The sequence below is a fragment of the Hyla sarda genome, chromosome 7, assembly GCF_029499605.1.
Source record: "Hyla sarda isolate aHylSar1 chromosome 7, aHylSar1.hap1, whole genome shotgun sequence".
NCBI lineage: Eukaryota > Metazoa > Chordata > Amphibia > Anura > Hylidae > Hyla > Hyla sarda.
This window is the reverse complement of record NC_079195.1, coordinates 208,776,845-208,830,743: the sequence shown is the minus strand read 5'-3', so window position 1 is coordinate 208,830,743 and position 53,899 is coordinate 208,776,845. Positions and strand designations below refer to the sequence as shown.

The 53,899-nt window shown below is 43.9% G+C and overlaps 1 protein-coding gene across 1 annotated transcript; it reads left to right on the top strand.

Moving 5' to 3' along the window:
- Positions 1-11,696: 11,696 nt before the first annotated feature.
- On the top strand, positions 11,697-51,319 carry LOC130283212 (inactive hydroxysteroid dehydrogenase-like protein 1). Its single transcript, XM_056532417.1, has 5 exons — positions 11,697-11,735; positions 16,499-16,751; positions 27,583-28,028; positions 32,468-32,695; positions 51,114-51,319. Exons 1-5 carry the CDS (start codon positions 11,697-11,699, stop codon positions 51,216-51,218), a joined length of 1,071 nt encoding a protein of 356 aa, XP_056388392.1. The 3' UTR covers positions 51,219-51,319.
- The last annotated feature ends 2,580 nt before the right edge of the window (positions 51,320-53,899 follow it).

Sequence of the window (53,899 nt, the reverse complement as noted above, 5' to 3'; positions counted from 1 at the left end):
ACACACACACACACACACACTAAACACCGTTTACCACTTCTGAGCCATGACTACAATTTACAGTGATCCCTCAACTTACAATGGCCTCAACATACAATAGTTTCAACATACAATGGTCTTTTCTGGACCATCGTAAGTTGAAACCAGACTCAACATACAATGCTACAGACAGTCCAGATCTGTAAAACGTGTCAATGGCTGGAAGAACTGACCAATCAAAATGGGCATTCACTGGTAAAACCCCTGTATTACTGAAGTGTATGCACTGACTGGTGTCTGGTATTACATGTTCTGTACACTTTACCTGTATCAGGGTTAGCTGCTCTTTTGGACACCAGGTGAGGGCGACTCCATTACTTGTTTGGGACATTGCCTGTACTGTACAGGACCCCTGAAGAAGCTCCTGTCCTCTACATAGACCAGTGTTTGCCAAGCAGGGTGGCCCCATCTTTTGCAAAACTACAACTCCCAGCATGCCCGGACAGCCTTTGGCTGTCCAGGCATGCTGGGAGTTATAGTTTTGCAACAGCTGGAGGCTCCCTGCTTGGGAAACACTGACATAGACAGTGATTTACAGCTCCCAGCAGATCTTTATTACTTTTATATGTAGGGATTTGCTTTATCTATATCAGTTATCTACTTATTTTTCTTTGTCACTTTTTCCTATTTTGGATGACATTTTGGTGCCTTTAGAACCAATTACCACGTTTCCATAGAGTTATGGTCTCAACATACAATGGTTTCAACTTACAATGGTTTTCCTGGAACCAATTAATATTGTAACTTGAGGGACCACTGTAGTTATTGAATTATTTAGATGTGGTGAAAAAGCTAAAAAAAAAACTCAAAAACAAAAGATCCAGAAGGAAACCAGCAGCCAAACCTATTCAGACAGCTGGAAAAAGGAACAGACTATTTTTTCTACTACATGAAGTAAATTTCCCACTTTTGCCTATGTGTGCCAAATTTATTAATGCCGTGCAACAATTTAGTAAATTTGTCGCACATAGTCAAAAATGAAGTAGAAAAAAACAGGGTAAAAACCAGACTACATAGTAAAAGATAAGTAAATGCCCCTCAATGAGTTTATAGAACGGACTACTGTTTGATCTAATACTATTAGTACATTTACAATGTTTTATAATGTTTTTTGATGTCTTTTTCATATTCTCCTTTTATATATATATATATATATATATATATATATATACATATTTTTGTTTTTTAAATATTTTGTAAAATGTGTGTATTGTTGATGTCATTTCCTGTCATGTGATTGGAATTGTGGGCATTTATTCTGAGCATTAAGTGATTTTTGTCATGCCTGAAGAAGAAACCGGTCCGGTTTCGTAACGTGTAGCATGTTTTAATAAAACAAGTTTTTATCATCACGCCTGTTATCTATTGAAGTGCCAGCGACCTGTAGGAAAAAAAACTTATGATATGTAAAAATTGTGTTTCAATAAATATTCTACTACCAAAATGAAAACTTCCTGCAGGTCACTGGAATATGACGAATAGGTGAAAAGGAACCATTGTAAAGCCGAAATGGCTCCTTTCTGTAGGTTGGCTCAATATAATGCCGTAACATCGGCTGTAATCCGAGTAGCGCCATCTTTCTAAGTAAATCCCTCCATAGCTGCCAAAACATTATTTTTATCTTGCAGAATAGGATGGTATATGTGGCACTACTAAGTGCTGTAACCTTGAATCGACCCACTGGTAAAGGCGATCATTTAGGGAGGCAATTCCAGCAACAATAGGATGCATTTGTGGGATGGGGGGTTATCCTTATGGATTTTGGGCAATGAGTGGAATATAGATGCTACTGGAATAATTACCTTATATAAATACCAAGGATCGAACCTTGATAGTGTAGGCTTGGGGCAGTGTTTCCCAACCAGCTTACAACTCACAGCATGCCCGGACAGCCTTTGACTGTTTTACATGTGTGAGAATTTAAGAATGTAAGAAGTGAATTACATATTTCATCCATTTATCTATTAATGTTTAGACATTTCCCTATAAACATGACCAATCAGGACCGGCCCCGTGACTATGCATATAATATATATGCATATGTATAAGAAGTCTTCAGCATACTGATTTTTACGCACAAGACCAGTACCCCTAAATTGACTAGAATGATCACAAATTTCAACCTTTAACTTCTTTGATATAATAAAGAAAGGAGAGAAGAATATCACAAAGCTGTGAAGGAAAAGATCCCATCTCTGGACGGTAAATAAGATCATTTCTATGATTTATTATTATGATGCACAAGTATTCTTATATATATATATATATATATATATATATATATATATATATATGTTACATATGTTGTTACGTTAGTCTATTAAATGTTGGGGACTGGAAAGTTACATGAACGGAAAGAACGAAAAGAATAAACATCTTATAAGGGGACATAGAATTATTTACCATGTGATCTGACATTTTTGGATGATCTGACTAATGTTCTTTTGCAAATAGAAGTCACTAAAAGCAAAAAAAAATTTAAGCAAAAATTTCTTTTCAGTTAGACAGTCCAGATTTGTGACCCGTGTGGATGGTAGATTTACAGAACTCTACTACTTTATACCTGTGCCAGGATGAACGGCTTCTTTGGACCGCAGGTTTAGGAGACTCCCTTCTGGTTTTTCTGTATGGAGTGTGTACCATGTAGGAACATGAAGAAGTATATGTTAGTGTATTGAGTCATTTATAGCTTCTATCAGATATTTCTCTCTTTTATTTAAAGACTTGCTTTATCTCTGATAGTTTTTTGTTTTGTTTTTTTGGGTACGTATTTTAGGTCGGCTTCAGAACCAATTACTAGTTTTCCATAGAGTCATAGTTATATAGTACATGAGGTTAGAAAAATAAAAGAGTCCTATATTTATAGGGGAACTTGTTGCAATTAATATATGTATTTGCTTGAACTGGATATATATTTATGTGTTACAGCAAAATAATATTATGATAATAATTATTATAGTTTGTTGTTTATATGGCGCACACAGATTCCGCAGCACTGTACACTGAAATTGGTCCCTGTTGAAAGCAAATTTTGCTGACGCAGATGCTTTTCTAGGTTAAAGGGGTACTCCAGTGAAAACCTTTTTACTTTTAAATCAACTAGTGGCAGAAAGTTAAACATATTTGTAAATTACTTCTATTAAAAAATCTTAATCCTTCCAGTACTTATTAGCTGCTGAATGCTACAAAGGAAATTCCTTTCTTTTTGGAACACTGATGACATCACGAGCACAGTGCTCTCTGCTGACATCTCTGTCCATTTTAGCAACCATGCATAGCAGATGCATAGCAGATGCATAGCAGATGTATGCTAAGGGCAGCATGGTGGCTCAGTGGTTAGCACTGCTGCCTTGCAGTGCTGGGGACTTGGGTTCAAATCCCACTAAGGAAAACAATAAGTAAAGTGTTATTATTATTATAATTACGTCAGCAGAGAGAACTGTGCTCGTGATGTCATCAGAGAGCATTCCAAAAAGAAAAGAATTTCCTCTGTAGTATTCAGCAGCTAATAAGTACAGGAAGGATTAAGATTGTTTAATAGAAGTAATTTACAAATATGTTTAACTTTCTGCCACCAGTTGATTTAAAAGAAAAAAGGTTTTCACCGGAGTACCCCTTTAAGCGCGCCAGTGAATGTGTTTTGAGCGTGATTTCACTGGCATATTGATTTCCCTCAGTACAAACTGGATAACAAGTCCGACAGGTTCCCTTTAAATTATTAGAATGAAGACATATTTCAACTTTCCACTTCTTTGATATTTACAAACACAAACATGAGAAAATTCACTCTTACTGCTTTATACCTGTGCCAGAGTGAACGGCTTCTTTTGACACCCAGTTTAGGCATCTCCATCCATTTTTTCTGGTATGCGTTGTGTATATAGGAACCTTGAGAAGCTCAAATTCAACCTATATCCCTATTGTGTCCCTGTTGTCTATGATATCAAGATACAATTTTTTCACCTTCCAATGGTCGTCCTTGAACTAATTAAATAATATCAACAAGAAAATAAAAAGTGGCACCGATATATGCAGCTCCTCGAGATGGATAGTGAACTAAACGGCAGGTAACCAGATATGTCCAGGTGCGGCGGTGCTAGGACAACATGTGCAGCAATCAATAGTATGAATATAGAAGAATAAACAAGCGTCCTGCACTCACCGCATAAATTCTGGTTATACGGCTACCATCTCGGGCTGCCCCTCCGAAACGGTTCACAAGGTAGCGTGGGGCGCCTCTGAGCGCCCCACGCTACCTTGTGAACCGTTCCGGAGCACCAGCCCGAGATGGGAGCCGAAGGACCAGAATTTATGCAGTGAGTGCAGGACGCTTGTTTTTTCTTGAACTAATGAACATTGGAACTTGACGGAGCACTGTACGTGGTTACCCAAATCTGAACAACTCCAAAAAAACTAAAATGAAAGTGGATCTTCAGCAGAGGTGGAATGACACCTCATGGGTCCCCCGGGAATAGAAGTTCATGGGGTCCCTGTGTGCCCATCCTTATAGACACCCCGCCAACATACAATATAATTTTTTACTTCTCCTGTACAGTCTGCTGGAGGTGATAGTACTGTGGTTCTTCTGTTCACATTCATGTCACTCTTAGGCAGCCTGTACATTCTGAGATCTCACAGTGATAGGAATGTGCTATTTGATGGCCATAAGGGAATTGCAATGCTGGCGCTGTCTGCCTTACTGACAGGGGTCAGTGCAGTCAATGCAGCCAGGATTCAGGCACTAGAGAGAAGTTTGGCTGCACTGACTTCAAGCACAGATAACACTGATCAATACTATGCTATGGCACAGCATTGAACAGTTTATGCAATCAGAAGATTGCTTGTAATTGTCCCCTATGGGGACTAAAAAATGTTGTAAAAATAAATTGAAAAAATGTGAATTAACACCTTCCATAATAAAAGTTAAAATCACCCCCCTTTTCCCAAATTCCATCTAAAAATAAATAAATATATGACGTATCTCCGCGTGTGTAAATCTCCGAAATATAAAAATATAATGTTAATTAAACTGCAAGGTCAATGGCATATACGTAAAAAAAAAAAAATCCAAAGTCCAAAATTGCGTATTTTTGGTGATTTTGTATACCATTAAAAATGTATAAAAAGTGATCAAAAAGTCCCATCAAAACAAAAATGGTACTGATAAAAACTTCAGATCATGGAGCAAAAAAATTAGTGCCCACACATATCCCCAAAATAAAAAAGTTATCGGGGTCAGAAGATGACAATTTTAAACACACTAATTTTGGTGCATGTTGTCATAATTTTTTGAAAGTTGTAAAATAAAATAAAACCTATAAAAATTAGGTATCCTTGTGACCATATGGACCTAAAGAATAAAGAGAAGGTGTAATTTTAAGCGAAAAAGTGCACTGCTTAGAATCGGAACCCCCCAAATTTACAAAATGGCGTTTTTTTCCTTTCAATTTTGCAAAAAACAAGCCCTCATCTGGGTCTATAGGTGGAAAATTGAAAGTGCTATGATTTTTAGAAGGTGAGGAGGAGAAAATAAAAGTGCAAAAATGAGAAAACCTGTGGTCCTTAAAGGATAAGTATCATGCTAGAAAACGTATCCCCTATCCGAAGGGGCTGCATACAGGAGATCGCAGGGGGCCCTAGGGGATATGTTTTCTAGCATAAGACTTATCCTTTAAGGGTTAAAGTCCCATGCAAGTCTAAGGGAAATGTATGTTCCAGCATAGCTCCCAAATGGATGGAGATATTTTGATGAAACTCAGTACACATGTTACTTTTCTGTCAAATAAAAATATATGATAGTTAAATTAACCCTAACCTACACCCTTACATGAATGATGGGGTTTTTGACTTAAAGGAGATGTCCGGTGCTCACTTTTCTTATTGTATCTGTTCCGGGCTGCAAAATAAAAGAAAACAAACTTTCTCTTACCTGCCTACGCTCCCCCAGTGCTCCGGTACAGGTGTTCGGTCCTCGGGCTGTATTCTTCTTACTTCCTGTTAGCCCGGCTGGTCACACAGAGCTTCAGCCTATCACCGGCCGCAGCGATGTCCCGCCTCGGCCAGTGATAGGCTGAAGATCCGTGTGAAGTGCCGGGCTAACAGGAAGTTAGAAGAATGCAGCACGGGGACCAAACGCCTGTACCGGAGCACCGGGGGGAGCATAGGGAGGTAAGAGAAAGCTTTTTTTTTTTTTTTTTTTTGCAGCCCAGAGCGGATACTATAAGAAAAGTGAGCACAGGACATGTCCTTTAAGTCCCAAGCAAGTATATAGGACTTCCAATACCTTACACCACAAGCTCTGCTCTGCATCTCCAGGTGAGTGCCTCAGTCCGACCACACCCCTCCCGCATGCCACACCTTATCTAGCAAAGCCACACCCACTATTTAAGCCACACACCTGTTATTTTCTACCCTTTTGTGCATTGGTCCGGGTTGCAAGTTATTCCCACTTCACTGAAACCACGCCTCCTTCTATTTTCGGCCTAAAATCTCTTCATCACAACTCAGGACAGGATATGAGGATGAGATATGAGGACAGGATATGAGGGCAGGAAATATTTATATAAATAATATATGTTTCTATAAGTAATATCAGGAAGCATGGCTTACTTACTCTTTCTCGTAGCCTTCATTGGGGGACACCTTACTGATGTGGTGTCCCCCAATGAAGAACGACCGAGAAATAAAAATAATCATATGTGGTACCTCCCCATGCATAAATGTCTGAACTAACAAAATATAAGGGTAGCTAAACTGCACGGTCAATGGCGTACACCTAAAAAAAAACAAAGTCCAAAATTGTGCATTTTTGGTCACTTCATATATCATTAAAAAAAATTCAAAAGTGATCAAAAAGTCCCATCAAAACAAAAATGGTATCGATAAAAATTACAGACCACGGCGCAAAAAATGAGTATAAATTTTGTGAATATAATCCTGCCACACACTGTGCCCTCTGAATATAATCCTGCCACACACTGTGCCCTCTGAATATAAAACTCCCACACAAATTAGTCGGTGTAGAGCAGAGGGGTTTTGTCCCTGGTAGAAATATATATAGTAATATTAGAAGAGTCATTCTCAACATGCAGTGCCCACGTGAGGGGGGGGGGGGGGGACACCCACTCCATCCTGTCGCTAGACGTGCATATAGTGTTCATCAGGGTGGAGTGGGAATTCCTTTTTAAAGTTATACAGCATATGAAGAAGTTTATGAAAGCAGTGACAAGGATGTATAGTGCTCCAAAGGCAAAAATTTGTCTGAATAATAGATTAACGTGAGGAATGGTGGAACTGGAGAGGGGAACAAGACAAGGATTTCCCCTGTTGTTCTTGGAACCACTGGCGCACAAAATAAGAGATATGGATATATTTGAGGGATTTGGCATTAATGGGATAATGGAAAGAGTACTGTTATATGCTGATGACATAGTATTATTCATCAAAGACCCTGAGAATAAGATCCCAAAGATTAATAGTTTCATAGAAGAATATGGTAATTTATCGGGATTTAAGATAAATTGGTCCAAATCTGGACTTTTACTACTGGATGAAGGAAGGCAAACAGTTATTGAAGGGAAACCAATAATTCAGAGTGGAGGTAGTCAGCAAGATTGCGGATTTTACACAATTGAATGTAAAACCTCTTATAAAGGAAAATAAGGGATAAAATTATAGTGTGGAATAAATTGCCCATCAATATGGCGGATAGAATACTACTGACAAAGATGATATTACTCCCCATGTCACTCCATGTAAGTAGAGCAGCCTAAGTGTGGATAAGTGATAAATCCGTCAAAGAGATACAGATAGAAATTAATGAACTGGTTTGGGGATGAAAACAAACTGAGCTAAACTCTTGAGTCCATCGCTAAAAGAAAGAGGAATGGGGATTCCTATGTTAAAATGGTATTATCAGGGCCATTTGAAGGAATTTGGGGGCCCCAAGCAAAATGGACATGGAGGACCCCCCCCCCCCCTTGATGTTCACGCACGCCACGCTCTAGGGCCGGCGTCAGGACGTAGTATCGCCGGCCCTTGAATGCTGGGAGCGCGATGTGAGCGAACGTCGATACAAGGCCCCCACATTAGGCGCAGCACAGTTCCCCCACATTAGGCGTGGCACAGTTCCCCCCACATTAGGTGCAGCAGAGTTCCCCCCACATTAGGTGCAGCAGAGTTCTCCCCACATTAGGCTAGCAGTGTTCCCCCACATTAGGTGTAGTATAGTTCCCCCACATTAGGTGCAGTATAGCCCCCCAAATTAGGTGCAGTATAGTTCCCCACATTAGGTGCAGTATAGTCCCCCACATTAGGTGCAGTATTGTTCCCCCAACATTAGGTGCAGTATAGTTCCCCACATTAGGTGCATGCAGTATAGTTCCCCACATTAGGTGCTGTACAGTTTCCCCACATTAGGCTGTAGTTCCCCCACATTAGGTGCAGTATAGTCCCCCAACATTAGGTGCAGTATAGTTCCCCACATTAGGTGCAGTATAGTCCCCTCCGTCTCCTGCGTCCCCCTCTGTCCCCCGCTCCCTTGCGGCGCAGTGAGCCGAAAATGGTGCCCTAGGGCGGAACGAGCTGCACCTGCGCCGGACTCCCGTGCCTGCTGTGGGACTGCAAGCTGCGCGGGCCGGCTTGCTTAAGGTACCGTACCCTTTCCACCCCTCTGTTCACCTTCTCAACCCTGTCTAAACCCCCCCCCCCCCACACCATCACCAAGGTACACCCTCTACCCCCCCACGTCACTAATGTCCACCCCCCTGTCACCCATGTCCACCCTCCCTGTCACCCATGTAATCCCTCCCTGTCACCCATGTCTAGCCTCCCTGTCACCCATGTCCCCCCAGTCACCTATGTCCACCCTCCCCTTTCACCCATGTCCACCCTCCCCTGTCACTCATGTCCACCCCTTCCTGTCACCCATGTCCACCCCCCGTCACTCATGTCTAGTGTTGAGCGGCATAGGCCATATTCGAATTCGCGAATATTCGCGAATATATGGACGAATATTCGTCATATATTCGCGAATATTCGCATATTCGTTATATTCTAGTTTTATTTTCGCATATGCGAACATTCGCGTATGCGAAAATTAACATATGTGGATATTAGCATATACAAAATTATCATGCGCGAAAATTCGCATATGCGAAAATTGACACATGCTAATTTTCGCATATGCAAATTTTCGCACGCCAGTCTCACACAGTAGTATTACAGCCTTCTTTACACCACACAAGCTGGAAGCAGAGAGGGGGGATCACTGTGATGTGTACTGTGAAAAAAACAAAAACGAATATTCGTAATTACGAATATATAGCGCTATATTCGCGAAATTCGCGAATTCGCGAATATGCGATATTCGCGAATAATATTCGAATTGCGAATATTCGTGAGCAACACTACTCATGTCCACCCCCTCTCACACATGCCCCCCCCACCTATCATCCCCGTCACCCATGTCCACCTCCCATCTCACCCATGTCCACCCTCCTGTCATCCATGTCTGCCTTGTCCACTGCCCTGTCCATCCCTGTCACTCATGTTTACCCCCCCGTCTACCCCCATAGTCTACTCTGTCACCCATGTCCACCCTCCTGTTCACTAGTGTTGAGCGGCATAGGCCATATTCGAATTCGCGAATATTCGCGAATATATGGACGAATATTCGTCATATATTCGCGAATATTCGCATATTCGTTATAGTCTCGTTTTATTTTCGCATATGCGAATATTCGCGTATGCGAAAATTAGCATGTGAATATTGGCATACAAAATTAACACGCGCGTAAATTCGCATATGCGAAAATTAGCATATGCTAATGTTCGCATATGCGAATTTCAGTATATGCGAATTTTCGCACGTCAGTCTCACATAGTAGTATTACAGCCTTCTTTACACCACTCAAGCTGGAAGCAGAGAGGGATGATCACTGTGATGTGTACTGTGAAGAAAAAAAAAAAAAAAAAAAACGAATATTCGTAATTACGAATATATAGCGCTATATTCGCGAAATTCGCGAATTCGCGAATATGCGATATTCGCGAATAATATTCGAATTGCGAATATTCGCGAGCAACACTACTGTTCACCCATCTGTCCCTTTGTCACCCCAGTCCACCCCTCTCTGTCACTCCTGTCCCTCTTTTACCCCCTTGTCCACCCCTCTGACCCCCTGTCTCCCATGTCCACTCTCCTGTCATCCATGTCCACCCCCCATCCAACCCTCTGTCACCCCTGTCCATCCCTGTCACCCATGTACACCCTCCATTGTCCACCCCTCTGACCACATCCTTGTCACCCATGTCCACCCCCTATTCACCCCTCTGTCAAATATGCTTAACAGTGGCCTTATCATTGCAAAGGGCCTACATACAAATGCAAATAGCATACCATATACCACCTTTTTTTCTGTATCTGTGCTAAATTCAGTGTTATAACACACGTTATACACCTGCCGGTGTATTAAAGAAAAAAAAAAGTTTTTCCTGCGTACAAATACGCTTAACAGTGCGCTCATCATTGCAAAGGGCATACATAGAACCAAGTAGTGTACTATTTAGTACCTGTATTTCTGTCTCTGTGCTAAATTCAGTGCTATTCCACACATTAGTATACATCTGCTGGTGTATTTAAAAAAAAAAAAAGTGTTTTTTCTGCGTAGAAATACGCATACCAGTGCGCTCATCATTGCAATGGGCATACATACAAGAAAGGAGTGTACTATTTAGTAACTGTTAATCTGTCTAGGGCCTATATACTTTGAAAGGACAGCCGTAAGTAATCGCCTGCTGCTGTTCTATACCCTCATAAACGCACTAAGTATGTCAGGCAGGGAAGTGCCAGGACATGCACAGAGAAGGGGCAGAGGCCTACATACGTCAGGCAGAGTTGGCAGCAAACTTGGGGCGAGTGGCAACAGGAGTCGCAGCAATAGGCCTGAGCTCCCGTTAACACCCAGCGGTCGTGTCGTCGACCCATCTCTCCTCGTCAATTGGTTTGCACACTCATCCCCATCATCACAAGCGACATCTGACAAGCCCAGTCAAGAGTCGGTGGGTTCCTCAGACACAACCCTCAGTTGGCATGGCCTGGGAGCAGTCCCCGTAATCACATTGCCTTTGTCCTATGCTGTTCCCTCTCCCAAAGAAGTATCTCATGCTTTGGGTTCAGCTCCACTATTTAGCGAGGACGATGTAATAGAGGACAGTCAGCAGCTAATGGGCAGCCAAGAATGTGAGGAGACATGCGTTGCTTGCTCCGCAAGGTGGCCAAGTAGTGATGCGGAGAGTGACGTGGGAGGCGGTGTTTCAATTGTTCTGAGGCAGACACTGTTATGGAACACGAGGAGGACATCAGCGACGTGCACACCTTTTGATGATGATGAAGCCGATCGCAATTGGGAGCCGGGTGCAGAAGCTGAGGCTTCATCATCATCAGGAGAAGAGATTTGCTCTTTGTCTATGAGGCAGCAAGGCGGTAGCACGGTTGGCAATCAGAGTGGTGGTGGCAGTAGTGGAAATTCAGGAGCCAAACGTACCAGGGGGTGACCACCTGCTTTGCGGCAAGCTACCATTCAGGGAGGTAGTGGAACAGGAGTTCCTGGAGATGGTGCCAATAGCAGTGAAATAGTGCGGACTGCGTCAGCGCGATGACGTTGTGCGAGCTGGAGCGCGAAGAAGCCCTAGTTGTGAGGCTCCCTGCCACTGCAGGTGCGCTCCAGCTCGCACAACGTACCGGACTTCTTAATTGTTATTGAAGAGGAGACTAGATGCCTCTTTGGATATCCGGTATTACTTATTCTGAACACAGACTGCTAGATTGGTGATCTATTAGCAGTCTGGTTGCAGTGACCTCACATTATATTTTATATGTTGTGCATATTGTACTTTGTCTTGTACTAAGGTACCAACTTTCCCCTAATGAAATTGTAAATAACAGTGGAAACGCGTTGGGTAGCAGTACATAGGTACCATCAGTATAATTATTAGTGCAAGAGGCACATTTAGGTGCCATGATACTTCACTAAAGAGGGTTCACATTTTGGTGTATTTTAATCTGATTACAATAAAAGTTATATTTTATTTAGGCACTTCCCATATTTCTTTTGATGGACAACTATGCTCCTAATCTGGGGGACAACTAAGATCCTAATCTGGTGGACATCTATGCTGCCTAATCTGGGGGACAAGTATGCTCCTAATCTGGGGACATCTATGCTGCCTACTCTGGGGGACAAGTATGCTCCTAATCTGGGGGACATCTATGCTGCCTAATCTGGGTGACATCTATTCTGCCTAATCTGGGGGACAACTATGCTCCTAATCTGGGGGACATCTATGCTGCCTAATCTGGGGGACATCTATGCTGCCTAATCTGGGTGACATCTATGCTGCCTAATCTGGGAGACATCTATGCTGCCTAATTTGGGGGACAAGTATGCTCCTAATCTGGGGGACATCTATGCTGCCTAATATGGTTGACATCTATGCTGCCTACTCTGGGGGACAAGTATGCTCTTAATCTGGGGGACATCTATGCTGCCTAATCTGGGGGACAACTATGCTCCTTATCTGGGGGACAACTATGCTCCTAATTTGGGGGACATGTATGCTGCCTAATCTGGGTGACATCTATACTGCCTAATCTTGGGGACAACTATGCTCCTAATATGGGGAAAACTGATGCTTCTGGCCTTGGGCCTATAATTTTTTGAAATTTAGCAGTAGCTAAATACATGCTTAATGCAAATGTCAACATTGATCTTTAAATGTAAGGGGTTATGAAACCCTCTTGGGTACTGCGAATGACTGCTCCAGACTCATTCTGTGTCTTTCACAAACTACTTGCCTCCCTGGTGCTTCAGGCCTTGGGCCTATCATTTTTTGAAGTTTAGCAGTAGCTAAATACATGTTTAATGCAAATGTAAACATTGATCTTTAAATGTAAGGGGTTATGAAAACCTCTTGGGTACTGCAAATGCATGCTCCAGACTCATTCTGTGTCATTCAGGAACTACTTGCCTCCCTGGTGCCTCTGGCCTTGGGCCTTAAATTTTTGGATGTTTTAGCAGTAGCTAAATACATGCTTAATGCAAATTTCAACAATGATCGTTAAATTCTCAGCGCTCTGCCAGGGCCTTCTCCTACCCCGCCTGGGCCGATCCGAGGACCTCACTAACCAACTCACTAACTAATCCAATAACTTATAGCGAAGGGCGGTGTGTACAAAGGACAGGGACTTAATCAACGCCAGCTTATGACACTCACTTACTGGTAATTCCTCATTTTAAGGTTAAATAATTGCAATCCCAGATCCTGTCACGAACTGGTTTCAGCGTGCAACACGCACCTGTCCTTGAAAGATAGAGACACGCTAATCCGTTCAGTGGAGCGCTAGTGCGGCCCAGGACATCTGAGGCCATAACACACCTGTTATTGCTCGATCTCGCAATTGATCGGGCAAGGTAAGGGGTTATTAAAGCCTCTTGGGTACTGCTGAGGCCTACTCCTGACTGCTCCTGGTGCAATGTATGGGGTAATTTAACACTCTTGGGTAGTGTTATTGTTAAATTTACTGATCATTTTATCATTAATAAAATTTAATTTTGCAGAATGCTAACCGTTACACAACGGAACGCTTGTTGCGTGTGATTTTTTAATTAAAAAAAATATATATATATGGAGAGGGATTAACTCTGCTTAATCATTTTTGGCGATTAGAATCCTTTTGTGATCTGATCTTTTGGAGACAGATGCACTTACACACATGTAATCATTTTTTTAACCAAATTTCAAACATTGTGTGGTTTATTATTTTTGAGAAGAATGTCTTTTGGTGGTCCACCGTCATGCATTATAGAGTCTTCTGAACTGCTGTGTATGCGCTTGTTTTTAAAAAACAGGTATTTTGTCAGACAATTTCAATAACATTTTGCGTTTTTTTTGGGGTGGATTGTGAAGTCCAGGTGTGTACTTGTGCATCAGCCAACTCCAGGCTGTGTCTTTCAGGCAATCCATGGGTTCCTGATGCTGCAGAGGTGGGGCCTGGGAATTTAAAATTTTTGGATTGCGGGTGCTACCAAAAAAAATGGACACACCCTAATCCGTTCAGTGGAGCGCGCCTGCGGCCCCGGACATCTGAGGGCATAGCACACCTGTTATTGCTCGATCTCAGGAGAAGGGGGGTTCATCATTGGGAGAAGAGAGTTGCAGGTTACCCTTGAGTCAGCAAGGCGGTAGCACAGTTGGCAGTCAGCGTGGTGTGGCAGTAGTGGAAATTCTGGAGCCAAGCGTGCCCGGGGGAGACCACCTGCTTCGCGGCAGCTTACCTTTCCAGGAGTTAGCGGGTTACCAGCACCGGTCGATGAAAGATAGAGACACGCTAATCCGTTCAGTGGAGCGCGCCTGCGGCCCTGGAAATCTGAGGGCATAACACACCTGGTATTGCTCGATCTCGCAATTGATCGTGCAAAGGTAGGGGGTTATTAAAGCCTCTTGGGTACTGCTGAGGCCTACTCCTGACTGCTCCTGGTGTAATGTGTGGGGTAATTAAACACTCTTGGGTAGTGTTTTTTTTTACTGTTCATTTTATCGATAATAAAATAGCATTTTCCAGAATGATAATCGTTACACAACGGAACGCTTGTTGCGTGTGATTTTTTAATGAAAAAATATATATATGGACAGGGATCATTTTGGGCGAAAAAAGTCCTTTGGTGATCTGATCTTTTGGAGACAGATGCGCTTACACACATATTGAATTAATTTTTGTAAAAAAAATTAAAACATTGTGTGGTTTATTATTTTTGAGAAGAATGTCTTTGGGTGGTCCACCGTCCTGCATTATAGAGTCTTGTGAACTGTTGGATATGCGCTTGTTCTTACACAAAGGTATTTCTTTAAAAAAATTCTTGTTGTTTTTTGGAGGGGATTGTGAAGCCCGGGTGTGTACTGGTGCATCAGCCAACTCCAGGCTGTGTCCTTCAGGCAATATATGGGTTCCTGATGCCGCAGAGGTGGGGCCTGGATCTGGAAATTTCAAATTTTTGGATAGCGGGTGCTATCTATGAGAAATCTTTGTCAAAAATGTCATATATTGTGTTGTTTTTTTTTTTTGGGGTGGGGGGGGGGTGGGGGGGATTGTGAAGCCCTGGTGTGTAGTGTACTAGTGCATCAGCCAACTCCACGCTGTGCCATTCAGCCACTAAATGGTCTCCTCTTGCTGCCAACATGTCCACGCTGTGTCATTCAGCCACTATATGGTGTCCTCATGCTGCCAACACCTCCACGCTGTGCCATTCAGCCACTATATGGTCTTGTGAGTATAGCCTCCCCTTCCCCTCTGAAAATCTACAGAAAGTTAAGTGTTCTCGCTTTATTATTATAGTATATTTCTCTTTTATTTTTAGGTTCTTGTATTCCGGACAGCCTGAGACTAATTATCCTATGGTGCATACAGTGGAGATGCTTCTTTGTTACTTATACTAATCAACTCCAATTCTATTATGGCCGACATAGGCAATTACTAATATTTGGCTGATTTCTTGCTAGTACATGTTGATCTAATGCTTTTTACTAGTGCAGTTATTGGTGCGGTGCATTAACACTGAATGCATTTATATTGTATATGTCCCTGATGAAGTGTGGGTGACTGCTGTGATCTAGTCCCTCGCATGGAAATGCGTTGGGGCAGGGACAACGCTTTTTTTGACGTATATAATTGGGAGCTGAGCAGTAAGTGAAACGCCGCTAGTTGGCCTATTGGTTAGTTATCATTAATGTCATACATACTAACGATATTATCTATAGGAGTACCCGTTATTTGGGATCTTTTTAATTTGCTATTATTGCTAAAATTATTTTATCCAATATATCTATTAAAGGTTAAGTTTTATATGGCACCTCTATTCCTTAGGAACAACATTTATTATTTTTGGACTCTTGCCGAGGGGGTTACTGTATCTTGCTAGTGTATAGCTATATTCAGATATACACATAATTATCTTGATGGCAGGCATTAGCCACGGGTCCCGCCAATAGCCGCCAGGACCATCACGCTATGACGCGCGCTCAGCTCCTGAGCACGTGTAATAGAAGGGGACTGGACATGTACGGCCTTAAGAGGTTAATTTAATTAATGAATAGTTAATTATTCAATATTTTAAGATGTAAAATAAAATAAAACATAAAGCTATAGGTCAAGTGCGATGAAAGGTAAAAAATAAATAAAAAAAATGTAAGGACTGCGTTGCTTATTCTCTCCCAAAAGGTTTAGGTAGGAAGACCGGGAACTATAGGAAATGTATAAGCACAAAGATCTCTGAACTGGACTGACAAAGTGATAATTATACTAAACAATCTGAGGATTCATTATCTGCACATAAATCCTCATATATTCTTAGTAATATGTGGTTTGTATAGGATGTGTTATCTGTTTGTGCTGTTATTTTAGATGTCTGCATTCACCTTCAATAGCCTAAAGCTGGGAAATGTGGAAGGCGTCACCTTGTCACTCACCAAAGAGGTTTCACAATTCTACAGTAGACATTTGGATATTTTGGCGGTAGTTGGAGCCGGCTACACCGTGTGGAAAGGATTTCATTTGCTGAGAGGCTTTTATAGCTTCATAAAACATCAAGTCTTCCCTCGTCTTTTCAGCAATACCAATACAATACTACAATATGGAGAGTGGGCAGTAGTCACCGGTAAGTGAGAATCATGGAACATTCAATTTTACTTTTATTCTGTACTATATGTATACAATCATGTGCAAATTATAAAGAATTAAGTTATCCTAGAAAGATCTGCAATCTAATCTAACAATTATATGAATAATGTACATGTACATAACAAGTCGGGTGGAGAAGTATGGAGTGAGCTCAGGAGCTAAATGCAAATAACACAGGAGATCAGGCCACTTCCAGTTGTTTAGCTTTCAATAGTTTTTTTTTATTATTTTTCATAAAGAAATATACAACAAAGAAAACCAAGGAACATGTTACTCTGTATATAGATCCGACTGTGGGGCTATGCCCAGGTAAAAAAGTGCATAAAGAAGCTTATAATGATCATATGGATAGCAGGATATAGCAGGAATAGGTGAAGTTATTAAAAGCAAAATCCAGTATTAAAAACATACCTTAATATACTACTTCCAGTTGTTTAAATGGGCACTGTCATTAAAATATTTTTTTTGCATATGATACAGTAGGTAAAATAAATAAGATTTGTAATTTACCCTGTAAAACAAAATGTCACTTTAATGGCCTTCTAAATCTGGCCACTAGAGGTCTCCCTTCTAGTCTAGACTGTATTTCGTCTTCTCAAAAGTACGGACTTTGGTCTCCTGCTGGAGACCAAACTCAGGAAGAGCGGTATGGCCATGGGCAGTGAATAGCAGTTGCTATATGCCTGTGTATGAAAAAAGTCCTCCTATGAAAAAATTGGAATCATCCCTCTTAAAAAAGTTAAACTAAAAAGAATATTTGCCAATGCACCATATGGGCAACTATAATAATATTTTTATCTTCCTCAATAAAAACTATAAGAGTATTAGGGGGTAGATTTATTAATACCTGGGTAGAGGTAACGTTGACCAGTTGCCCATAGCAACCAAACATATTGCTTAATATTTCAGAGGCTTTTTTTTTTTTTTTTAAATGAAAGAAACTATATGATTGGTTGCTATGGGCAACTGGTCGACGTTTCCTCTGCACAGGTTTTGATGAATCTTCCCCTTTATTTATTTTCTAAGTAGTAAAATGAAAACTAACTATAGAATATCATTCTTCAACCACTCAGTGTTTTGTTCATTTAGAGCTCCTTCTTCCACATGTTTGCTGTATCTTGCACATTTGTTTTGTGTTTAACTTTTCAACAATGGCTTTCTTCTTGCCTTTTTTTCCTTAAAGGGGTATTCCAGGCAAAACCTTTTTTTATATATATCAACTGGCTCTGGAAAGTTAAACAGATTTGTAAATTACTTCTATTAAAAAATCTTAATCCTTGCAATAGTTATTAGCTTCTGAAGTTTTCTGTCAAACTGCTCAATGATGATGTCACGTCCCGGGAGCTGTGCATGATGGGAGAATATCCCCATAGGAACTGCACAGCTCCCGGGACGTGAGTCATCAGAGAGCAGTTAGACAGAAAACAACAACTCAACTTCAGAAGCTAATAACTATTGGAAGGATCAAGATTTTTTAATAGAAGTAATTTACAAATCTGTTTAACTTTCAGGAGCCAGTTGATATATAAAAAAAAGTTTTGGCCCGGAATACCCCTTTAACCCCTTAACCCCTTAAGGACTCAGGGTTTTTCCGTTTTTGCACTTTCGTTTTTTCCTCCTTACCTTTTAAAAATCATAACCCTTTCAATTTTCCACCTAAAAATCCATATTATGGCTTATTTTTTGCGGCGCCAATTCTACTTTGCAGTGACATTAGTCATTTTACCCAAAAATGCACGGCGAAACGGGAAAAAAAATCATTGTGCGACAAAATCGAAAAAAAATCCGCCATTTTGTAACTTTTGGGGGCTTCCGTTTCTACGCAGTGCATATTTCGGTAAAAATTACACCTTATCATTATTCTGTAGGTCCATACGGTTAAAATGATACCCTACTTATATAGGTTTGATTTTGTCGCACTTCTGGAAAAAATCATAACTACATGCAGGAAAATGTATACGTTTAAAAATGTCATCTTCTGACCCCTATAACTTTTTTATTTTTCCACGTACAAGGCGGTATGAGGACTCATTTTTTGCGCCGTGATCTGAAGTTTTTATTGGTATGATATCTGTTGTGATCTGACTTTTTGATCACTTTTTATTCATTTTTTAATGTTATAAAAAGTTACCAAAATACGCTTTTTTGGACTTTGGAATTTTTTTGCGCGTACGCCATTGACCGTACGGCTTAATTAATGATATATTTTTATAGTTCGGACATTTACGCACGCGGCGATACCACATATGTTTATTTTTTTATTTTTTTACACAGTTTTATTTTTTTTATGGGAAAAGGGGGGTGATTCAAACTTTTATTAGGGAAGGGGTTAAATGACCTTTATTAACACTTTTTTTTACTTTTTTTTTGCAGTGTTATAGGTCCCATAGGGACCTATAACACTGCACACACTGATCTCTCATCCTGATCACAGGCGTGTATTAACACGCCTGTGATCAGCATTATCGGCGCTTGACTGCTCCTGCCTGGATCTCAGGCACGGAGCAGTCATTCGTCGATCGGACACCGAGGAGGCTGATAAGAGCCCTCCCGGTGTCCGATCAGCTGTTCGGGACGCCGCGATTTCACCGCGGCGGTCCCGAACAGCCCGACTGAGCAGCCGGGATACTTTCAGTTTCACTTTAGAAGCGGCGGTCAGCTTTGACCGCCGCTTCTAAAGGGTTAATACCGCACATCGCCGCGATCGGCGATGTGTGGTATTAGCCACGGGTCCCGGCCGTTGATTAGCGCCGGGACCCACGCGATATGATGCGGGATCGCGGCGCAATCCCGCTTCATATCGTGGGAGCCGGTGCAGGATGTAAATATACGTCCTGCGTCGTTAAGGGGTTAAGGACCAGGCCATTTTACACCTTAAGGACCGGAGCGTTTTTTGCAATTCTCACCACTGTCACTTTAAACATTAATAACTCTGGAATGCTTTTAGTTATCATTCTGATTCCGAGATTGTTTTTTCGTGACATATTCTACTTTAACTTAGTGGTAAAATTTTATGGTAACTTGCATCCTTTCTTGGTGAAAAATTCCAAAATTTGATGAAAAAAATTAAAATTTTGCATTTTTCTAAATTTGAAGCTCTCTGCTTGTAAGGAAAATGGATATTCAAAATAAAACATTTTTGGGTTCACATATACAATATGTCTACTTTATGTTTGCATCATAAAATTTATGAGTTTTTACTTTTGGAAGACACTAGAGGGCTTCAAAGTTCAGCAGCAATTTTCCGATTTTTCACAAAATTTTCAAACTCGCTATTTCTCAGGGACCAGTTCAGGTTTGAAGTGGATTTGAAGGGTCTTCATATTAGAAATACCCCATAAAAGACCCCATTATAAAAACTACACCCCCAAAAGTATTCAAAATGACATTCAGTAAGTGTATTAACCCTTTAGGTGTTTCACAGGAATAGCAGCAAAGTGAAGGAGAAAATTCAAAATCTTCATTTTTTACACTCGCATGTTCTTGTAGACCCAATTTTTGAATTTTTGCAAGGGATAAAAAGGAGAAAATTTTTACTTGTATTTGAAACCCAATTTCTCTCGAGTAAGCACATACCTCATATGTCTATGTTAATTTTTCAGCGGGCGCAGTAGAGGGCTCAGAAGGGAAGGAGCGACAAATGGTTTTTGGGGGGCATGCCGCATTTAGGAAGCCCCTATGGTGCCAGGACAGCAAAAAAAAAAACACATGGCATACCATTTTGGAAACTAGACCCCTCAGGGAACGTAACAAGGGGTAAAGTGAACCTTAATACCCTACAGGTGATTCACGACTTTTGCATATGTAAAAAAAAATATATATTTTTTACCTAAAATGCTTGGTTTCCCAATTTCTCCCGATACAGAAAACACCTCGCATGGGGGTGAAAAGTGCTCTGCTGGCGCACTACAGGTCTCAGAAGAGAAGGAGTCCCATTTGGCTTTTTTGAAGGAAATTTTGCTCTGGGGGCATGCCGCATTTAGGAAGCCCCTATGGTGCCAGAACAGCAAAAAAAAAACACATGGCATACCATTTTGGAAACTAGACCCCTCGGGGAACGTAACAAGGGGTAATGTGAACCTTAATGTCCTATAGGTGTTTCACGACTTTTGCATATGTAAAAAAAACAAAAACTTTTTTTTACCTAAAATGCTTGTTTTCCCAAAACGTTTACATTTTTAAAAAGGGTAATAGCAGAAAATACCCCCCAAAATTTGAAGCCCAATTTCTCCCGATTCAGAAAACACCCCATATGGGTGTGAAAAGTGCTCTGCTGGCGCACTACAGGTCTCAGAAGAGAAGGAGTCACATTTGGCTTTTTGAAAGCGAATTTTGCTCTGGGGGCATGCAGCATTTAGGAAGCCCCTATGGTGCCAGGACAGCAAAACAAAAACACATGGCATACCATTTTGGAAAGTAGATGTTACGCCTAGCGCTCCGGGTCCCCGCTCCTCCCCGGAGCGCTCACGGCGTCTTTCTCCCTGCAGCTCCCCGGTCAGCGCTGACCGGGAGCGCTGCTCTGCCATGGCCGTTGGGGATGCGATTCGCACAGCGGGACGCGCCCGCTCGCGAATCGCATCCCAGGTCACTTACCCGTTCCCGTCTCCTGCGGTCATGTGCTGGCGCGCGCGGCTCCGCTCTCTAGGGCGCGCGCGCGCCAGCTCCCTGAGACTTAAAGGGCCAGTGCACCAATGATTGGTGCCTGGCCCAATTAGCTTAATTGGTTCCCACCTGTTCCCTGGTTATATCTAGTCTCCTCCCTTGCACTCCCTGGCCGGATCTTGTTGCCCTTGTGCCTTGTGAAAGCGTATTGTGTGTTTAATAGCCTGTGTACCAGTACTTTTGCTATCGCCCCTGACTACGAACCTTGCCGCCTGCCCCCGACCTTCTGCTACGCCCGACCTTGCTACTGCCTACTCCCTTGTACCTCGCCTATCTTCAGTATCTTCAGCAGCCAGAGAGGTGAGCCGTTGCTAGTGGATACGACCTGGTCACTACCGCCGCAGCAAGACCATCCCGCTTTGCGGCGGGCTCTGGTGAAAACCTGTAGTGGCTTAGAACCGGTCCACTAGCGCGGTCCTCGCCATCCCTCTCTGGCACAGAGGATCCACTACCTGCCAGCCGGCATCGTGACAGTAGATCCGGCCATGGATCCCGCTGAAGTTCCTCTGCCAGCTGCCGCCGACCTCCCTACATTGGTCGCCCGACAAGAGCACCAGCTGTCGTACTCAACCATCTCCTCCGCCAGCTCCTGCACCCCTTCCGCAGCGAGTGGCCACTCCTAGCCTCCGCCTGTCTTTGCCGGACAAATTTAATGGGGACTCTAAGTTTTGCCGTGGCTTCCTTTCGCAATGTTCTCTGCACTTGGAGATGATGTCGGACCAGTTTCCTACTGAAAGGTCTAAGGTGGCTTTCGTAGTCAGCCTCCTGTCTGGAAAAGCCCTGTCATGGGCCACACCGCTCTGGGACCGCAATGACCCCGTCACTGCCTCTGTTCACTCCTTCTTCTCGGAAATTCGAAGTGTCTTTGAGGAACCTGCCCGAGCCTCTTCTGCTGAGACTGCCCTGCTGAACCTGGTCCAGGGTAATTCCTCCGTTGGCGAGTACGCCATACAATTCCGTACTCTTGCTTCTGAACTATCCTGGAATAATGAGGCTCTCTGCGCGACCTTTAAAAAAGGCCTATCCAGCAACATTAAAGATGTTCTGGCCGCACGAGAGACTCCTGCTAACCTGCATGAACTCATTCATCTAGCCACTCGCATTGACATGCGTTTTTCTGAGAGGCATCAAGAGCTCCGCCAGGAAAAAGACTTAGATCTCTGGACACCTCTCCCACAGTCTCCACTGCAATCTGCGCCTAGGCCTCCCGCCGAGGAGGCCATGCAAGTGGATCGGTCTCGCCTGACCCTGGAAGAGAGGAATCGCCGTAAGGAAGAGAATCTTTGTCTGTACTGTGCCAGTACTGAACATTTTTTGGTGGATTGCCCAATCCGTCCTCCACGTCTGGGAAACGCACGCTCGCACTCAGCTCTCGTGGGTGTGGCGTCTCTTGATGCCAAGTCGGCTTCTCCACGTCTCACGGTACCTGTTCGGATTTCCACTTCAGCCAGCTCTCCCCTCTCAGCCGTGGCCTGTCTGGACTCTGGAGCTTCCGGGAATTTTATTCGGGAGTCCTTTGTGAATAAATTCCGTATTCCGGTGACCCGTCTTGTCAAGCCACTCCACATTTCCGCGGTCAACGGAGCCAGGTTGGACTGTACCATACGTTTCCGCACGGAGCCCCTTCTTATGAGCATCGGATCTCATCACGAGAGGATTGAACTTTTGGTCCTCCCCAATTGCACCTCGGAAATTCTCCTTGGACTTCCCTGGCTTCAACTTCATTCCCCAACCCTGGATTGGTCCACTGGGGAGATCAAGAGTTGGGGGTCCTCTTGTGCCAAGAACTGTCTAAAACCGGTTCCCAGTAACCCTTGCCGTAACTCTGTGGTTCCTCCTGTATCCGGTCCCCCTAAGGTCATTAAGGACTCTGCCTGCCACAGGAAATGCCCCTCCCCCCCTCCCAGTTCCATCAGGCAAGCTTCTGTGTCCCCTCATGGCCCTCGTCCTGGTGTCACACTGCCCCGTGCCAGGTCTCGCCCTCTGCCCTCTCTCCCCATTCCTACTCCTGCGGTTCTGCCTGCCGTTGAGGAATCCCTCCATCCTTTCCCGGTGTCCTCATCCCAGGGGAGGCAGTTACCCGATAAAGAGAAGGGGAGACCTAAGGGGGGGGGTACTGTTACGCCTAGCGCTCCGGGTCCCCGCTCCTCCCCGGAGCGCTCACGGCGTCTTTCTCCCTGCAGCTCCCCGGTCAGCGCTGACCGGGAGCGCTGCTCTGCCATGGCCGTTGGGGATGCGATTCGCACAGCGGGACGCGCCCGCTCGCGAATCGCATCCCAGGTCACTTACCCGTTCCCGTCTCCTGCGGTCATGTGCTGGCGCGCGCGGCTCCGCTCTCTAGGGCGCGCGCGCGCCAGCTCCCTGAGACTTAAAGGGCCAGTGCACCAATGATTGGTGCCTGGCCCAATTAGCTTAATTGGTTCCCACCTGTTCCCTGGTTATATCTAGTCTCCTCCCTTGCACTCCCTGGCCGGATCTTGTTGCCCTTGTGCCTTGTGAAAGCGTATTGTGTGTTTAATAGCCTGTGTACCAGTACTTTTGCTATCGCCCCTGACTACGAACCTTGCCGCCTGCCCCCGACCTTCTGCTACGCCCGACCTTGCTACTGCCTACTCCCTTGTACCTCGCCTATCTTCAGTATCTTCAGCAGCCAGAGAGGTGAGCCGTTGCTAGTGGATACGACCTGGTCACTACCGCCGCAGCAAGACCATCCCGCTTTGCGGCGGGCTCTGGTGAAAACCTGTAGTGGCTTAGAACCGGTCCACTAGCGCGGTCCTCGCCATCCCTCTCTGGCACAGAGGATCCACTACCTGCCAGCCGGCATCGTGACAGTAGACCCCTCGGTGAACGTAACAAGGGGTAGTTTGAACCTTAATACCCTACAGGTGTTTCACGACTTTTGCATATGTAAAAAAATGTATATATTTTTTACCTAAAATGCTTGTTTTCCCAAAAATTTTACATTTTTAAAAAGGGTAATAGCAGAAAATACCCCCTAAAATTTGTTAGGCAATTTCTCCCGAGTACGGCGATACCCCATATGTGACCCTAAACTGTTGCCTTGAAATACGACAGGGCTCCAAAGTGAGAGCGCCATGCGCATTTGAGGCCTAAATTAGGGATTGCATAGGGGTGGACATAGGGGTATTCTACGCCAGTGATTCCCAAACAGGGTGCCTCCAGCTGTTGTAAAACTCCCAGCATGCCTAGACAGTCAACGGCTATCTGGCAATACTGGGAGTAGTTGTTTTGCAACAGCTGGAGGCTCCGTTTTGGAAACAGTGGTGTACCAGACGTTTTTCATTTTTATTGGGGAGGGGAGGGGGGCTGTGTAGGGGTATGTGTATATGTAGTGTTTTTTACTTATTATTTGATTTTTTGTTAGTGTAGTGTAGTGTTTTTAGGGTACAGTCGCATGGGCGGGGGGTTCACAGTAGTTTCTCGCTGGCAGTTTGAGCTGCGGCAGAAATTTTGCCGCACCTCAAACTTGCAGCCGGATACTTACTGTAAGCCTCCGCCCATGTGAGTGTACCCTGTACATTCACATTGGGGGGGGACATCCAGCTGTTGCAAAACTACAACTCCCAGCATGTACGGTCTATCAGTGCATGCTGGGAGTTGTAGTTTTGCAACAGCTGGAGGCACACTGGTTGTGAAACACCGAGTTTGGTAACAAACTCAGTGTTTTGCAACCAGTGTGCCTTCAGCTGTTGCAAAAGCTACAACCCCCAGAATGTACGGACAGCAGAAGGGCATGCTGGGTCTTGTAGTTATGCAACAGCTGGAGGCATACTACTTTGGCTGGGGATGCTGGGGATTGTAGTTATGCAACAGCTGGAGACACACTGGTTTGCTACTTAACTCAGTGTGCCTTCAGCTGTTGCAAAACTACAACTCTCAGCAGTCACCGACAGCCAACGGGCATGCTGGGAGTTGTAGTTATGCAACCACCAGATGCTCCACTACAACTCCCAGCATGCACTTTAGCTGATTGTGCAAGCTGGGAGTTGTAGTTACACAACAGCTGAAGGTACACTTTTCCATAGAAAGAATGTGCCTCCAGCTGTTGCAAAACTACAAGTCCCAGCATGCCCATAAGGGAATGCTGGGAGTTGTGGTGGTCTGCCTCCTGCTGTTGCATAACTACAGCTCCCAGCATGCCCTTTTTGCATGCTGGGAGCTGTTGCTAAGCAACAGCAGGAGGCTGTCACTCACCTCCAACGATCCAGCCGCACAGGTCAGTCCCTCGTCGTCTCCGCCGCCGCCACTGCTCCTGGGGCCCCGATCCCAACAGGGGCGCCGGGGATCGGGGTCCCCAGCACCCGGGGTGCACGTCCCACACCCGCTCACGTCCTCCAGAAGAGGGGCGGAGCGGGTTGCAGGAGTGACACCTGCAGCAGGCGCCCTGATTGGTCGGCCGGTAATCCGGCCGACGAATCAGGGCGATCGTGAGGTGGCACCAGTGCCACCTCACCCCTGCTGGCTCTGGCTGTTCGGGGCCGTCTCTGACGGCCCCGATCAGCCAATAATTCTGGGTCACCGGGTCACTGGAGACCCGATTGACCCGGAATCCGCCGCAGATCGCTGGACTGAATTGTCCAGCGATCTGCGGCCATCGCCGACATGGGGGGTCATCATGACCCCCCCTGGGCGATATGCCCCGATGCCTGCTGAACGATTTCAGCAGGCATCGGGCACCGGCTCCGCTCCAGATGGTTGCGGGGGGCCGGTAAAACACATGAAGTTCTCATACGTCATGTGTCCTTAAGGACTCGGAAATGAAGACGTATGAGAACGTCATGTGTCCTTAAGGGGTTAAAGACCACATTTGTGGAGTACACGATTATAGTTGTCCTGTAGCCTGATTCTTGAATCACAATTGCCCCAAAGTCCAAAGGACCGGAGCACGAAGGTCCCTATTGGGACTGACCACCTAAAATAGGGCTTTTAATGAGTATGCATTAAAATGAAACTTAGACCTGGTGATTAGAACTGTTAAAATAGACAACCCTATATCCGGTGTTAATAGTCAAATTTGCTGTCAGTCATTGACACAATGAGTTCTAACTGTCATATACCACTTGGAAGGGCATAATGCCTACTCTTTTCCAATGTAGTATTGAGGCTCAAACACTTTTTGTGCTGTGTTACTATTACTGGTAGTGTCTAACAGCTACATCACCAGTACTGATTGGTGGGGCCTACAGGCTCTTCCACCTCTTATTGTATTAGTCAACTGCCAGTGATGTGTAATTAGAGGATCAGGATATTAGGATGCGATTAAAACATAGTTATTTGCCTCCCTCTACATGTTTCGGTGTGACCACACTGTCATCAGGAGGGACATGAGGCAAACCAAAACCTGGTAGACTGATTCTTCCACTTCAGCTGTTAATCTTTGCAGCTCTTCCAAAAATACCATGGGCCTCTTGGGTATTTCTGTAAATTTTTTCTCCTTGCCTAGCTTGTCATTTTGAGTGGACAGCCTTGTCTTGGTAGGTTTGCGGTTGAGCAATATTCTTTAAATTATCTGATAATGGATTTTATGGTGCTCGATGAGATATTCAAATCTCGGGATATTTTATAACATAACCATGCTTTTTACTTCTCCACAACTTTATTCCTGACCTGTTTGGTGAGCTCCTTGGTCTTCATGCTACCCGTTTGTCTAGTAATACTCTCTAACAAACTTTGAGACCTTCACATAACAGGTGTATTTGTACTGAGATGAAATTGGAGACAGGGGCCCTATTTACTAATTATGTGACTCACAAATGTGACTTGGAAGGCAATTGGTTGCACCAATTCTTTGTTGGGGTTTTCACAATAAATTGGGTAGATACATATGCACTCTTTTTCAATCTTTATTTGTAAATAAGTTTGAAATCCATGTAATCGTTCTCCCCACTTCCAAATGATGGATTATTATGTGTTGATCCATTAGAATCTGTGGTCATACCATGACAAAATATAGAAACATCTAAAGGGGTTAAAAATCTTATAGAAGGCACTGTTCATACTGACCATTATATTACATAGAAAAACACTTTAGAAGACCATTTTAACTGCAATTATGGGTGGTCATCTCAATTTCTATTTTGATACAGTAAGAATGTGTGCGTCTTTTCCCCTTTGTTTTACCTTAGGAGCAACGGATGGTATTGGCAAAGCTTATGCGGAGGAGTTGGCCAGTCATGGTGTCAGCATCATCTTGTTAGGCCGGAGCACAGAAAAGCTAAAAAATGTGTCTGAGTCCATATCTGCAACCTATGGAGTGAAAACCCGTTTCATAGTTGCCGATCTCAACAAGGGCTCGGAGGTCTTCCCATCCATTAAGGAGGCCCTGAGAGATGTAGATGTTGGGATTCTGGTGAACAATGCAGGAGTGTGTTATGAGTACCCAGCCTTCTTCACTGAAGTACCAGAGGAAAAAAGTCTGGAGATCATCAATGTCAACACTGCGGCTGCTGTAATGATGGTATATGTAGTGCTGCCTGGTATGTTACAACGGAAGAGAGGAGCAATAATCAACATAGCCTCCATAACAAGTTGTGCTCCAGTTCCTTTATTAAATGTGTATGCTGCCTCCAAGGTATTTATTAACCTTTATTCCATATAGAATATGCACTATTAGGTGTTTTTTTTTTTTTTGCCACCTGACCCTTTTGTCCTAGGAGGAATAAGCTGGCACCTTTCCCCATAAACAACACATATAAACAGAATGCGTCAGCAGATAAGATCTATTTGGTCCATTTAGTCTCCCCAATATTCTGAATACTATGAATAGTCCCCTATCTATATGAAGAATAGCCTTATGACTATCCCAGGCATGCTTAAACTCATTTACTGTATTGGCAGCTACCACTTCTGCAGAGAGGCTATTCCATACATCCACTACTCTCTAATTAACATAATGTATACTCCATTAACTACAACTCTCTGTTGTCTGTCCCTCAGCCTAATCCATTCAACCATATGGGAGTCCGAGCTCAATGACTGCAGTTTATTGATAAGTCTTCTATGCGGGACAGTGTGAAAAGCCTTACTAAAATCTAGATAAGTGATGTCTACTGCACCTCCGTCATCGATTATTTTCTATTTTAATAGATATCTTATGCAAGAAAAAAAATGTCTGCACTCACCAATTGACTTTAAAAGAAATTCAGACTTTATTCAGCGTAGTAGCAATGTCCATAGAAAATCCAAAAAAGGGAGAGGGAGCAGCTAGCGGCTCTGCGGCCGAAGTGTAAAGGAACTACAGCACCGTTTCTCGTCTGTGACGCTTCTTCCTGTTATACTTCGGCCGCAGAGCCGCTAGCTGCTCCCCCTTCCTGCTCACCTGGGTGTATTTTTGGGATTTTCTATGGACATTGTTACTAGGCTGAATAAAGTCCGATTTTCTTTTAAAGTCAATCGGTGAGTGTAGACATTTTTCCTCATGCATAAGATATCGATATACATGCTTGCATCTACTGTCTAGCACCCCTAGGCTTTTTTCTACACCTAGGTATTATTTATCTCAGTTTAGAGGTGTTTGCAGTGCCCATCCGACTCTTGTGTTGATCTATTATTTTCTATTTTATATTAATAAGATTAGTTTGACATGATCTCCCTGAAGTAAACCCATGTTGTTATTAATCAAGCAATTTTAGATGTTCCACAATCCTATCCTTTAGTAAGTTTTCCATTAATTTCCCCACTATTAATGTCAGGCTTACCGGTGTATAGTTGCCTGATTCCTTCCTACTACCTTTTTTTGTGAATGTGCACGACGCTTGCTAATTTACAATCTTCTGGGACAACTTCTGTTACCAATGATTGGTTAAATACATATGTTAACAGTTTTGATAATACACTGCTAAGCTTTTTTAATAGCTTTAGGTGTATCCCATCAGGCCCCTGTGACTTATTTGTCTAAACTTAGAAAGCTGACAAATTAGAGTACCACAGTGGTCTCTTCCTTTTTTGCTTTTACTTACTAACCTACTTACTAACCTGTTGCCTTCAATAATGCAACTTTTAAGTAGTCCCATTTCTCCTGGACTCCATTTAAACCATTCCAGTCTGATAGGGTCTCATCTACCACCAATCTCTTTTTAGAAAAGTTGTTTTTTCAATCACACTGACAGGTGGTCACTAGTGCCTAAGCTTTCATCTACAGTGATAACATATACTAAATCCCCATTTGTGAATACTAAATCTAAAATAGCCTCTTTCCGGGTTGGCTCCTTAACTACTTGATGTAGAGATAATACCAGTGAGGAATTTAGAATATCTATGCTCCTGGTAAAACTAGTTATTTCAGTCTTCCAGTTCACCTCAGAAAGATTAATGTGCCATTTCAAGGTCATTTTAGCTATTTCCTCAACTAGTAAATCATCTTATTCTTTGACTTGGCCAGGCGGTCTATCTATCACACCTACAAGAGTTACCGTATGATCACCAAACTGCAATGTCACCCAAACTTACTATATGTATGAAAGTTTGGCTGTGCCCTAAAATGTGATCCTGACGGCTGTGACTTTGTTTTGATGTAATGTCCAAATGAAAGCAGCACATCAGATGGTAATGAGGAGTTTCAGGAGGGGAGCATGCATGGTCATGTGGTCCAATACTCAATATACAATGGATGAATGCAGCACACCGTAGAGATTAAATCAAAAGTCACGATTTATTCCATGATGTATCAGAGACAATGTTTCGGTAGCTTCAAGCTATCTTCAAGTTCACTTTAAAAAAGGTAACGTGAGGCTACTGAAAGCTGTCTCTGACACATCATGGAATAAATCCCAACATTTGATTTACTCTCTACGTGTGCTACATTTGTCCATTGTATATGTATAGGGTGAGCGCTGGCTAGACAAATCACCCCCATATCTGAGCCACCTGTACCTGCCGTTCATGCTTCAGTAAAGAACCTTGGGCAATAGTGGTGAGAGCGATCTTCTATATTTCATTCTTTCTTCAATCACGTTACATGAACTGTAACTTTAATCTGCACCTCCACACCCAGTTATATGTGCTGACATTAATTTATGTATCTACACGAATAGGGATTATATATTTCCGGAGTGAAGTGCCAGATATCCCCTTCTTCTCTCTGCCTTGTGATCCATTGTATATGTTTTGATGCAGATATATTACAACCAGTAATTGCTTTTAGGGTATGATCAGATCAGTTTACAATCAATTTACAATTACTATAATTTATTTATTTATTTTTAAACATAAAATGCCCCCAAAAAACTGCAATGTTTTTCAACAACTCTCAGTTCACATTTAGTCTAATTTTATGTTCTTGTTACAGATATTAAAGGATAACTGTAGTGGAACACTGTTATATATTCCCACGCCCGGGCCTCAAAAATAAACAAAATAAACTTATACTTACCTTCCTATGAGCCCCCGCTGGTCCGGCACAGGCCTCACGGTCCGGCAGTGCTGACCTCATTCCACTTCCTGGGGACGGGGACGCCGCAGAGCCGTCGGCGTATCCCTGGCCGCAGCAATGTCCTGACCCTGCCGGTGATAGGCTGAGCCCACTGTCATGTAAGGAGCTCTGGCCGGCTTCTTACATGACAGTGGGCTCAGCCTATCACCGGCAGGGGCGGGACATCGCTGTGGCCGGTGATACGCCGACAGCTCTGCGGCGTCCCTGTCCAGAGGAAGTGGAATGAGGTCAGCACTGTCGGACCGTGAGGCCTGTGCCGGACCAACGGGGCTCATAGGAAGGTATGTATGAGTTTATTTTGTTTATTTTTGAGACCCGGGCACAGGCATATTTAAAAGTGTTCCACTACAGTTGTCCTTTAAAGTGCGAACCATTTCTCTTAGGCCATATATGGCAAAATACATCCATATTTTGGCACTTAACATGCCAAAAAAAAGATCTGCTTTGAAAAAAAAGACATTTTGGGAGTGTTGCTTTTGCTGGAGCTCAAATGGGCTAAATGCAAAGAAAGACAGCTTTTGCTGTGAAAACTCCTTGGATCTGCAGCAAAGTTGCCCATAGCAACCAATCAGATCACTTCTTCTATTTCTCAGAGGCCTTTTCAAAAATGAAAGAAGCGATCTGATTGGTTGCTATGGGCAGCTGGTCGACTTTTCTCTGCACAAGTTTTGATGAATCTCCCCCTTTGTGCTTACCTGTGGCAACTAATGTGGCAGGCATGGGTTTTAAGATAATTTGCATACAAATCCTGAAATGACTTGATATTGCTGCCTATATTTCCCCATGAATGTCCCAACATTGCATAGAGAGAGGGTGTGACATTTGATCACTGCACCTGACCATCTCATTAGGCTGCTGGTGCTGGAGGTCACCCAGGTGAACTGATAAGACTCAAAAGTGGATTGGTGTCAGTTCAAATTATATGCAGTTATGATGTTTTCTATCATTCAAGTGTGTTTATTTAGAGAAAGAATGCCATGAGGCCAAAGTGAAATGACCTAGAAACACAACGGAGGTTACGCCCCCTCCCATATACATGAATGGAGTGGGCGTGGTGTGTTGCCATGAGGGAACGTGTCATGACGTCACCACCACAACCGCCAGAACCCAGCGTTCTGAACATAATGACCAATCAGATTGCTTCTTCCCAGCAGCCCTACCACCGCGATCACAAATCTTAGCCCCTAGCCTTTGGATAGGAGATAATATGTCTAACAACAGAGTGCCCCTTTAAGGCCCTTTTACTGTTCCTGATAAATCGGCTCATGTCAATGCAGCCATATAAATTATTTCTATTGGCCGCACATCATCCTTGACCCTTGTGAAATTTCAACAAATAACAGCTAGATCGGCGCTTGTTCTCTGATCCCATCCGCCCTAATAACCAGGGGTCAAATCCTGGGGAAATAAAAGTGTGGGAACTCACCCAAGATTTCCACTCAAGGGCTGGTCCTGCTAATGGGAATGGTGTTCTTGCTGTAAAAAAAATGTGCAGGAACTCAGTTCCCATGTGTCCCTGCAGGACTTGAGCCCTGCTAATAACATGCATTTATACCAAATACCTTTGTCTTTTCTTTCAGGCATTTCTGGATAGTTTCACTAGAGCCCTGCAATATGAATATGGCTCCCACGGAATCTTTATACAGAGTCTGATTCCAGGCTTTGTGGTCACAAAGATGATAAACTTTGCTGAAATCTTGAGGAACAAATCCATATTCGTACCACTGCCGAAAGACTATGCGCATAATGCTGTAAGAACAATTGGGACGACACTGAGAACAACTGGACACTGGTCACATGGCCTCCAGGTAAATATGGTCAATAGGATGCAAGGAAAACAATGGGGTTTATTTACTAACGTGATCCCGACTCTTTTTTTCTTGGGTTTTGCACCCAAATTGTGTTGCACGTTCCATGCGATACAATTTGCGACCAAAAAAAACCTAAACCCTCCAGTTCACAAGAGAAACCCGAAAAGGGGGTTGAGGTGGCGGGGTGTGACATTATGAGGGGGCGGGGCTACGATGTCACAAGCTCCCAGCGACTGCTCCATCGCTGAGCAGCGGAGTACCCCTTTAACCCCTTAATGACGCCACGCGTAAATGTACGTCCTGGTGAGCTGGTACTTAACGCATCAGGACATACATTTACGTCCTCTGCATAACCGCGGGCATCAGAGCGATGCTCGGGTCATGGGCGGCGGCTGATAGCAGCCAGGGACCCGCCGGTAATGGCGGACATCGGCGATCACGCGGATGCCCGCCATTAACCCCTCAGATGCCATGATCAATACAGATCATGGCATCTGCAGCATCGCGGTTACTAAAAATGGATGATCGGTTCGCCCGCAGCGCTGCCGGTAGCCGGAAGTCCCCTCACCTGCCTCCACTGCCTTCCACGGGTCTTCTGCTCTGATTTGAGATCGAGCAGACCAGAGCAGAAGATGACCGATAATACTGATCAGTGCTATTTCCTATGCATAGCACTGAACAGAATTAGCAATCGAATGATTGCTATAAATAGTCCCCTATGGGGACTATAAGAGTGTAAAAAAAAAAGTGAAAAACCCTCTCCCTCAATAAAAATGTAAATTGTCCAATTTTCCCTATTTCACCCCCAAAAAGTGTAGAAGAATAAATATTTTATATACATATTTGGTATCGCCGCGTGCGTAAATATCCAAACTATTTAAATTAAATGTTATTGACACCGTACGGTGAACATAGAAAAAAAAAAGTCCAAAATAGCTGCTTTTTTTTAATAACATTTGAAAAAAAATGTATTAAAAGTTTTATATAAGCAAATAAGGTATCAATAATAAGTACAGACCACGGCGCAAAAAATGAGCCCTCATACCACCGCTTATACAGAAAAATGAAAAAGTTATAGGTTTTCAAAATAGGGGGATTTTAAACATACTAATTTGGTTAAAAAGTTTGCGATTTTTTTAAGCGCAACAGTAATTTTTACCGTAAATTGTACCGCGTGAAAAGGAAACCTTCCAAAATTTGGAAAATTGCGGTTTTCTTTTTAATTTCTCCACACAAATAGTATTTTTTTTGTTGTGCCATACATTTTATGGTAAAGTGAGTGATGGCATTATAACGGACAACTGGTCACGCAAAAAACAAGCCCTCATACTGATCTGTGGATGAAAATATAAAAGAGTTATGATTTTTTGAAGGCGAGGAGGAAAGGATAGGATAGGGGATAAGATGTTAGATCGGGGGGGGGGGGGGACCCCCGGGATCTCCAGGCCGGCAGCAGCGGTGTCCGGAACACTGCCACGCCCCCCTCCATTCAGCTGCCACGTCACCTCCATTCATGTCTATAGGAGGGGGCATGACGGCTAGTACATAGCCATCATACATCCTCCCATAGACCTGAATGGAGGGGGCGTGGCAGCTGTAGTCGCCAGTCATCTGGCACGGAGTGGCGTTTGCACCATGCACGGATGATCAGGGTGCCATGTCGGCGATCGCGGGGGTCCCCAGCGGCGGGATCCCCGCGATCTAACATCTTATGCCCTATCCTTTTGATAGGGGATAAGATGTTTTGTGCCAGAGTACCCCTTTAACCTCTTAAGGACGCAGGGCGTATGGATACGCCCTGCATCCCGAGTCCTTAAGGATGCAGGGCGTATCCATACGCCCGTGGGAATTCCGGTCCCCACCGCTAGCCGGTTGGGGACCGGAGCCGGATGCATGCTGAAATCGTTTAGCAGGCATCCCGGCATATCCCCCAGGGGGGTCATTATGTCCCCCCATGTCGGTGATCGCAGCACATCGCTCATCAATTCAGATGAGCGATGCGCTGCGATTCCGTTCCCCGCCGCTCGCCGGGCGGGGATCGGAGCCGGATGTCTGCTGATTTCTATCAGCAGACATCCCGGAGGACCTCCTATACCGGCGATCGCTGCAGGACGCCGGTAACTACTAACCGGCGTTCTGCAGCGGTTCCGGGTCATCAGGGTCATGTGTGACCCTGTGACCCGAATAGAGATGGTGACTGGTGGTGTAGTATACACCACCAATCACCATCCATGCTGTACTGGGGGCTGGCATTGTGGCCACCCCCCTCAGTACAGTTGTGATTGGGTGGCCAAAGTGGCCACACCAATCACATAGTAATGGGAGGGGATCTGGTGGGCTAGGAGCATGTTGCTCCGTTCTGCCCGCCATTTCAGAGAGATCTGGTGTGCAGGACGGAGCCCCGTGCTGCCCCCATCCCCTCAGTAAAAAAAAGTGCCCCTTGCCCCCTTTCTGTGGCCCCTTGGCATAGAAATCCCCAGGGATAGCTTTAGATTTAGGTAGGGACAGGCTAGGGTTAAAAAAAAAAAAGTTTTTATTATTTTTTTTTTTCAGCGTACCTCAGTGGGTGTCCGTGGGTCCGTAGCACCTTTAGCTGCGTGACCCCGGCCCTGCTGCCGCCAGCCTTTTTTTTGGCGCAGATCTTTTTTTTTTTCTAAGCGTGTGTGCGGACCCTCTTAGTTATAAAAGAGCGGTCCGCCACCGTTTGTTAGAGCCCACACGCCGCTGATCAGTCCCGTAGTACTGATCAGCATTTTTTTTTGTGGTGCCGGCGCTTTTTTTCGCGTTTTCTAGCGTTTTTTGCACCCATAGGCGGTCCGTGCCACCAGTAGCAGGCGTGTACTGTGTGGCCGTACCTTACCTGTGTGTGTGCGGCGTGCCTCACCGCTGTCAGTGATTTATCACTGATCAGCGTTTTTTTTTGTGGTAAAGGCACTTTTTTCGGTTAACGCGTATTTTTTTTTTGCACCCATAGGCGGTCCGTGCCACCAGTAGCAGGCGTGTACTGTGTGGACGGACCGTACCTGTGTGTGCAGCCTGTCCCACCGCTGTCAGTGATTTATCACTGATCAGCATTTTTTTTGGGGGGTTCAGGCGGGTGCATTTTTTCGGGGTTAAGCGTTTTTTTTATTTTATTTTTCAGGTTTTTTGTGTGGGGGTCTGTGTACAAGCCACCAACCACTGTTCTGGGCTGAGTGGCCGGACCCCCCCCCACTGACTTCTGCGCCCCCTGCCGCCACAAGCGCTAATCAGTGCGCACACCACTGATTAGATAAACGCTTTTTTTTGGCGTAGGGCTTTTTTGCGCTAAAAGTCTCTTTTTTGTTTTTAAAAAAAGTCGCCTTTTTATTTTTTTTCTGTTAGGGCGGGTTAGTTTAGTTAGGTTAGGTTAGGTTGGGTTAGGGAGGTAATATCACACCACACCACACGCAGCACACACACCAATAAAGTTTTCCCCCTACACACACACATACCCGTATCCCCATTAGAGTAGGGAAATGGCCCGCAGAGCGTTTTCGGCGGAGGAGGCATATGCCATAATTGCCTCCGACACCGAGAGCTGCTCAGAGGACGATGAAGACCCCACCTTCCTTATTTCATCGTCCTCCTTATCATCTAGTTCAGATGATGAGCCACCAAGGCGGCGAACTCGCCGCCGTGCGGCGCCGTAAACCTCCTCTGCCCTTGACCCTGTGCCCCATGCTAGTATGAGTCCCCCTGGCGTTCATACTAGTGAAGCCCCCCAGCCAAGGTCACTGGTACCTCGTACCGGAGAACTTGAATGGGCTGAGCCAGCAGACCACGAGCCCGTGATTCCTGAGTTTGTTGGCGACTCAGGAATCAAGATTAACATCGCCGGGTTCACTGAAAAGGACTTTTTCGGTCATTTTTTCAGTGACGACTTTGTTAATCTAATGGTTACACAGACGAATCTGTACGCCCAACAGTTCGTCGCCGCTAACCCGGGCTCACTTTTAGCTAGACCCGGCGGCTGGACTCCAGTCGATGCAGCCGAAATGAGGACCTTTTGGGGCCTCGTGCTGCATATGGGTCTACTTAAAAAACCCAGTGTCAGGCAATATTGGAGTGGGGACATCCTGTACCAGACCCCGCTCTACAATATGGCACTGACACGTCCCCGGTTCGAGGCCATTCGGAGATGTTTGCATTATGCTGATAATGCGGCATGTCCCCCCCGAACTGATCCCGCGTATGACCGCCTGTATAAAATCAGGCCGGTCATCAATCACTTCGGGGCCAGATTTTGGGAGGCCTATGTCCCTGGAAGGGAGGTCGCTATTGATGAGTCTCTCATCAGCTTTAAGGGGAGACTCAGCTTCCGGCAATACATCCCGACCAAGCGAGCGCGGTATGGCGTGAAGATGTATAAACTTTGCGAGAGTACCTCCGGGTACACTTGCAAGTTTATGGTGTATGAGGGACGAGATTCCCGCATTGAACCCCCAGATTGTTCCCCCACTCTGGGTGTTAGCGGGAAAATCGTTTGGGGCCTTTTGCACCCATTGCTAGATAAAGGTTACCACCTTTACGTGGATAACTTTTATACTAGTATCCCTCTCTTCACATCCCTCGCCGCCAGATCCACGGTCGCTTGTGGGACAGTCCGGAAGAATCAAAGAGGCCTTCCTTCCTATCCCCTGCATACTCCTATCCCCCGGGGTGAGTCCCGTGCCTTTTCCCATGAGAACCTGTTGTTGGTCCGGTATAAGGACAAGAGGGATGTCCTTATGCTCACCACAATTCATGGGAATGGCAGCACCCCTGTCCCTGTGCGAGGTACCGTGGGACCGGTCCTCAAGCCCGATTGTATTCTGGACTACAATCGGTATATGGGGGGAGTTGATCTTTCTGATCAAGTCCTCAAGCCATATAATGCCATGCGGAAAACACGCGTATGGTACAAAAAAGTTGCGGTCTACATGGTACAGGTTGCCATGTACAACGCTTTTGTACTGTACAAGTACGCTGGCAACACAGGGACATACCTGGAGTTCCAAGAGGAAGTTCTAAAGGCCCTCATCTTTGGTGACCGCCAAATAGCGGGTCAGAGCACCTCTGGAACTTCAGGTCCCCGGATCGTCCCCGGCCAACACTTTCCATGTGTGATCCCCCACACTGGAAAGAAGGGACGATCTCAGAAGAAATGCAGAGTGTGTCGCAAGAGGGGGATTCGGAAGGACACCACCACTCAATGCGACACTTGCCCCGATCATCCGGGCCTCTGCATAGGCTGCTTCAGGGAGTATCACACTTCCATGGAGTACTAAATTTTCCATCCTTTGCCCTAATTTTCATTCCCCAAAATTCGACTCCAGTGTACCAGTCCAGAGTACATTGTCTTCCAATTTTTATACCAACCCCCCCCCCCCCCAAAAAAAAAGACAAAAAACACCTTTTTCCCAATGACCCCAATATCTTTTTCATTCCTTCCCCCTAAAAAATGGGTCATGGGACACAGAGTCAACAGCATTGGAGGTTTGCAGTTGCCTCAAATGTGCAACGCTCTCTCTCCCCACCTGAGCGGGTTGCGCATTTGAGGTAACAGAATAGGTACGGCCCCACACATCCCCTTCCCAGAATGATGATTCAGAGTATAGGGTTTGGGGCGGGCATCCTTTTTACTTTTGGCTGTACTCTGGGTCATCATTCTGGGAAAATAATTGGCATATCAGTTCTAAAATTGCAATTTTCTTCCCCCCATAGTACTCTTCATCCATTCCTGGAAAATAAATGAAGGGAACACCCGTCTGTTCCAAATCTCCACTTCACCCTATACACCTTCCCTAGGGGGTGTACTGTTTGTAGTATTCTCACATGTGGGTGTTCCTTTCTTGTATTTTCCTCTGAATGTATGTAACTTTTAGGTCCGTAACAAACATCCGCCTCAAATGTGAAGAGTTCTCGCTGAGCTCTGTCGTATTTCCAGGCGACAATTCGGAGTCACATGTTAGTTGTTCCCAGAAAAATGAAGCAGAGTATAGGTTGAAAATTGCAATTTTCAAAAGCTAACCTTCATCCATTCCTGGAAAATAAATTTAGGAAACACCCGTGCGTTCAAAATGTCCTCTTTACCCCTATACCCATTCCCCAGGGTGGGTACTTTCTGTAATGGTGTCACATGTGGGTGTTTCATTTTTGTATTTTCCTCGGAATGTATGTAACCTTCAGCTACTGATATGCCATAGGCCACAAATACAAAGTGACCTCTATGACTTCTGAGCCTTGTTGTGCGCCCGTCCAGCACGTTACCCCATATGTGGATGTATTTTTATAGTCAGGGGGAAAAGCCCTCCAAAATTTGTAACCCAATTCCTCATATTACCCCTTGTGAAAATGTAAAAAATTGGGTAACCCCAGCATTTTAGTGTAAAAAAAAATCTAATTTTTCAATTTATGGCCCACTTTTCAAAAAACCTATGAGGTGTTATTTCCCGCTGTACCCCTTGTTATGTTCATTGAGGGGTGTAGTTTCCAAAATGGTGTCACATGTGTTTTTTTTATGTTGGGTGCTTTATAAATGCACATGACCCCCGACTTCAATTTCAGCAAAATTTTCACTCCTTCCATTCTGAGCATTGTAGTGCGTCCACAGAGCAATTTACATCCACATATGGGGTATTTTTTTTCTCAGACAAAATTGTTCTTCAAATTTTGGGGGCCTTTTGCCCTATTACCCAATGTGAAAATGAAACATTTGGGGTAACGCAAAATTTTTCACTTTTATGGCCCACTGTTCAAAAAACCTGTGAGGTGTAAGTACTCACTGTAACACTGTTACATTCCCCGAGGGGTCTAGTTTCCAAAATGGTATGCCATGTGTTTTTTTTTTTTTTTTTGCTGTCCTGGCACCATAGGGGCTTCCTAAATGCGGCATGCCCCCAGAGCAAAATTTGTAACTCCTTCTCTTCTGAGACCTGTAGTGCGCCAGCAGAGCACTTTTCACCGCCATATGGGGTGTTTTCTGAATCGGGAGAAATTGGGTTTCAAATTTTGGGGGGTATTTTCTGCTTTAACCCTTTGTAAAAATGTAAAATTTTTGAGAAATCAAGCATTTTAGGTAAAAAATATACATTTTTTTTTACATATGCAAAAGTCGTGAAACCCCTGTGGGGTATTAAGGTTCACTTTACCCCTTGTTACATTCCCCAAGGGGTCTAGTTTCCAAAATGGTATGCCATGTGTTTTTTTTTTTTTGCTGTCCTGGCACCATAGGGGCTTCCTAAATGCGGCATGCCCCCAGAGCAAAATTTGCTTGCAAAAAGCCAAATGTGACTCCTTCTCTTCTGAGACCTGCAGTGCGCCAGCAGAGCACTTTTCACCCCCATATGGGGTGTTTTCTGAATCAGGAGAAATTGGGCTTCAAATTTTGGGGGGTATTTTCTGCTTTAACCCTTTGTAAAAATGTAAAATTTTTGAGAAATCAAGCATTTTAGGTAAAAAATATACATTTTTTTTTACATATGCAAAAGTCGTGAAACCCCTGTGGGGTATTAAGGTTCACTTTACCCCTTGTTACATTCCCCAAGGGGTCTAGTTTCCAAAATGGTATGCCATGTGTTTTTTTTTTGCTGTCCTGGCACCATAGGGGCTTCCTAAATGCGGCATGCCCCCAGAGCAAAATTTGTAACTCCTTCTCTTCTGAGACCTGTAGTGCGCCAGCAGAGCACTTTTCACCGCCATATGGGGTGTTTTCTGAATCGGGAGAAATTGGGTTTCAAATTTTGGGGGGTATTTTCTGCTTTAACCCTTTGTAAAAATGTAAAATTTTTGAGAAATCAAGCATTTTAGGTAAAAAATATACATTTTTTTTTTACATATGCAAAAGTCGTGAAACCCCTGTGGGGTATTAAGGTTCACTTTACCCCTTGTTACATTCCCCAAGGGGTCTAGTTTCCAAAATGGTATGCCATGTGTTTTTTTTTGCTGTCCTGGCACCATAGGGGCTTCCTAAATGCGGCATGCCCCCAGAGCAAAATTTGCTTGCAAAAAGCCAAATGTGACTCCTTCTCTTCTGAGACCTGCAGTGCGCCAGCAGAGCACTTCTCACCCCCATATGGGGTGTTTTCTGAATCGGGAGAAATTGGGCTTCAAATTTTGGGGGGTATTTTCTGCTTTAACCCTTTGTAAAAATGTAAAATTTTTGAGAAACCAAGCATTTTAGGTAAAAAATATACTTTTTTTTTTACATATGCAAAAGTCGTGAAACCCCTGTGGGGTATTAAGGTTCACTTTACCCCCTGTTACGTTCCCCAAGGGGTCTAGTTTCCAAAATGGTATGCCATGTGTTTTTTTTTTGCTGTCCTGGCACCATAGGGGCTTCCTAAATGCGGCATGCCCCCAGAGCAAAATTTGCTTGCAAAAAGCCAAATATGACTCCTTCTCTTCTGAGACCTGTAGTGCCCCAGCAGAGCACTTTTCACCCCCATATGGGGTGTTTTCTGAATCGGGAGAAATTGGACTTCAAATTTTGGGGGGTATTTTCTGCTTTAACCCTTTGAAAAAATGTAACATTTTTGAGAAACCAAGCATTTTAGGTAAAATATATATATATTTTTTTACATATGCAAAAGTCGTGAAACCCTGTGGGGTATTAAGGTTCACTTTACACCCTGTTACGTTCCCCAGGGGTTCTAGTTTCCAAAATGGTAAGCCATGTGTTTTTTTTTTGCTGTCCTGGCACCATAGGGGCTTCCTAAATGCGGCATGCCCCCAGAGCAAAATTTGCTTGCAAAAAGCCAAATATGACTCCTTCTCTTCTGAGACCTGTAGTGCGCCAGCAGAGCACTTTTCCCCCCCATATGGGGTGTTTTCTGAATCGGGAGAAATTGGACTTCAAATTTTGGGGGGTATTTTCTGCTTTAACCCTTTGTAAAAATGTAAAATTTTTGAGAAACCAAGCATTTTAGGTAAAAAATATCATTTTTTTTTTACATATGCAAAAGTCGTGAAACCCCTGTGGGGTATTAAGGTTCACTTTACCCCCTGTTACGTTCCTCAAGGGGTCTAGTTTCCAAAATGGTATGCCATGTGTTTTTTTTTTTTGCTGTCCTGGCACCATAGGGGCTTCCTAAATGCGGCATGCCCCCAGAGCAAAATTTGCTTGCAAAAAGCCAAATGTGACTCCTTCTCTTCTGAGACCTGCAGTGCGCCAGCAGAGCACTTTTCACCCCCATATGGGGTGTTTTCTGAATCGGGAGAAATTGGGCTTCAAATTTTGGGGGGTATTTTCTGCTTTAACCCTTTGTAAAAATGTCAAATTTTTGAGAAACCAAGCATTTTAGGTAAAAAATATATATATTGTTTTACACATGCAAAAGTCGTGAAACCCCTGTGGGGTATTAAGGTTCACTTTACCCCTTGTTACATTCCCCAAGGGGTCTAGTTTCCAAAATGGTATGCCATGTGTTTTTGTTTTGCTGTTTTGACACCCTAGGGGCTTCCTAAAGGTGACATGCCCCCCTAAAACCATTTCAGAAAAACGTACTCTCCAAAATCCCCTTGTCGCTCCTTCCCTTCTGAGCCCTCTACTGCGCCCACCGAACAATTAACATAGAAATTGGGCTACAAAGATAAGTATAAATTTTCTCCTTTTACCCCTTGCAAAAATTCAGAAATTGGGTCTACAAGAACATGCGAGTGTAAAAAATGAAGATTTAGAATTTTCTTCTTCACTTTGCTGCTATTCCTGTGAAACACCTAAAGGGTTAAAAAACTTACTGAATGTCATTTTGAATACTTTGGGGGGTGCAGTTTTTATAATGGGGTCATTTATGGGGTATTTCTAATATGAAGACCCTTCAAATCCACTTCAAACCTGAACTGGTCCCTGAAAAATATCGAATTTGAAAATTTTGTGAAAATTTGAAAATTGCTGCTGAAATTTGAAGCCCTCTGGTGTCTTCCAAAAGTAAAAACACGTCAATTTTATGATGCAAACATAAAGTAGACATATTGTATATGTGATCCAAAAAAATATATATTTTGAATATCCATTTTCCTTACAAGCAGAGAGCTTCAAAGTGAGAAAAATGCAAAATTTTCATTTTTTTCATCAAATTTTGGGATTTTTCACCAAGAAAGGATGCAAGTTACCACAAAATTTTACCAGTATGTTAAAGTAGAATATGTCACGAAAAAACAATCTCGGAATCAGATTGATAACTAAAAGCATTCCAGAGTTATTAATGTTTAAAGTGACAGTGGTCAGAATTGCAAAAAATGGCTCAGTCCTTAAGGTGAAAAAGGGCTCAGTCCTTAAGGGGTTAAAGGGGTACTCCGGTAGAAACCTTTTTTTATTTTTTTTTTTTTAAATCAACTGTTGCCAGAAGGTAAAATCTTAATCCTTCCAGTACTTATTAGTGGAAATTCTTTTCTTTTGGGATTTCTTTTCTGTCACAACCACAGTCCTCTCTGCTGACACCTCTGTCCATTTCAGGAACTGTCCAGAGCAGCATATGTTTGCTATGGGGATTTTCTCCTGCTCTGGATAATTCTTGACATGGACAGAGGTGCCAGCAGAGAGCACTGTGGTCGTGACAAAAAAGAAATCCAAAAAGAAAAGAATTTCCTCTGTAGTATACAGCTGCTAATAAGTACTGGAAGGATTAAGATTTTTTAATAGAAGTAATTTACAAATCTGTTTAACTTTCTGGCATCAGTTGATTTAAAAACAATAAAAATCCACCGGAGTACCCCTTTAAGGTGGGATCTTTTATTACAAGCTCTGCTTGGGAATGGACAATATTTGATGGAAGCATAGAGTGAATCTAGGGATGGGCAATATATGTGAATTGTCTCCTTAACCCCTTAAGGACATAGGGCGTATCCATACGCCCCCGTTTCCAAGTCCTTAAGGACCGAGGGCGTATGGATACGCCCTGAGCATTTCCGGCCCCCACCGCTAGCCGGAGGGGAGCCGGAGCCGGATGCCTGCTGAAATCGTTCAGCAGGCATCCCGGCATATCGCCCAGGGGGGTCATTATGTCCCCCCATGTCGGCTATTGCCGCAGATCGCTGGACAATTCAGTCCAGCGATCTGCGGCGGATTCCGGGTCAATCGGGTCTCCAGTGACCCGATGACCCGGAATTACTGGCTGTTCGGGGCCGTCTCCGACGGCCCCGAACAGCCAGAGCCTGCAGGGGTGAGGTGGCACTGGTGCCACCTCACGATCGCCCTGATTCGTCGGCCGGATTACCGGCCGACCAATCAGGGCGCCTGCTGCGGGTGTCACTCCCGCAACCCGCTCCGCCCCTCTTCCGGAGGACGTGAGCGGGTGCGGGAAGACGACCCCCCGGTGCTGGGGACCCCGATCCCCGGCGTCCCTGTTGGGATCGGGGCCCCAGGAGCAGCGGCGGCGGCGGAGACGACGAGGGACTGACCTGTGCGGCGAGGATCGTTGGAGGTGAGTGACAGCCTCCTGCTGTTGCTTAGCAACAGCTCCCAGCATGCAACAAGGGCATGCTGGGAGCTGTAGTTATGCAACAGCAGGAGGCAGACCACCACAACTCCCAGCATGCCCTTATGGGCATGCTGGGACTTGTAGTTTTGCAACAGCTGGAGGCACATTCTTTCTATGGAAAAGTGTACCTTCAGCTGTTGTGTAACTACAACTCCCAGCTTGCACAAACAGCTCAAGTGCATGCTGGGAGTTGTAGTGGTGCATCTGGTGGTTGCATAACTACAACTCCCAGCATGCCCGTTGGCTGTCGGTGACTGCTGAGAGTTGTAGTTTTGCAACAGCTGAAGGCACACTGAGTTAAGTAGTAAACCAGTGTGTCTCCAGCTGTTGCATAACTACAATCCCCAGCATCCCCAGCCAATGTAGAATGCCTCCGGCTGTTGCATAACTACAAGACCCAGCATGCCCTTCCGCTGTCCGTACATGCTGGGGGTTGTAGCTTTTGCAACAGCTGAAGGCACACTGGTTGCAAAACACTGAGTTTGTTACCAAACTCGGTGTTTCACAACCTGTGTGTCTCCAGCTGTTGCAAAACTACAACTCCCAGCATGCACTGATAGACCGTCCATGCTGGGAGTTGTAGTTTTGCAACAGCTGGATGTTTCCCCCCCCAATGTGAATGTACAGGGTACACTCACATGGGTGGAGGATTACAGTAAGTATCTGGCTGCAAGTTTGAGCTGCAGCAAATTTTCTGCCGCTGCTCAAACTGCCAGCGAGAAACTACTGTGAACCCCCGCCCGTGCGACTGTACCCTAAAAACACTACACTAACACACAATAAAATAAAAAGTAAAAAACACTACATATACACATACCCCTACACAGCCCCCCTCCCCTCCCCAATAAAAATGAAAAACGTCTGGTACGCCACTGTTTCCAGAACGGAGCCTCCAGCTGTTGCAAAACAACTACTCCAGTATTGCCAGATAGCCACTGACTGTCCAGGCATGCTGGGAGTTTTACAACAGCTGGAGGCACCCTGTTTGGGAATCACTGGCGTAGAATACCCCAATGTCCACCCCTATGCAAGTCCCTAATTTAGGCCTCAAATGCGCATGGCGCTCTCACTTTGGAGCCCTGTCGTATTTCAAGGCAACAGTTTAGGGTCACATATGGGGTATCGCCGTACTCGGGAGAAATTGGGCTTCAAATTTTGGCGGATATTTTCTGCTATTACCCTTTTTAAAAATGTAAAATTTTTGGGAAAACAGGCATTTTAGGTAAAAAAAAAATTTTTTTTTACATATACAAAAGTCATGAAACACCTGTGGGGTATAAAGGTTCACTTAACCCCTTGTTACGTTCCCCGAGGGGTCTAGTTTCCAAAATGGTATGCCATGTGTGTATTTTTGCTGTCCTGGCACCATAGGGGCTTCCTAAATGCGGCATGCCCCCATAGCAAAATTTGCTTTCAAAAAGCCAAATATGACTCCTTCTCTTCTGAGACCTGTAGTGCGCCAGCAGAGCACTTTTCACCCCCATATGGGGTGTTTTCTGAATCGGGAGAAATTGGGCTTCAAATTTTGGTGGGTATTTTCTGCTATTACCCTTTTTAAAAATGTAAAATTTTTGAGAAACCAAGCATTTTAGGTAAAAAAAAATTATTTTTTTTACATATGCAAAAGTCGTGAAACACCTGTGGGGTATTAAGGTTCACTTTACCCCTTGTTACGTTCCCTGAGGGGTCTAGTTTCCAAAATGGTATGCCATGTGTGTATTTTTGCTGTCCTGGCACCATAGGGGCTTCCTAAATGCGGCATGCCCCAGAGCAAAATTTGCTTTCAAAAAGCCAAATGTGACTCCTTCTCTTCTGAGACCTGTAGTGCGCCAGCAGAGCACTTTTCACCCCCATATGGGGTGTTTTCTGAATCGGGAGAAATTGGGCTTCAAATTTTGGGGGGTATTTTCTGCTATTACACTTTTTAAAAATGTAAAATTTTTGGGAAATCAAGCATTTTAGGTAAAAAAAAAAATATATTTTTTACATATGCAAAAGTCGTGAAACACCTGTGGGGTATTAAGGTTCACTTTACCCCTTGTTACGTTCCCTGAGGGGTCTAGTTTCCAAAATGGTATGCCATGTGTGTTTTTTTGCTGTCCTGGCACCATAGGGGCTTCCTAAAGGTGACATGCCCCCCAAAAACCATTTGTCGCTCCTTCCCTTCTGAGCCCTCTACTGCGCCCGCCGAACAATTAACATAGACATATGAGGTATGTGCTTACTCGAGAGAAATTGGGTTTCAAATACAAGTAAAAATTTTCTCCTTTTTACCCCTTGCAAAAATTCAAAAATTGGGTCTACAAGAACATGCGAGTGTAAAAAATGAAGATTTTGAATTTTCTCCTTCACTTTGCTGCTATTCCTGTGAAACACCTAAAGGGTTAATACACTTACTGAATGTCATTTTGAATACTTTCGGGGGTGCATTTTTTATAATGGGGTCATTTGTGGGGTATTTCTAATATGAAGACCCTTCAAATCCACTTCAAACCTGAACTGGTCCATGAAAAATAGCGAGTTTGAAAATTTTGTGAAAAATTTCAAAATTGCTGCTGAACTTTGAAGCCCTTTGATGTCTTCCAAAAGTAAAAACTCATAAATTTTATGATGCAAACATAAAGTAGACATATTGTATATGTGAACCAAAAAAAAAATTATTTTGAATATCCATTTTCCTTACAAGCAGAGAGCTTCAAAGTTAGAAAAATGCTAAATTTTCATTTTTTTCATCAAATTTTGGGATTTTTCACCAAGAAAGGATGCAAGTTACCATAAAATTTTACCACTAAGTTAAAGTAGAATATGTCACGAAAAAACAATCTCGGAATCAGAAAGATAACTAAAAGCATTCCAGAGTTATTAATGTTTAAAGTGACAGTGGTCAGAATTGCAAAAAACGCTCCGGTCCTTAACCCCTTCCCGACCTATGACATACCTGTACGTCATGGGTGGCAAGGTGTTCCCGACCCATGACATACAGGTACGTCATGGACATTACTGCCGCTACTCGCGGCATCCCGCAGCGCCCGGAAAGATGGTGGCTATCACTGATAGCCAGTCATCTTACCGTGCGACCACGGGGGGTTTCGTCCCCCACCCCCCCCAGCGATCGCTGCTTTCAGCTGGTCAAATCTGACTAGCTAATAGCAGCGTTTTGCTATGAAAATACTTAGCAGCGCGGTGTGTGAGTCCGGATCACGGGGATCGGGACACACACCGCTCTGCTAAGTGTCCCTGACCCGTCCCCCGGCGTCACTTACCCTTCGGAGCGGTGTCCCGAGCGGTCCCGGCGTCCTCCGTGCGGTCCCGACGTCCTCCGTGCGGTCCCGGCTGCGCTGCGTCCCGGAGGTGAGTTTCCGGCAGCAGTGCGGCATCTTCATTGGCAGCAGTGAGATCGCCGTAAAGCGATCTCACTGCTGCCTCTGAGAGTTTCAAAACTGCAACTCCCAGCATGCCCAGACAGCCTTTTGCTTTCTGGGCATGCTGGGAGTTGTAGTTTTGCAACATCTGGAGGTCCACAGTTTGGAGACCACTGTATAATGGTCTCCAATCTGTGCTCTTCCAGATGTAGCAAAACTACAAATCTCAGCATGCTCAGTCTGTCCAGGCATGCTGGGAGTTGTAGTTCTCTAACATCTGGAAGAGCACAGATTGGAGACCATTATACAGTGGTCTCCAAACTGTGGACCTCCAGATGTTGCAAAACTACAACTCCCAGCATGCCCAGACTGCCCAAGCATGCTGGAAGTTGTAGTTCGGCAACATCTGATCCTTCAGATATTGCCGAACTACAACTTCCAGCATGCCTTGGCAGACTGGGCATGCTGGGAGTTGTAGTTTTGCAACAACTGGAGGCACACTAGTTGGGAAACATTGTCCGTTTCCTACCTCAGTGCCTCCAGCTGTTGCAATTGTTGCAAAACTATAACTCCCAGCATGCACTGACAGACCATGCATGCTGGGAGTTGTAGTTTTGCAACAGCTGGAGGCACACTGGTTTGGAAACACAAAGTTTGGTTGCAAAACACTTGAAAGTTTATTACTTAACTTAGTGTTTCCAAACCAGTGTTCCTCCAGCTGTTGCAAAACTACAACTCCCAGCATGCACGGACAGCCAAAGGGCATGCTTGGAGTTTGCAACAGCTGGATGTTTGCCCCCTCCCCCCAATGTGAATGTACAGGGTACACTCACATGGGCGGAGGTTTACAGTGAGTGCTGCAAGTTTGAGATGGCGCAAATTTTGCGCTGCAGCTCAAACTTCCAGCGGCAAACTTGCTGTGAACCTCTGCCCATGTGACTGTACCCTAAAAACACAACACTACACTAACACTAACCTAAAATAAAAAGTAAAAGACACTACATATACACATACCCCTACACAGCCCCCCTCCCCCCAAAAAATGAAAAACGTCTGGTACGCTACTGTTTCCAAAATGGAGCCTCCAGCTGTTGCAAAATAATAACTCCCAGTATTGCCGGACAGCCATTGACTGTCCAGGCATGCTGGGAGTTTTGCAACAGCTGGAGGCACCCTGTTTGGGAATCACTGGCGTAGAATACCCCTATGTCCACCCCTATGCAAATCCCTAATTCAGGCCTCAAATGCGCATGGCGCTCTCACTTTGGAGCCCTGTCGTATTTCAGGGTAACAGTTTTGGGACACATATGGGGTATCGCCGTACTCGGGAGAAATTGCCTTACAAATTTTGGGGGGCTTTTTCTTCTTTAACCCCTTATGAAAAGGTGAAGTTGGGGTCTACACCAGCATGTTAGTGTAAAAAAATAAATTTTTTACACTGACATGCTGGTGTTGCCCTATACTTTTCATTTTCACAAGAGGTAAAAGGGAAAAAAGACCCTCTAAATTTGAAACGCAATTTCTCGTGAGTACGGAGATACCCCATATGTGGGCGCAAAGTGCTCTGGGGGCGCACAACAAGGCTCAGAAAGGAGAGTGCACCATGTACATTTGAGGCGATTTGCACAGGGGTGGCTGATTGTTACAGCAGTTCTGACAAACGCAAAACAATAAATATCCACATGTGACCCCATTTTGGAAACTACACCCCTCACGGAATGTAATAAGGGGTGCAGTGAGCATTTACACCCCACTGGTGTATGACAGATTTTTGGAACAGTGGTCTGTGAAAATGAAAAATAAAATTTTTGATTTGCACAGTCCACTGTTTCAAATATCTGTCAAACGCCAGTGGGGTGTAAATGCTCACTGCACCCCTTATTAAATTACATGAGGGGTATAGTTTCCAAAATGGGGTCACATGTGGGGGAGGTCCACTGTTCTGGCACCATAGGGGCTTCCTAAATGGGACATGCCCCCCAAAAACCCTTTCAGAAAAACTCACTCTCCAAAATCCCATTGTCGCTCCTTCCCTTCTGAGCCCTCTACTGCGCCCGCCGGACACTTTACATACGCATATGAGGTATTTCCTTACTCAAGAGAAATTGGGTTACCAATTTTAGGGTGATTTCTCTCCTTTTACCCCTTGTAAAAATTCAAAAATTGGGTCTACAAGAAAATGCGAGTGTAAAAAATGAAGATTTAGAATTTTCTCCTTCACTTTGCTGCTATTCCTGTGAAACACCTAAAGGGTTAAAACACTTACTGAATGTCATTTTGAATACTTTGGGGGGTGCAGTTTTTATAATGGGGTAATTTATGGGGTATTTCTAATATGAAGACCCTTAAAATCCACTTCCAACCTGAACTGGGCCCTGAAAAATTACGATTTTGAAAATCTTGAGAAAAATTGGAAAATTGCTGCGGAACTTTGAAGCCCTCTGGTGTCTTCCAAAAGTAAAAACTTGTCAATTTTTTAATGCAAACACAAAGTAGACATATTGTATATGTGAATCAATATGTAATTTATTTGGAATATCCATTTTCCTTTCAAGCAGAGACTTTCAAAGTTAGAAAAATGCTAAATTTTCAAAATTTTCATGAAATTTTTAGATTTTTTACCAAGAAAGGATACAAATATCAGTGAAATTTTACCGATAACATAAAGTAGAATATGTCACGAAAAAACAATCTCGGAATCAGAATGATAAGTAAAAGCATTCCAGAGTTATTAATGTTTAAAGTGACAGTGGTCAGATTTTCAAAAAATGCCCAGGTCATGAAGGTGAAAATGGGCTGGGTCATGAAGGGGTTAAGGTGAAAAAGGGCTCGGTCCTTAAGGGGTTAAAGGGGTACTCCGGTGGGAAAAAAAAAAATTTTAATCAACTGGTGCCCGAAAGTTAAACAGATTTGTAAATGACTTCTATTAAAAAATCTTAATCCTTCCTGTACTTATTAGCTGCTGAATACTACAGAGGAAATTCTTTTCTTTTTGAAACACAGAGCTGTCTGCTGACATCATGAGCACAGTGCTCTCTGCTGACATCTCTGTCCATTTTAGGAACTGTCCAGAACAGCCTATGTTTGCTATGGGGATTTCCTTTTACTCTGGACAGTTCCTAAAATGGACAGAGATGTCAGCAGAGAGCACTGTGGTCATGATGTCAGCAGACAGCTCTGTGTTTCAAACGGAAAATAATTTCCACTGTAGTATTCAGCAGCTAATAAGTACAGGAAGCATTAAGATTTTTTAATAGAAGTAATTTACAAATCTGTTTAACTTTCTGGCATCAGTTGATTTAAAAAAAAAAAAAAAAGTTTTTCACCGGAGAACCCCTTTAAACTAGGATAGACCTCTCAAGCTTACAAACCAGACCTCCTGCTACAGAAGAGCAGCTAGCCTAGAAGAATTCCATTTATCTGTAGAGATCACCTTTATAGCCCAAAGGTCATATGCATTATTACAAAATAATTTTCACTGTTACACAAAACTTACCCTGGCATAGGGGAATAGTGTGTTTTTATATATTTTACCAAGTTTCATTCATTTCATTTGTAAAAATTTCATTTCAGCTATCTATATTAAACTGGATGCCAGAACGCATTTGGATGTTTCTATGGGCCTATTTGAACAACAATTCTCGAGCGGAATACCTGTCCAAAGAAAAGCAGAGCTGAGAGCTTTTTCTTCATGGTTTGCAGACACAATGTCCTGTAACATTTGTGACCACATTATCATTCTTCTTTAAAGGGGTACTCCACTGCCCCAGCGTCCAGAACATTTTGTTCCGAACGCTGGGTGTGGGCTGCGAGGGTTGTGACATCATGCACACGTTGTGTCACACCACGCCCCCTCAATGCAAGTCTATGGGAGGAGGCACCCTCCCATAGACTTGCATTGAAGGGGCGTGGTGTGTTGCCACTAGGGGGCATGGCCATGATGTCACGACCCCCGTAGCCCACACCCAGCGTTTGGATTTTTTTTTTTCAGACGCTGGGGCAGTGGAGTACCCCTTTAATAATCATTTTCAAATATAACAACACTAAACATTTCTTTGTACTTTTGTGACAACTGTGTCATGATCAAGAATGCTGGTATTATAGATTGAGTCCAATCATTAACTGTTTCAGTAACACCATATATAGCCAATAAAAGAAGTTGCGGATTAAAAATACATGACTGTCTTGTTTTCTTAAAGGGGTACTCCGGCGCTAAGACATCTCATCCCTTATCCAAAGGTCCCACTGCTGGGGACCCCCGGGATCTACCATGCAGCACCCACCTTTAGCGGCTTCCGGAACCGCTGGAGGTCCTCAGGCTGAGTCCATCTCAACCCCGAGGATGGAGCATAGTGACGTCACGGCTCCGCCCCCTCAATGCAAGTCTATTGGAGGGGCATAACAGCTGTCTCCCATAGGATTGCATTAAGGGGTGGAGCCATGACATCACTATGCTCCATCCCCGTGATCGCCAGTAATCAGACCCGGAGCAAACACGCTCTGGGGACTGATTCTAACGGGGTGCGGCATGGAAGATCACGATCAGGCATCTTATCCCCTATCCTTTGGATAGGGGATAAGATGTCTTAGCGCCGGAGAACCCCTTTAAGGAACAGCACCACTCTTATTCATAGAGAGTCTGAATCAAAGTCCCCAACTAGTAACACCCAGATGGCTCCTTAGTCATACATTTCAAATCAGAATAATAGAGGACAGTACAACGCAGAGATATAGCAAAAAGGTGTTCCAGAATTGTTATTTCATGAATTTAATAGTCCATGAATGAATAGTACCTGCAGTTAAGGAAAGATCACAGTGGATGTCACTACTGACACCTGCTGTGAGTCTCCTGTATAATTTATAGATGTGGCCGCTCTTATATGGTCCCCTGCACTGACGTATATATACACATATTCATATATCCCACAGAGAGTTGTGATAGGCTGGAACCATCTGGCCAATCACAGCTCTGCGGGAAATATGAAAAGGTGTATATATACGTCAGTGCAGGGGACCATAGAAGAGCGGCCGCCGCATCTATACATTATACAGGAGGATCGCAACGGGCAATCTGTCAATTAATACAGGTACTACTACTCCCATCATGAAACAGTGTGTTCCATGCTGGGAGTAGTAGTACTACCTAAAAAAAAATTAAAAACAAAGAAAAAAAAGTGAAAAACACACACTACATTTTTATTATTGTCAGCTACATTTTTAGGTCTCCACCAGCCCACATAAATTGTTCCCTGTTTTAAAAGTAATAAAAATGTTGTTATAAAAAAGATACATTTTGTTTGATACAATATTTTTCCTTCACTACTGTATCTTTTTTTTAATTTTTTTTTTAATGGTACCCAACAAAATTTTATTAAAAAAAAGGTATATCCATTACTTTTTTGGATCGCTAAAGTCCAAAAAAGAATGAAAACCGCCGGCAAAAACACCAAAGTTAAAACCCACACATGGTTTTTCTTGGCGTTTTTTTCAATCCCATAGACTTCTTGGGAGAAAAATGCCAAGATTTTGACTAAAAAAATTGCCAGTGGCTCAACATGCTGCGATTACCAACGATGGGAAAAACGCCAAAAAAGAGTGAAAAAACGCCAAAGGGATTAAAAAAACGCCAAAGTGAAAAACGCCAAGTGGAATGAGAATTTTGCGATTTCTCATTGATTTACAGCTAACATCTGGCCGCAGCGTTTTTGGCCGAAAAAAGCCATGCGGCAGAACTGGCGTTTTTCTTGGCATTTAAAAGAAAGAAGAAAAAAAACCAAGTAGAAACTTAGCCTTAGAACCAGCACCCCACTGTCCTATTTATTGAAGTAAATAACAGAAGATCCAAAGGCTTGTATGGGTGGATTTTTATACCAACTTTCTGTATAGCCTTTATAGTTTTTACACATCTCCATTCCATTTTTCACTACATTTTTCACTTCATAGACAACACTCTTACAGTACAGATAATAATATTAGTTTATACACTATGCATTCACACATCACCATATCTCACCATATATTCATTTATGATCACATTGATCATTTACACATAGCACTTAATTCTTACAGTGCTGTATACAGAAAATTTTTCTATTCTATACACTATTTACACATTGTCATCCATGCACCATCTTTAGCTCATATTTAAGTGCTTCATCTTTTAGTCACATTATTCCTTTCATGCACACTGCCATCTCACATCACTCCTCACCTTTTCCATACTCTCACTTTCACACATACAACCTTCATGAGCATGCACACGCTGACAGCGTGAGCACTCTCACCCTTTTTCCCCGAGTGCGCACGCGCTGATAGCGCTATGCGCACCCTGTCTCATTTCTGCACATGCTCCAGTGCTC

Excerpts from the sequence above, each read along its gene's own strand:
- LOC130283212 (XM_056532417.1), top strand. The coding sequence starts at position 11,697 with ATGACGTTGTGCGAGCTGGAGCGCGAAGAAGCCCTAGTT. Across the intron at positions 28,029-32,467 it reads ATGTGTATGCTGCCTCCAAG|GCATTTCTGGATAGTTTCAC; the intron begins GTATTTATTAAC and ends CTTTTCTTTCAG. Across the intron at positions 32,696-51,113 it reads ACTGGTCACATGGCCTCCAG|CTATCTATATTAAACTGGAT; the intron begins GTAAATATGGTC and ends ATTTCATTTCAG.